The 71,547-nt window shown below is 49.1% G+C and overlaps 2 protein-coding genes across 3 annotated transcripts; one reads left to right on the top strand and one right to left on the bottom strand.

Annotated features, from left to right (window-relative positions):
* The first annotated feature begins 12,625 nt into the window (after positions 1–12,625).
* Positions 12,626–61,442, top strand: LOC123429686 (phosphoglycerate kinase-like). 2 transcript variants are annotated; one of them, XM_045113701.1, is made up of 14 exons: positions 12,626–12,873; positions 13,119–13,286; positions 13,430–13,509; positions 13,818–14,094; positions 14,512–14,855; positions 15,738–16,023; positions 56,477–56,559; positions 57,311–57,565; positions 58,790–58,865; positions 59,351–59,427; positions 59,496–59,545; positions 60,363–60,447; positions 60,566–60,664; positions 61,027–61,442. In XM_045113701.1, the coding sequence occupies exons 2-14, from the start codon at positions 13,178–13,180 to the stop codon at positions 61,228–61,230; spliced, it is 2,025 nt and encodes a 674-aa protein (XP_044969636.1). In that variant the 5' UTR covers positions 12,626–12,873; positions 13,119–13,177; the 3' UTR covers positions 61,231–61,442. The 2 variants fall into 2 exon arrangements, with proteins under 2 accessions (XP_044969636.1, XP_044969642.1); XM_045113707.1 differs by lacking the exon at positions 61,027–61,442 and adding an exon at positions 60,822–61,020.
* On the bottom strand, positions 61,316–64,021 carry LOC123429704 (L-type lectin-domain containing receptor kinase SIT2-like). Its single transcript, XM_045113717.1, has one exon. The coding sequence runs from the start codon at positions 63,509–63,511 to the stop codon at positions 61,514–61,516; it is 1,998 nt and encodes a 665-aa protein (XP_044969652.1). The 5' UTR covers positions 63,512–64,021; the 3' UTR covers positions 61,316–61,513.
* Between the last annotated feature and the right edge of the window lie 7,526 nt (positions 64,022–71,547).

Below are 71,547 nucleotides of genomic sequence, written 5' to 3'. Positions count from 1 at the left end.
GAGATTTCCTTTCAAGAATGACATAATTAAATCCACCAATTCTATGATCATGAGATGTTTTCAACCCATGATTTCTTCTTTGAGCCATCTTGGTTTGGATTTCACCTAAAACTTTTCCTATGGATTGTTGCTATCATGGTGCTTGTCATTAATCCAAGTTCTCAATGTATCCTCTTGGTGTAAGAAATTGTTCATATCTTGTTTCTCCCAATCTATCCTTGTTTCTTTTAGTGGTTGGTTGTCACCTCATATATGTTGAGATGATTTTCATAAGTCCACTACTATCTTGTTCTTCGTTGTTGGTTTTCCAACTACTACGTCAATTCTCTGTCTGGAGGCTCTTCAATTCTATTGTGATGTTAGTTGTCATTCTTTTCTTCATTCTCTTCTTCCGCTTGAGCTAGTTCATATTCTCTTGTTCCGGAGGCATTGTGATGTTGCTCTTTTGGGTCTATCATCTTGTTCTGTCAAGATTGTGGTGTTCTCTTGTTCTATTTAGTTGGTTGTTATGTATATTGTCTAATTATCTCTTCTTATCGAATTTTTTGTCCCATTTTCCTACCGAAGTGCTGCCAATTTTTTTTGTGAATTCTTGCTTGTTTCACATATCATTCTCATCTCTTTGCTACTTTCAAGGATTGTTGTCACTCGTTTGTCAAAGAAGCGACTAAGTTTTACCTCTTGTTCTTTCTCATCCTCGCCCCCCTTTCATTCTTGGATCTCGGGGCGAGATCCTCTTGTAGTGTAGGAGAGTTGTGACAGCCCGAGATCGACGTTCCAGAAGATTCCCCTTTATTTCCGTTTTCGTCGTCTGGTTATTTTATTTCGTTCATTGTATCGTCATTTAGTTTGCATCATCGCATCATGCATGGCATCATGTCAACTGTGTTTTGTCGGTGTTGCCTGTTGCTCCGTGTTGTTGGGTGTTAGTGCTTCGTGAGTGGCGTTGTTTTGTTGGAGTGATGAGAGTGGGTGCGTGAGGGCCACCTCAAAACCATGTTGCACCGCGGACCTAAAACCTTCTTTCATCTCTTATTTCATTTTGTGGTTTTGCTAAAGATTTTAGTTTTAACCCCTTCAAAATAAATGCGTCTTCTTTTTAAAAAAAAACTTTTACTAAATGTGGGGGAAACCCTTGCATTTTTCTTTTATTTCTTGTTTTGTTTTATTTCAAAATTAGAGTAGCATTTTATTTATAAAAGGGGTTTGATTTTATTCTTTTTGAAAGAAAAGGGTTTATTTATTTCTTGAAAGGTTGTAGTTTTATTCGTTTAAAAAATGCCCAAATTATTTTTAAAGTGGGGTGTATTTTTAAAGGACCGAAAGGCATTTTTTTTACTTTGTTAAAAAAACCTTTTTCTTTTGTGTTTGTTGACTGATTTTTTTTTTAAAAAAGGGGCAAAGGAGATAAGGGAAAGGGGGCCAGGCCCAGGCCCAAGCCACCCGGTAACCCTAGCGCAGGCTCCCCCCAGCCCCCGATTCATCGTCCTCCCGCAGCGCTGTCGCCCTGTTCCCCGATCCCCTCGGCCCTCTCCTCTCCCCCTGCCCGAACCCTCTCTCCTCCCGCAGTGCGCCCCGATCCATCTCCTCCCCTGCCTAGCCTCTCGCCCTAGCCCCGACCCCGCCGTTCCCCGAGCTGCACGATGCCCTAGCCTCCCGCAGCTTGCCTCGGCCTCGCCTTGCCTCGCCTCCCCGTGCCACCAGCGGCTCGCCGCGTGCCCCATCGTGCTCTCCATGGCTGCTGCAGCCCCGTTGCCCTCGCCGCGTCGCCTCCCCTGCCGCTGTTCCCGGTGACGTGCTCGCCATGGCCAAGCTTCCAGGACCCCCGTGGCCTCCTCCTTCCTTGCCATGTGCCATGGCAGGCCTCCTCCTCCCCATGGAGCCGAGCTGCTGCTGCTCGCGGTGCGCTGCCCCGACCTCCTCCGCGGGTGCGCGCCCCTGCTGCCGTCGCCGTGCCACTGGCCTTTGCCGTTGCCTGCTAGCCGAGGCTAGGTTGTTGCCGTTGTAGATGTTGCCTTGTTGTTGCCTAAGTTGTTGCGATGCTAGCTGCTGCTAGCTTGACTGATGCATCGCTGTAGTTGTTGCTTTGCTGATGTCCTGTGTTGCTTGCTGATGCCTTCCCTGTTGCTGGTTGCTCTTGAGCTATTGCCTGCTTGAGCTGCTCCTGGACGATGTTCGTTGCTGTTGCCGCGTTGCCGTGTGCCTGTAGCTGTGTCGTGCTGTTGCTGCTTAGTTGCTGGCCTCCTTGTTGTGCGTAGGTTGCTTGCTTTGCTTGCTTTTGCTACCGGCTGCTGCTTTGCTAGCTGCTGCTAATGTTTGCTCCTTGCTTGTTGCCTGCCTCGATGTGTTGTTGCAGCGTGCCTTTGCTGCTTGGCCGATGTTGTTGCTGCCGCTAGCATGTTGCTGCTGTAGCTGCTTGCCCTGCTGATGCATGATGCTGCTGTGTTGGTTGCGCTAGTCGATGTTTGCTAGGTAGTTGCTAGTTGCTAGATATTAGTTGCTGCCGCTTGTAGCCGTGGCCTCCGCTCGTTTTTGCTTGTACTGCCGCTTGCCATTGCCGCTTGCTATTGCCTTGCCCTTTTGCGTGTTGGAACGACGCCGAAGACCCCGTGCACCATCTCCGCCGCCGTGGAATCGACAAGCTCGCCGAGTACCACGACGACCACGACGACAACTACTTCCACGACGTCCACGACGACCGTTGTTCCCCTTCACCGAACCGATCCCCTCCGATTCGCACGCTTCGAAGGTATACCGATGAGATGTTGTCGTGATCGAATGCTAATGTTGTATGAGATGTAACCGCATGTTTGCGCCTATAGTTGTTGTCTGTTGCACTTGTTCTTCGTTTGTTGTGCCCCGACACGTGGGAACCCGTTAACCGGGATCACCCCATCTTTATTTAGTGTTCCCGCACACGCTTCCAGATCGTTGGCACGATGGATCGTCGAGTTATCGGGATAGGAACGTTGTCGTGGCATCGTTTCTGTTTTGCCGCCATGGTTCCCTTTCGTTCGCCATGACGACACATGTTTCCTTCTCTTCTTGCCATGATGTTGTAACTTGCATGCATAACGCATTCATGGCATATATATCGTGTGTTGCATGTTTCTTGCGTCGTAGCTCCGATCGATGTTTCGCGTGTTACCCAACTAGGATGTCATGTAGGATCATCGCTTCACCCTTGCCATGTTAACAACAATTTAATATTGTCGTGTAAATTAATCGTGGAGTTTCGTCGATATGCAACTCGTTGCATATTGGACTTCACTTAATGTGTAGAGTTTGATTGTGTGAATTGTCGTGCCGTGAGTTGCATATACTCAGTTGCTCATGCATCATATGTGTTTTGCATCGTGTGGTGAATTTCGTGTGTTGATTTGTGTTTCCGGTTTCCTCCGTCTCGATAGAGTTCCGCAAGCGTGTCGGATGTGAGGACCCTTTCGACTACGCCGGTTCGTCTACTTCACGGAGGCATTCTTCTTCCAAGCGGGATCTCAGGCAAGATGACCATTTCCCCAGATACCATTACTATCATTGCCATGCTAGTTTTATCGCTTCTATCGTTTATGTCTCGATGCCTACCACCTGTTAAATATCAGCCTCTCAACAATGCCATGAAACCTTCAACCTGTTCAACCTAGCAAACCACTGATTGGCTATGTTACTGCTTGCTTAACCCTGTGTTAGCGTTGCTAGTTGCAGGTGCTTTGCTTCCATGTGAAAGCATGGGTTCCTTGTTATATCACCATATTTAAATGCTATTTAATTTAATGCACCTATATACTTGGTAAAAGGTGGAAGGCTCGGCCCTTTTCTAGCCTGGTGTTTTGTTCCACCTTTGCCCCCTTAGTTTCGGCTACCGGTGTTATGTTCCATAATTGAGCGCTCCTAACACGATCGGGGTTGTTATGGGGACCCCCTTGATAATTCGTTTTAGATTAAAGCTGGTCTGGCAAGGCCCAAAATTGGTACTACATTTGCCTAATCACCTAATAAATTGCATAGGGACTTTCCGGACCCCGAGGATAATTTAATCAACCCCCGGGCCAGTGCTCCTCATGAGTGTTGGTCCAAAACAGAGCAGCTTATTAACGCTACCCGGGGCAACTCGGCGTTTGGCGTGGTAACCATCGCTCATCCGTCGTGTCCTGAGAACGAGGACGCGACTCCGATCGGGATCGTCGACACGTCGGGCGGCCTTGGTGGATTAGTTTTACCTTTGACGGGATATCTTGTGCATCGGGATTTCGGTGATGCTTTGGGTAATCTCAGAGTTGAGGTTTTCCACTAGGGAATCCGACGAGATCGCGAGCTTCGTGATTGAGGATTTCTATGCGGCTTGTGGTAATTTGTGATGGACTAGTTGGAGCACCCCTGCAGGGTTAAATCTTTTCGGAAAGCCGTGCCCACGGTTATGTGGCAACGTGGAAGCTTTGTTTAACACTGGTTCTAGATAACTTGAAGCTAATTTAATTAAAACTTGCCAACTGTATGCGTAACCGTGACTGTCTCTTTCGTGAGTTCCTTCTCCGATCGGGGACACGGTGGGGTTATGTCTGACGTAGGTAGGTGTTCAGGATCATTCATTTGATCATCAGTAGTTTACGTCCGTTATGCATAGATCTTCCCCCTCTTATTTCTGGTACTCGTAAGTTAGCCACCAAATATATGCTTAGCCGCTGCTGCAACCTCACCACTTAACCTTACCTTACCCATTAAGCTTTGCTAGTCTTGATACCTTTGGAAATGAGCTTGTTGAGTCCCCTGTGGCTCACAGATTACTACAACACCAGTTGCAGGTACAGGTAAAGGTTACTTGACGCGAGCGCGTTGATTGTTCATTTGGAGTTGCTTCTTCTTCTTCTTCATCGATCTAGGATGGGTTCCAGGCCGGCAGCCTGGGATAGCAAGGATGGACGTCGTTCTTATTTTTCTCGTTTGTTTTCGTCCGTTGTCGGACCCTGCTCTTACTCTTTATGATTATGTAATGTACTGATGTGACTCTGATGTAGCTTGTGGCGAGTGTAAGCCAACTCTGTATATATATATCTCTTCTTTTCAGTACATGTACTTGTAACGATATCCATTCTTGCGACACGACGAGATGCGCTTCTATCCCCGACGAGGCCTTCGTGCCAAATTGAGGATAGGGTCGCATCTTGGGCGTGACAAGACATCTGTTTCTTTCTCTTCTTGCCCGCGATGTTTGAACTTGCATGCATGATGCATTCATGGCATATGATATACTGTGTTGCATGCCTCTTGTGTCGTAGCTCCGCTCTTTGTTCTGTGAGTTAAACCGACTAGGATGACAGGTAGAATCATCGCTTCACCCCTTGCCATGTTAACCACACTTAATATGGCCGTGTAAAAAATCGGGAGTGAATTAAATAATTAAGCGTGGAGTTTCGTCGATATGCAACCCGTTGCATATAAAGCTTCACTTAATGTGTAGTGTTTGCGTGAGGTGAATTGCCATGCCATCCCTTGCATCTTTGAACTGATCATGCATCATAGTAGGTTATGCATCATGTTGTGCATCGTGTGGTGAATATCTGTGTTGATGTTTGTTTCCGATTTGCTTCGTTCCGATAGAGTTCCGCAAGCGTGTCGGAATGTGAGGCCCCGTTCGACTACGTTGGTTCGCCGACTTCACATAGTTGTTCTTCTTCCAAGCGGGATCTCAGGCAAGATGACCATTTCCCCAGATATCATTACTATCATTACATTGCTAGTTTTATCGTTTCTATCGTTTATGTCTCGTTGCCTACAACATGTTAAATACCAGCCTCTCAACAAAGCCATGATTACCTTCAACCTGTTCGACCTAGCAAACCACTGTTTGGCTATGTTACCGCTTGCTTAACCATGTGTTAGCGTTGCTAGTTGCAGGTGTAGTTGCTTCCATGTGAAAACGTGGGTTCCTTGTCATATCACCATACTTATACGCTATTTAATTTAATGCACCTATATACTTGGTAAAAGGTGGAAGGCTCGGCCTTTCTAGCCTGGTGTTTTATTCCACTTTTGCCCCCTTAGTTTCGGCTACCGGTGTTATGTTCCATAAATGAGCGCTCCTAACACGATCGGGGTTGTTATGGGGACCCCCTTGATTATTCGTTTTAGATTAAAGCTGGCCTGGCAAGGCCCAACTTTGGTACTACAGTTGCCTAATAACTAATGATCCGTATAGGGAGTATTTAACCCAAGGAAATTTAATCAACCCCCGGGCCAGTGCTCCTCATGAGTGTTGGTCCAAATTGGCAGACCACGGGGCCACCGCGGGGCAACCCGAGGTTTGGTTCTCCTAGTGTGACCCATCCGCCGTGTCCTGGGAACGAGATACGCGGCTCCTATCGGGATCGTTGACACGGCAGGCGGCCTTGCTGGATTAGTTTTACCTTTGACGAGATATCTTGTGCATCGGGATTCCGGTGATGCTTTGGGTAATCTCAGAGTTGAGGTTTTCCACTAGGGAATCCGAGGAGATCGCGAGCTTCGTGATTGATGATTTCTATGCGGCTTGTGGTAATTTGTGATGGACTAGTTGGAGCACCCCCTGCAGGGTTAAATCTTTTTGGAAAGTCGTGCCCGCGGTTATGTGGCAACATGGAAACTTTCTTTAACACTGGTTCTATATAACTTGAAGTTAACTTAATTAAAATTATGCCAAATGTGTGCGTAACCGTGACTGTCTCTTTCGTGAGTTCCTTCTCCGATCGAGGACACGGTCGGGTAATGTCCGACGTAGGTAGGTGTTCAGGATCATTCATTTGATCATCAGTAGTTCACATCCGCTATGCGTAGATCTTCCCCCTCTTATTTCTTGTACTCGTAAGTTAGCCACCAGATACATATGCTTAGCCGCTGCTGCAACCTCACCACTTAACCATGCCTCACCCATTAAGCTTTGCTAGTCTTGATACCTTTGGAAATGAGATTGCTAAGTCCCCTGTGGCTCACAGATTACTACAACAGTAGTTGCAGGTACAGGTAAAGGATACTCGACGCGAGCGCGTTGATTGTTCATTTGGAGTTGCTTCTTCTTCTTCTTCTTCATCGATCTAGGATGGGTTCCAGGCCGGCAACCTTGGATAGCAAGGATGGACGTCGTTCTTTCTTTTCTCGTTTGTTTTTGTCCGTAGTCGGACCCTGCTCTTACTCTTGATGATTATGTAATGTACTGAAGTGACTCTGATGTAGCTTGTGGCGAGTGTAAGCCAATTCTATTATATACCTCTTCTTTTCAGTACATGTACTTGTAACGATATCCAGTCTTGCGACACGACGAGATGCGCTTCTATCCCTGACGAGGCCTTCGTGCCAAATTGAGGATAGGGTCGCATCTTGGGCGTGACAGTGTTCAGGATCACTTAGTGATCAAGTATAATCGAACGCTAGTATAGACCACATTCATATATGTACTACGTAAGTTAGCCACCATATCAAGCTTAGGATGCTGCAACCTAAATACTCCACCTATCCAACCTAATAACTTGACTAGTTCTGGCACCGAGGTCATAGATTGCTGAGTCCCCGTGACTCACAGATTCCTTCACAACACCAACAGGTTCAGGTACCCCAGATATAGGTGATCCCGACGGCAGGCAACTGGCGTGGCAGTACGATGAGGAGAACGACCGCCTGTACGTGAACTATCCAGAAGATTGAGGCGTGGTCGTGATCGTGGGCCAGCAGGCAGGGTAGCATAATCATTTCCCTTGTTTTGTAGTCCGTAGCGGAACTACTTTGATTGTATGCGTGATGTACTCTGATATATTTATGAGATGGCAATTGAACCCATTATTGTCATTCTGTTGATATTATGTATGTGCTATGATACCTTGTTTGCGAGACGCTTAGATGCACTCCTTTCCAATTCGGAGCCTCGATCCCCAGATCGGAAAGGACCGCATCTTAGTCATTACAAAGTGTCACCAAACCCTCGGTTTCGGTGACATTCCAATGGGAAGTCCCAGTTGATTTTATCATAAGCTTTCTCAAAGTCCAGTTTTAAGACTATACCAACTTTTTTCCCGCGTTGCGTGTGGCGAAGAACTTCATGTAAAGTTAGAATACCATCCATTATGTTCCTATGTTTAATGAATGCATTTTGACGTCTGATGATCAGGATGTCTGAGTAGATAGCGACTCTATCATTTAATACCTTAGTAATCAGCTTATAAGGACACCGCAACAAACATATGGGTCTATATTGTTGGATTTTTTGCTCCGTTTAACTTTGGGATCAGAGTGATCACCCCATAGTTTAGCCAGGCCACATCCAAAGTGTTATTGTGAAAGGCTTCAAACAAACTCATCAAGTCTTTCTTGACAAAATCCCAACAATTTTTATAAAACTCCGCTGGTATATTATCAGGGCCAGGTGCTCTATTACTATCCATAGAAAACAAGGCTTTCTTCACTTCTTCCTCAGTGAAGTTACTAGCGAGTAGATTATTATTCTCAACTATAAGCTTTTCCTCCATGGACCAAGTATCAGACGATAAGTGAAACATGTTCCCCCTAGGTGGACCGAACAGTTCCTTGTAATAGTTAGTCGCATGGGCCAGAAGGTTTGGGGTGCCCTCAATCAAAACATCCCCGTTGGTGAATGAGTGAATTGTATTTTTCCTTTTTCTACCATTAGAAACCCGATGAAAAATGCAGTGTTCTGGTCTCCCTTTAGCAACCAACGTTCGTTAGAGTGTTGGAGCCAGAATAACTCTTCTTTGGCTAGAATCTCATTGAATTCATCATACAACAATGTTCTCTTTTCATATATCTCAGGGTCTAAATGGCGAGCTTCTTCCATACTCTCAATATCCTCTAACTCCTTAATGTTGGCTTTCCTCTTCCTATCATGACCAAAAGCATTAGACCCCCACCCTTTGAAGTACTTCTTGATACGCTTCAGCTTGATATTAAGAATATTAATAGGGTCATCCGCCCCAACAGGTTGTTCCCAAATACTCTTAGCTTTAAGATAAAATTCATCATTCTTTAACCAAGAAAGTTCAAACCTAAATTCATGAGTAATAGGAGACCCATGCTTAATAGCATTTGAGGACAATAGGAGAGGATTATGATCAGATACATCTCTAACAAGTTTATGTACTCATACCAAAGGGTATATGTCCTCCCAATTAAAGCTCATAAGCACCCTGTCCAACTTCTCCATAGTAGGATGACTCTGCTTATTAGTCCAAGTATACTTACCACCTCCCATGTGAATCTCCTGAAGGCTCAAGGATTTAATGACCATATTGAACTTGTCCGTGAACTTCGAGTTACCAGGATTCCTATTCTTTTCATCCACCCCCCAAATGATATTAAAATCACCTCCTATGATGTAAGGGACATTAAGACTACTATAGGTACCAAGCATCTCATCTAGAAACTCATCCTTACGATCGTCATGAGCTGCTCCGTATACCACTATCAGAGCCCACACACATTTCTTCTTAACATCAAAAATTGTGGCTTGAATGAAGAAGTTCCCTATCGCCCAGGAGACTATCTCAAGAGTATCTTTTATAATACCACAGAGAATACCACCAGATCTACCCACTGAAGGTAAATGATTCCAAACGAAGTTGTCAAAGGGGTCCACTTTGTTCAAGAATTTAGGAGGAAACTCTTTCTTTTTAGTTTCTTGTATGCCTATAAAATCAAGGGAATGGTCTTTGATGATATGAGAGAAATAGGTAGCCATTCCTCTCCTACCCGCTCCCCTGCAATTCCAAAAAAACCCATTCATTTGATAACGTAAGGTTTTTTCTTTTCCTTGGCAGCCCTACTAGGAAGCACACTAGGGGCATCCTCACCTTTTTTCAAGAAAACATCATTTTTTGACTTCGAGTCACCGGTCTAGCTATCACCACCGATTTTTTTCCTTTGTTTTTGTTTCTAGATTTAATCACCATGAATTCCTTATCTTCAAAATTATTTTTCTCACTCCAATTCAAATCCAAAGGAATCGGCTCTCCATTGGCATTTATAAGAACCATGTTACCCACACCCCTCTCGGTTTCAACAATTTCAACTTTTTCATCATTAGAGTTATTATTTCTAAATTTCTCTAGCTCCCTAATCAGATCAATATTAACAAAATCAGCATCATGTATGTGATCCCCCATTTTAACCGCAACTAATATCATCTCAGGATTTGGTAAATCATTAAAAGAATTGGGGATGTGGGTAGTACCTTCAATATCTCTCTTTTTTGCAGCAGCTACAACTTTCTCCTCAATTTTCTCCATCTTACTCTGCACATTTCGAAGGCTGAATTCCAGATTTTCTTCGGTAGCCAAGGGAGGAGTAGGAATCACCTCAGTGCCCAAAGATGAATCAGGGATTCAACTTTGTAAATCGTAGCTCCAGTTTCAGCCTCCCCCCGAGCAGCACCAGTTATCACACCCTGAGGAGATTCTCTCACCACATCAGCAAAGGATTTTTTATTACTACCAGGGGATAAGCTCTTATCAATCTTATTTTTCAACTTTTCTAGACTTACTTGTTTTTCCTGTTCCATGTAGTCCAGAGCCATGGAGTCAATCAGCAGGGAAGTATGTAAGGAAACATCTGACTCCATGCTCTCTTGGGATTCTGCATCTGATCTTGTTTTCCCCCAATCTGAGTGGTACAAGGAAATTCCCCCAAGCCCAGTAGATGATCCATCTAGCTTAGGTTTCTTGCTCATATCATTATCATTATCATCAAGTTTTTTCTTATCTTTGCTCATTACAACATTAGTATTGTTCCCCTCTCTATTAGGATTCCTCACCAGCACCCGATCCACCTCAAAATAGAAGTCATAAAAGTGGCCACCCAAAACCGATTCAGCAACTGAAGGAATACATCAATGTTTCTACATCCAATCTTCACCCTAGCAGAGGCTGGGCGATGCAGGGTGGCTGTATCAATTTCCAAAGGAATTCCAACCAAGGAAGCAACATAAGCCAGGTTTCTTTCACTTCTTTTGTCAAGGGGGGCATTACTAATTTTCACCCAAGCAACCTCCATAACCCCCTTGGAACCAACAGCCGAAGACCACTTAGACACGTTAATCACAACCCCATTAGTTTTAAGGATAATCCTCCCCACATAACAAATCTGTGCAACTGCACGAGGATTAGGAAAACTCACCACAAAACCCCCAGGACCAATAGCATGTGCTGAGCAATGCCAACCAGTGGCGAGGTAATCATTCAGATCAAGTTCCATTTGTCGTGTGGATGTCTCCCCCTCCACAATGGTAACCACAATTTTGTTAGATCTTTCTTTCATTTGATTAGCAGTACACGAGTCATGGATAAAGTAGAAACCCTGCCCCCTAGACTGAAATGCACACATAGATGCAACACACTCCCACAGAAGGAATTCACGGCAAACCGAAGCTAGATGACCAAGTTTACTACACCTTTTCACAATATGCTTGCGGGTAGCAGGTAGGAGCATGCTCATGAGTTTTGCAAATAGGGCAGGGCTCGAGTTTATTGGTAGGGTTCACTTGATTATTTTGCTTTCCCAGTGTGCATCGAGGAGGAGGGGAGATATGACGTCCGATCCCATCACTAGCAGACTCAGATGAGACCTGGCTTTTTGGAATCCAGACCCCGCCCTCCCCGGTCTGCTTCCCCATCGCAGTCGCATCCCATCGAGAGGTGTCGTCAGATCCAGAGGCGACGTTGGACGCGGACGAGTTGTTGCGTTTGTCGTTGTCCCTCTTCAAGGAGAACTTGCTCCAGTCTCCTCCGCGCCCGCCGCCTCGCCTGGCATGAGGCCAGGACCGCGAGCACCACGCCCCGGTTCTTCCCGCCGGTCCCCCCGGAAGGCGCGCCCTCCGTCCCCCATCGTGGAAGAGAGGCCGTCACCGCCGCAAAGGATCTCTGGTCACCACCAACCTTCCCTCTCCACCAGCCAAAGGACTTAGGGATCCGAGATCTAGGATTTTTTGTTTCCGCCGCCCAGAAGTGGGAGAAAGCCTCCTCTAGGTCAAGTCTTACGGGAGGGGAGGAGGGTCTTATACCAGCGTTGCACGGAGAATGAAGGAACATATGTACCCCCATGTGTCGTCCATCCGCCATTGCCGCACGCGTGATGGTGGGTCCCGCGTCGGTCCACCGCGGATCACCTTCTCGATCCCCATCGCGCACCTCGCTTGTCACCATCCCACTGACACCGTCAGCCGAGCACCTCGTCGGAGCAAGGCACGCCGCGTGCAACCGATCGCGGATCCTCACGAAATGACGGGGGAATGCCACCATATCTCCAATGTCTAGGATTTCTGTGGCTCGAAGACAGCGGGCGTCGATTGCCCCCTGCTCGTTCAGTAAAACACATCCGGAGAGCGTCACGACGGAGGAGGAGCATGCTGTCACGAACGTCAGCCGCCGTGCCCGGAGATCGGCGGCGAAGGAGATTCGCCATCTCGTGTCGCCTGAGTCGCACGCTGCTCCACTTGAGTCGCCAGGAGATCGTAATGATGCCATCTTGAGGAGGAGGATGCTCATGATGACAGCGACGAGGAGGCGGTCAAAACACTGATTTTTGATGGAGATGCTCTAATGACCTAAAAAAAGTCTAATGTAATGGGGAGCTCCGCTCGAGATGCCCCTACCCCGTCATCATTTCGCTTCCGCTGTTGCGGCTCGCAACGGCACGCAGCGCGCCTTCCCCTCCCTTGTTGCCCTCCAACTGCAGCGCCAGAAGCGGCTCGGGCTCCTCCTCCTCGTCGCCGGGAACCGGTCCACAAGCGAGAAGCTTCCCCCGCTCCCCTCTTTCATCTTCCTCGTCGCGGAGAGACGAAAGCGGCGGGTGGAGCGTCGGCGTCGGGGTCCCCGTCGGCGGCACCGGCACGCAAGCCTGGTAATCCTCGCTCTCTCTCCCACTCTAATCTGATGCTCTGATCGAGCATTCGCATCACTGCGAGCTGCGACGCAGAAATTCACGGCTAGCTGCTGCAGCATGTAGCAGCACATGCCTGCCCCTGTAATTTGCAGCTCTGCAACTGAACGATGCCCATGGCCCCTTCCGAGGGTCCGCGGCACTGCGTCTCAGCTTGTGCTCTCGCCTCCACCTTGGTACTTACATTTCGATCTCTGTTGATTCAGGGCTGAAATTTCAGCATCGGCGCACCAAGTACTAGTTGAGATTTCAGAAGGAAGGCTTCATGCAGGTTTGTGGCGTTCAGTTGAGCTCTGCAACATCTCGCTGGCGAGAATCATGGCCGCCATTTGGTGGATCCTACGAGTGTACTGGAAATAGCTGTTGCATCTCTGGTGAGCCCGATGTCCCACCATGCTTTGCGTTATCTCGTTTTTCATATCTTTGTGATTAGCCTCGACTCCTCAAGGATTTGTGGGTGCAATACCCTGCCCCAGTTCCAGGCTAATTGTGCTGAATCTTAAGTTTCTTATTGTAGGGAGTCAAAGACCGTTATGTAGAGTACAATGCTGTCAGGTGCCACGTTCTACTGGAAATGTAGCTCATCTTCAGAAGGAGGTACTCCAGAATGCACTGAATGCTAAATATAGTTGAATATCAATCACTGTCGTGTTTGATTTTTGGTTAATTATGGAAAAAAAATAGTGAAATGTTGCATTTGTATGTCCTATGTTTTATGTCATGTTGAACGCTATGGATGAATGAACCTTTCTGAATCGAAGGATAAAAACAAAGTGTTTATTTTCTATGATGTAGTCCTGTCAAGCAGTATTTACTTTCCGAATCTTCTCATAAGTGTTAGGCATAACATGTTAACCCACTGATAGTATGGACTACTAACATTTTCTTTTATATATCTGTTTCAGGACAAATATTCTTGTGTTGATAGGTCAACTTCTTATCTGCACGTGCAAACTCTTAGGAATTTCCCAGTTGAAAAACTTTATGGAGAGGTGGTCTTGGTGCGACTTGATTCTGTACTTCTATTGGATCCTCTTGGGTTATGTAGTTTGTCACTGAAAAGGACACTGTCAACTATCAAATACCTGTACAAAGCAGGAGGGAAAGTTCTTCTAGTTACCAGTTGGGATCCAGTCCTCCAATCTGTTAATCCTGTGCTCGAGTCAACTGAATCTTTTGCAGGTTATTTGAAATTCATATTCTAATATGCTTATGCCAAACTTTATACTGATAAGTTGTTAGATATTGTTGCACTCTAGAACCCAAAAACAATTGTTCAGTTTGCATCATAATGATTCTGACGTCAGTAAGCCAGGGCATCTGACAAAGATTACACGTTTGAACCCAAACCTGTAATTTATTTATTTATTTATAAACCAAAAGTATTTGTATTATTAGAGAAACCGAGTAATGATGCTATATTTAGCACCCATGTATTAAATGTCTGGACAACTGCATTTCTCCCTTGTATCTTTTCTCATGTTTAATTTTGTCATGTATTCAGAATCACATATTTCAGATACAGCTACTTATTCAGAATAGCTTCTTTTGTTCATTCTTGATAACTGAAAATAATCTGTAATAAATGCTGATCATCAGACTACATGTCATCGCTTCTTCAAGTAAAGGTCATTCCAGTGAATGGTGTCCCTGGTTTAACATCATGTAAGAAGGAAGAATGGGTGCAGAATGATATTATCTTGTTTGAAAATCTTTTGAACTTCAGGGGAGAAAATGCAAACTGCAATGATTTTTCTCAGAAGCTAGCTTCAGGTGCAGCAATCTTTGTCAATGATTCTTTCTCATTGTCTCATAAGATTCGCGCATCAGTGGTTGGCATCACTCGTTTCTGCTACGCGTCTCTTGCTGGTTTCCATTTTGAGGAGGAGCTTATGCAATTGCTAAAGATCAATGACACCACAAGGCGCCCATATATTGCAATAGTAATCGCTGCTCCTTGTTTTATTTTCAGTTCATAGTTTATACATACCTACTGAAACTATTTACAATGTTAAGACCTGAAAAATGGGCTTGTTCAATTCCTATTTACTAGCATTAGCTCTAGCAAATTAACGTGTTCAGTCTCGATTTGACCATTGTTTTTATTGTCAAGTAAATGTGTGGTTTAGTTTTGGTTCTGTCAGAAAAAGGGTACATCTATATAATGATTATATATTGATTCTACGAAGCGACATGTATTTTGAATTTTGATGTGTGTTCGAGGAAAAAATGTTGAATCTAGCTGCTCTTGTTATCCACGTTGAAAAACAAAGCTAATCATTCTTTTGATGCCATGACTTGTTAAACACACACACACCAACCACTTCTGTTTTTACTATTCTTTATAATGATCAGACTGCGAAGTTGGAATTATTTTGGCCCGCATCTGCTTGTATAAACATGTAGTTTAGCTTGTCTATCCAACAGTGGGTGATTAGATCTGTACTTCTGGTCTTGTTTTATACCATAATGGAGCAAAAAGTTTGGTGCTATGTCAAAATCTGGATGGTACAAGCTATTTCTCGAGTTTTATAGGACTATTTGCTCTATGTATTGTCCTGTTATGTTCATGGTAGATAACGGGTAAGTTTAAAGGGTTTTCTAACGTGATCACTTCAGTTGGTGGTCGAGAATATTGCACTCATGATGTTTAATAATTAATCACAATTGGTAATTGTGCAGAAATGATCCTTGTTCCTAGCAAGTGTATTCTGTTAACTATCTGCAAGCAGGATTAGTACTTCCTATTAGGAACTATTTAATGAGGATCTTAATTTCTGTTTAGCCATATCGATTTCTTGCTGATATTGTTCTGGTTATTGCAGATTGGAGGCAGTAACTTCTTGAGAAAGGCACCTGCACTGCATCTGTTAGCCTCTCAATGCGATGGGTTGTTTCTTGTTGGAAAATTATCATTTCAAATAATGAATGGTCTTGGAATTCCAGTGCCTTCCTGTTTGATAGAAAAAAATGCAACCAAGGAAGTGGTACAACTCATTGAAATAGCTCATAATAGGAACATCCCTATCTATTATCCAACAGACCTGTGGTGTTTGAATAGCAACAATAATGAACAACTGGAAATATTTGACTCAGCTGAACTATTGTCTGGTGAGTATTACTGGGCTTTATTTATTTATTTATCTATATATATTTTTGTTCACGTGGTCCTGTTACTCGTGTTATATTTATTGGCAATGGCAACACTAACATTCTTTAGAATTAACATCCTGTTTGGAATACGACTCTAATTCTTTTTTTTGAGCAACTTAGTGTCAGGTTATAAGTTCTAGCAAACATCCACACCAATGCATGAGACTATAAACAGTCAAAGTGAATGAACATGAGTGGCAAGGCTACTTACCCCTCCTTGTTGTCAAAGCTGCTACTGGCTTGCTACATGGCTGCTACCCACGGGACTATTCCCATAACATAGTTTGCGTACATGAGAAAATGCAAATGATTTATACTGATATCAGTTGCTCATCTTACTTGTCTTACTCCAATAAAATGGATCTGGTCTTCAAAATGCCTCTTACTTGCTTGGCTTATTTTCAACCACAGAGTTAACAACAACAACAACAACAACAACAATAACAACAACAACAAAGTCTTTAGTCCCAAACAAGTTGGGGTAGGCTAGAGGTGAAACCCATAAGATATTGCGACCAACTCATGGTTCTGGCACATGGATATCAAGCTTCCACGCACTCCTGTACATGGCTCGTTCTTTGGTGATACTCCAATCCTTCAAATATCTCTTTACGGACTCATCCCATGTCAAGTTCGGTCTACCCCGGCCACTTTTGACATTATCAGCACGCTTTAGCCGTCCACTATGCACTGGAGCTTCTGGAGGCCTGCACTGAATATGACCGAACCATCTCAGACGATGTTGGACAAGCTTCTCTTCAATCGACGGTACCCGACTCTATCTCGTATATCATCATTCCAGACTTGGTCCTTCCTTGTGTGGCCACACATCCATCTCAACATGTGCATTTCCGCTACACCCAACTATTTCACATGTCGTCTTTTAGTCGGCCAACACTTAGCGCCATACAACATTGCGGGTCGAACCGCCCTCCTATAGAGCTTGCTTTTTAGCTTTTGTGGCACTCTTTTGTCACAGAGAATGCTAGAAACTTGGCCACTTCATCCATTTGGCTTTAATTCGATGGTTGACATCTTCATCGATATCCTCATCCTTCTGCAACATTGATCCCAAATATTGAAATGTGTCCTTCTGAGGCACCACCTGCCCATCAAGGCTAACCTCCTCCTCCTCCTCGTGCCCAGTAGTACTGAAATCGCACCTCATGTACTCGGTTTTAGTTCTACTAAGTCTAAAACTTTTCGATTCCAAGGTTTGTCTTCATAGCTCTTGTTGAAGTGTATATGTGGATTGCCTAGACCTTTCCATCAGTTCGGACTTTTGATTGTGTTGGCTAGTGCATAAAGCTTAACATAGTATCAAGGCCTAAGGTCTTGAGTTCAAGTCGTGGCTTTCGCAGTTTATCTAAAAAATTGTTGATGCCCCCCTTTGTCCACGTATAGGCCTCTTGAGCCATACCGCTGAGTCTGTCCACGTGTTGACTCTCCGCGTCTCACGTGAGAGGGGGTGTTGAAGTGTATATGCGGATTGCCTAGCCCTTTCCATCAGTTCGGACTTTTGGTTGTGTTGGCTAGTGCATGAAGCTTAACAGCTCTAACTTCCTGTTGACCCTGTCCGACTATCATTGACTAGCACCACATTGTCCGCAAAGAGCATACACCATGGGATATCTCCTTGTATATCCCTTGTGACCTCATCCATCAGCAAGACAAAAAGACAAGGGCTCAAAGTTGACCCCTGATGCAGTCCTATTTTAATTGGGAAGTCATCAGTGTCGCCATCACTTGTTTGACCACTTGTCACAACATTATCGTACATGTCCTTGATGACGGTTGAAAGGATCGATATGGTTGACTAGAGGGTGTGTGTGTGAATAGGCAACTAACAAAATTTTAAGCTTTTCTTTAACAAATTAAGTTTAGCAACAAATAGGTTGTCTAGATATGCAACAAAGTGAGCAACCTATATGATGCTAGCCACAATAATAACAAGTAAGTAACAAATACAAGTAAAGGTAAGAAGTAACCACAAGTGGAATTGATGGAGACGAGGATGTGTTTCCGAAGTTCCTTCCCTCTGAGGGGAAGTACGTCTCCGTTGGAGCGGTGTGGAGGCACAATGCTCCCCAAGATGCCACTAAGGCTACCGTATTCTCCTCATGCCCTCACACAATGCAAGGTGCCATGATTCCACTAGTGGTGCCCTTGAAGGCGGCGACCGAACCTTTACAAACAAGGTTGGGCAATCTCCACAACTGAATTGGAGGCTCACAATGATACCACGAAGCTTCACCATAATGGAATGGCTTCGAGGTGACCTCAACCGTCTAGGGTGCTCAAACATCCAAGAGTAACAAGATCCGCGAGGGATTGGTGGGGGGAATCAAATTTCTCTTGGTGGAAGTGTAGATCAAGGCCCTCTCAAGCAAACCCTAGAGAATCAACAAGTTTTGTGGGCTACAGAGAGAGATTGGGCGAAAATGGAGCTTGGAGCAACAATGGAGCTTAGGGTTGGAAAAGGTGAAGTTCTCAGGGAAGAAGAACCCCTTTATATAGTGGAGGAATGAATCCAACCGTTACCCACTTGCACAGCCCGTATCAGAGCGGTACTACCGCTCCAGGGAGCGGTACTAGGAGCGGTACTACTGCTGGGGCCGAGGGCAGCAACCAGAGAGGAAGGCAGGGTCCGGTAGTGCGGCCGGAGCGGTACTACCACTGCGAGGAGCGGTACTACTGCTGGGGCAGAGGGCAACAACCAGAGAGGAAGGCAGGGGCCGGTAGTACGGCCTGAGCGGTACTACCACTGCCAGGAATGGTATTGCCGCTCATAAGAGGTAGTACCGCCTCCTATATCCGCTTAGGATATGCTGCGGACCTAGCCCAGAAGTGCCGAGGGTTTCTGGCGCAGTAGTAACAAGCGATACTATCGCCCGCTGGGCGGTACTACCGCCCTGCACTACTGCTCCTAAAACCGCTCAGTCCGACACGAAAAGTGTCGAGACCCACGGGCAGCAACACTAGCCAGCGGAACTAGCTAGGCCACTTCCGCCCTGGAGCGGTACTACCGTCGGCCTACCGCTTGGGTCTGTTAGAGTATATATAATATAGCCATGTAACCCTTTGTATTTATCCCGTTGTATAAGTGGTTTTCTGCATATAGTCCAAACCTGTACATGTATATATATCGGCCTATGGCCTCATGGGAATACTAAGTTGCATATTCCTAACATGATTAGAGCTAGGTCAATTTTTTGCACGCTGCAACTCGTGCGATTGATCCGTCTCTCCCAATCGAAGTCTCCGCCTCGATCTCCTGTTCCCGTCCTCAATCTCAGATCTAGCTGTCACGCTCGTTCTCGCTAGATCGAACCGGATCGAAGCAGGAGGCCTCTGCTCCCGCCGGCTCTGCTCCCGCTCGAGTTCTCTGCTCCCGCCGGCTCTTCTCCCGCTCGAGTTCTCTGCTCCCGCTCGAAGCAGGAGGTATCTGCTCCCACTCGAAGCAGGAGGCATCTGCTCCCGCCGGCCCTGCTCCCGCTCGAGGTCGCTGCTACAGCTCCTCCTGCTCCCGCCGCCAACCGCCGTCGCGCCGCCCCTGGTATTGCACCGCCGCCCCCGACTCCATCCGCACCGGATTGGCCCAAGGCTCTCTAGATCGAGGCAGGCTCGTCACGCCATGGTGTGCTTCTACTGATTGGATCGGCCCGAGGCTCTCTAGGTCGCGCCGCCGTCTACTTCTCCAGATTGGATCGTCTGTTCCCTGGCCCCCCCCCCCAAATGGTCTACACCAGCACGCAATGTTGCAGTCCCTTGCTTCCCGTGACTCCTGACGATTGTGCTGGTAGTTCTTCTGCTACTCCTGCGAGCTCTACATATAGTGATTGTCGCTCTACACCGACTCCTCTCTTGACTTTCATCGGTGCATGTCGCTCTTCCCCGACACCTCTCGCGACTTTCACCGGTTGTCCTGGTGCCCATGACTCCATGGACTGCTCTTCGTCCACGCGTCTTCCCTTGGCGCTTGGTGCTTGTCTGCACACGGCCTCGTCTTCTCCACCGGTCTTTGCCGACGATACTGGACATGCTACAGCGCCATATTTAGCGGCTTCCACAGGTAGTGGTGGTCGCTTCTCTCCTCGTGCCATTACGCCGCCTACTTCAGCTGTGTACTTCACCGAGGACGAGATTGCCGACTTCGCGCCCTGCTGCTTGCCTCCGACTCTCCATTGTCGGGTGTGTCTACATCGACATCTTCAGTTGCGCCCCTGACTGAGCAAGAGATTGGACGATTTCGATGTCTGCTAGCCCCATCTTTTGTTTCTTCATCGACAGGTTCTGTTGGTTCTGCTACGGACTCTTCTGGCATTGTGAGACGACCTTCTACACACGCAGGTACATCTCCGTGGGTTCTTGATACTGGAGCATCTTTTCATATGACTCATGATTCATCCACTGTGTCATCTAATCGACCTCTTGATTCTCCTGTTCATGTTCTTACTGTTGATGGTACTTCTCTCCCGGTTACTGGCCGAGGCACTCTTAGCACTTCATCTTTTCATGTTCCCGATGTTGCTCATGTTCCTCGGCTTACCATGCAGCTCCTTTCTGGTGGCCAGATTGTTGACTCTGGTTGTCGGGTCATTCTTGACTTTGACTCATGTTCAGTTCTGGACCGTCACACTGGTGCTCTTCTTGGTGCTGGCCCTCGGCGCCGTGACTCTCAGGGTCTCTGGGAGCTTGACTGGCTTCACCTTCCATCTGCTGCCACCGCAGCCAGTCTCTCCTCCTCTGTTGCCCTGTCTACCAACTCTTTTCTACAGTGGCATCATCGTCCGGGTCATTTATGTGGCTCCCATCTCTCATCCTTAGTTCGACGTGGTCTTCTTGGATCTGTCTCCGGTGGTGTGTCTTTAGACTGTCAACGCTGCCGGCTTGGTAAACAGGTTCAGTTACCTTATCCTCATAGCGAGACTGTGTGTCAACGTCCTTTTGACCTTGTTCACTCGGATGTTTGGGGTCCAGCTCCCTTTGCCTCGAAGGGAGGCCATCGCTACTATATTATCTTTATAGATGATTTCTCTCAATACACGTGGATCTATTTTATGTCTTCTCGCAGTGAGGTATTATCTATCTATAAGCGTTTTGCTGCCATGGTTCACACTCAGTTCTCTACGCCTATTCGTGTGTTCCGTGCTGACTCTGCTGGAGAGTATATCTCCAAGATGTTGCGTGGATTTCTCGCTGAGCAGGGTACACTTGCTCAGTTCTCTTGTCCTGGTGCTCATGCTCAGAATGGTGTGGCTGAGCGCAAGCATTGTCACCTTCTTGAGACGGCTCGTGCGATGATGATTGCTGCCTCTCTCCCGCCTCATTTCTGGGCTGAGGCCGTCTCCACCTCCATCTATCTCATCAATCTACAACCTTCCGCTGCTCTACAGGGCGGTGTTCCTTTTGAGCGTCTTTTTGATCGTTCTCCCGATTATTCGATGCTTCGCATGTTTTGTTGTGTTTGCTATGTTCTTCTTGCCCCTCGCGAACGCACCAAACTGACCGCTCAGTCTGTTGAATGTGTCTTCTTAGGCTACAGTGATGAGCATAAGGGCTATCGTTGTTGGGATCCTATCGGTAGTCGGATGCGTATCTCTCGGGATGTGACTTTTGGTGAGTCTCGTCCCTTCTACCCACGCCCATCTTCCTTGACCTTTTCAGTGGAGGATATCTCTTTCCTCACTTTTCCTGATACACCTCTCACCCCATCGAGCCTTTGCCTATTCGTTCCGCTCCCTCTGCTTCTCCACCTCTTGTCGATTTGCCACCACCATCTCCCACGGTCTCCTCCCCTCGCATGTCACCAGATTCTGCACCTTCATCTCCGGTGACTTCTTTGTCTTCATCCCCCGATTCTCCCTTGGCGACCCCTCCTTGCATTGTTCCATATTTTCCTCAGTGTTACACTCGTCGTTCACGTCATGTGGATGACTCTGCGGATGTGTCGTCATCCTCGTCTCAGCCTCCCTATGGCTTGCATTCTCGCCCTCGTCCGCCTGCTGATCGCCTTGGATTTCCCACCGCTGGTGCTGCTGTTCTTGAGCCGACTTCCTATCGTCAGGCTGTTGTTCATCCTGAATGGCAGTTTGCGATGGCAGAGGAGATTACTGCTCTTGAACGCACTGGTACATGGGATCTTGTTTCCCTTCCTCCCGGTGTCCGTCCCATCACATGTAAGTGGGTCTACAAGGTTAAGACTCGCTCCGATGGTTCTCTTGAGCGTTATAAAGCTCGTCTTGTGGCTCGTGGTTTTCAGCAGGAGCATGGTCGTGATTACGATGAGACTTTTGCTCCTGTGGCCCATATGACCACTATTCGTACACTTCTTGCCGTGGCCTCTGTACGCCACTGGTCTGTATCTCAGCTTGATGTTAAGAATGCCTTTCTTAATGGTGAGCTGCGTGAGGAGGTGTACTTGCAGCCACCACCTGGGTATTTTGTTCCTGATGGCATGGCATGTCGTCTTCGTCCCTCTCTCTATGGCCTTAAGCAAGCCCCCCGCGCCTGGTTTGAGCGTTTTGCCTCTGTGGTGACTGTCGCCGGTTTTTCATCAAGTGCTCATGATCCAACATTGTTTGTCCATCTTTCTCCTCGTGGTTGGACTCTTCTTCTCTATGTTGATGACATGATCATCACTGGTGATGACCCCGAGTATATTGCCTTTCTAAACGCCCGTCTTAGTGAGCAGTTTCTTATGTCTGATCTTGGACTTCTTCGTTACTTTTTTTGGATTGAAGTCTCTTCTACCTCTGATGACTTTTTTATATCGCAGGAAAAGTATATCCAGGATCTTCTTGCTCGTGCTGCTCTTACCGACGAGCGCATTATTAAGACTCCCATGGAGCTTAGTGTTCACCTTCGTGATACTGATGGTGATCCCCTGCCTGATCCGACGCGTTATCGTCATCTTGTTGGCAGTCTTGTCTATCTAGCTGTCACTCGTCCGGATATCTCTTATCCGGTTCATATTCTCAGTCAGTTCGTCTCTGCTCGTACCTCGGTTCACTATGGTCACCTCCTTCGTGTTCTCTGATATCTTCGGGGCACGATCTCTCACCGTCTATTCTTTCCTCGCTCCAGTTCTTTACAGCTTCAGGCCTATTCGGATGCTACGTGGGCTAGTGATCCTTCATATCGCCGTTCACTTTCTGCTTACTGTGTTTTTCTTGGTGGTTCTCTCATTGCCTGGAAGACGAAGAAACAGACCGCAGTTTCCCGTTCGAGTGCAGAGGCTGAGTTGCGAGCGATGGCTCTTTTGACGGCAGAGGTGACTTGGTTACGGTGGTTACTTCAGGATTTTGGTGTTTCTATCACTACACCGACTCTGCTCTTATCTGACAGTACATGTGCTATTAGCATTGCGCGCGATCCTGTGAAGCATGAGCTCATCAAGCATATTGATGTTGATGCTTTTTATGTGCGTGCCGGTGTGCAGGATCAGGTTATGGCTCTTCAGTATGTGCCTTCCGAGTTACAGTTGGCGGATTTCCTGACGAAGGCCCAGACTAGAGCGCAACATGGATTTCCTGACGAAGGCTGAGACGGAAACCAAGAGGGTTCTCGAGTCTCTTGTCCTCAATGTTAAGCAGATTCATAAAGGCCTTCAGGGAGCAGAAAGTAACCTGACGTTTGTCATCCAAGTCAAAGTCCTGTCCTCATCAGTTCCCAGATGCACCGTGCCAAAGAAGACAACAATAATCTCGGCATTAAAGTCTTTGTTGAACTGCATAATGTTGAGAATGCCCAGCTTTTCACACAGAGAAAGAGCAGTCCCGAAGTACCTGACATTCAACTGCAAATATTCAACGTCAATGGATTTGACATGTGGAACATAGAGGTTCTCCCTTTTCTTCAGAATGCCATTATAGACTGACAGTTGCTTCCTGTTCCACAAGGGACGGTTGAGCATTGATGGTTCCTGGGGTTCTCTATAGGGATAGGCCTTGCGGGACATCCAGAAGTCCTTAGCATTCAGAGTGGCCATGGATTGAGACTTCAAGGGCCTGACAGCAGGGTGCTTCCCCTTAGACTTGGAAGCAGCCTGGCTAGCACTTTCCTTAGGAACAGACCCCTGCGGTTGACTTGAGTTGTGTGCCTCACATGTACGGTAACGCTTCGTGCTTCCACGGCTGGGGTTCGTCCTACGCTCCTAATGAGCAGAGCTGCCACCTCCTGAGATCCAAAACATAACCAGAGGAAAACATGAGAGTAAACGATGTGCAAGAGTCAACAAGAAACCAATAAATGGGAGAAATAGGTGATGAAAAATAGGAATGAAGTGCATATGCCATCCCAGAGCGGTAGTACCGCTGCCAGGAGCGGTACTACCTCTTATGGGCGGTAGTACCACCCGGAAGAGTGGTAGTACCGCTCAGGGCAGAGACCGTGGGGTGAAAACCACTACTGGTCAGATCCGGTACTACCGGGGATGCCACGAGCACCAAATTCCTACAAGAACATCAAGTCTACTCCCGAGCCACCTTCCACACCCTACTCATGCCGCAAATCGGGACTAAAAAACGAGGAATACAACCCATATTGCCCATAACCTAGATCTGAAAAATAGACCAAACTGTTAGGAAAGCAACTTATCTATATTGAAGGCCCAAGGGGCATATATATATTACACATGACTTGAGGTGCAAGGAAAGTAAACATAGACTAATAAGGACTCCTAGACTAATATTAGTAGACTAATAAGGACTCCTAGACTAATACTAATACTTCCTAACACCCCCCCTCAAATGCAAAGCGTATGCAATAGCATTGCATTTGAAGAAGTGTAATACAAAAAAAAATGATAATCCAAATCTGTGTCTTGAGAGTGTCGTCGTAGCATGAAGAGTCTTCAAAACTTGTCGAGTCGCCGAAGGGGATAACGAAGAGATGGCACATCAAAGGTAGACACCGCATCACTTGAAGATACAAGATAAGTATCAAGAGAAGATGGGTTGCCAAAAGAAGATGGCACATCAAGAGAATAAAGCATTGGGCGGAAAATCATAGTCCACGACAACCGTCGGCAAAAAAAAGCTCGGTGGATAAGGCACGATGGACGTAGATCGACAGTGCAAAAGAAGTCCAGAAAATCCTATAGAAAACAACAAGGGCAAGTAGGCCACAAAAGTTGCATAGAAAGGATCAGGACCAAAGAAAGGCTGACGGACTAAGGTATGGTGGACTCGCATGGCATGAGAAAACACAAAATATCAACGGATTTGGTGGACGCAGCGGAAAACAAAGAAAACTAGAAAACACACACTAGATTAGAGATGATAGCAGCGGAAGAGAAAAAATAAGATCATGGCGGCGAAGGCCAATTCCAACCAGAGTGTGCGTGAGACGGTCCTGACTGTGTAGGAGGTGGTTGCTCAGTGCGGGAAGCCTGAGTCAGAATACCAGCAGTACCCGTCGAGAAAGAACCTGAAGCAGCGAGCAGACGCTTAAGTCGCAGAATATCCTGCTCAGTCAAAGCGATGGCTGAAGTTGTCGAGGTAGATGACGAAGTCTCTATAGATGATGATTGCGCCTGGCGCAAGTGGTTCTTCGTGTAGCAGTGGGACTCAATATGACCATCATTGTTGCAGTAGCCACAATGTGGATGGGGGCGACCTGAGCCTCCAGAAGGAGTGGGTAAGAGCGACGGAGCACTCGAGTGAGAAGGGGTCGGTGCAACAGGGGGCGTAGAAGTAGCCCGAGCAGTGAGCACCGAGGGAACCTCCAGCAAACCAGCACCACGTAAGCGAGTCTCCTCAGCACGAATCTCAGAAAGCGCCTCCATGAGAGAAATACGGCCACGAGCAAACAACTGAGCACGCCGAGGCTCAAACTCCTTACGGAGCCGAGACAGGAATTCGTAGACGCGATGAAACTCCAAGTTGGTCTGGACAGCCTGGCAACAGGGGCAAGTACGACAACCAGCAGTGCGGAGAGAATCGAGCTGGCGCCAGATAGCAGAACTCTGTGCATAGAAGTCATCAACAGTAGAGTCACCTTGCTGAAGAGCATGCTCCTGACGAACCACGAAGAGGTATAAGGCATCACCAGAGGGCGCATAGCGCTGACGAAGGCGAGTCCACATCTCAAAGGCAGTAGGAAGGCCCAAAAACTCAAAGGCAAACTGAGGCAGAACACTAGCAGTGAGAACAGCTGCAGCACGGGCATCATCATCAAGCCACTGGGTGTAAACGGTCAGAGCACCACGATACACCTGAAGAGCCTCCTCATAAGCCAAGACCTTCTCATCATAAGCACTCACAGCGGCCTCATCAGCAAGTTTAGCCAAATCCTTTGCGGTCTGAGAAGCATCCGTAGGAAGAGCCGGTGGGGTCGGCGGAGTGGGAGCCACGGGAGGAACCGGACATGGCGGACAGCAGACCTCGCCAGAAAGAACACCCCATAGACGGTTGCTACGCATGTGAATGCGCATAAAGCCAATGAACTCAGTGTAGTTACTACCATCGAAGATCACCGAACAACGAGGGACAGCAACATAGCCCGATGCAGTAGACATCTTCTTCTTTTTTTCTTTTCTTTGTTTTTAATTTTTGTTTTTTTTAGAACTCAGTCAGCAAACCGCGTCCGCGTATGACAGCAGCGGACTCGATCTGGCGAGATGTAGCGTCAGATCTGGCTGCAGCGGACTCGATCTGGCTCTATTGGACTCGATCCCTCTGCCAGACTGGTTGTAGCAGACTCAATCCCTCTGCCAGATGCGAGCTATAGCGGCTACTAGTTGTAGACAGCCTCGAGCTGGAGCGACCAAAGCTGCTGGCTACCTTGAAGCAGAACCGGGCGAAGCGGGATGGGAGACCAAAGCTGCTGGCGGCGTACAGCAGCGGGAAGGGGCGGCGGCGTCCAGATCGATCCCCTGCTGGGCTCTCCGCCTTCGTTCCTTCAGGGTCGAGACAGGTGGAGTCGGCCTCCAGATCGAGGCAGCGGCGAGGACGAGATATCCTGCAGCCAGGGAGAAAACGGATCGGGAGCGAGATCCAGCGGCGTTGGACAGACGGCGGCGGGGTGGGGCAGGCTGGAGACGCGGCTGCAGCACGAGCACGACGCGAGAGGAAGCGTCGGCGAGAGAGGCTGTAGCGAGAGCGTCGGGTTAGAGGAAAAAGCACGAGTTGCGCGTGCGAAAAAAGAACCTAGGGCTCTAATACCATGTTAGGAAAGCAACTTATCTATATTGAAGGCCCAAGGGGCATATATATATTACACATGACTTGAGGTGCAAGGAAAGTAAACATAGACTAATAAGGACTCCTAGACTAATACTAGTAGACTAATAAGGACTGCTAGACTAATACTAATACTTCCTAACACAAACAAAGAAAAGAACGGGGGCAATACCGGCATCCATGGCAAGAGGAAGGGGTCGGAATCTATTCTGTTAGAGTTATAATATAAGTCATGTACCCTTTTGTATTTATCCTAATATATAAGGGGTTTCCTGCATATAGTCCACCACCTGTACATGTATATATACCGGCCTATGGCCTAATGGGAATACAAGTTGCTTTCCTAACATGGTATTAGAGCCCTAGGTTCTTTTTTCGCATGCGCAACTCGTGCTTTCTCCTCCTTCCCGAGCTCTCGCTGCAGCCTCTCTCGCCGACGTCTCCTCCTGCGTCGTGCAAGCTGCAGCCGTTCTCCTCCTGCTGCTGTTCCATCGCTGGAACGAGCCAGCTCCCGATCCCGAGACTGCTCCACCCTCCCGATCTGGTGCGGTTCCTGGTTGCTGCCGGGCTGCTCCCGCTCCCGATCTGGTGCGGCTCCTGGTCGCTGCCGGGTTCCTTCCGCAGCCGCCGCCACCGCTGCCAGCCGCCGCCACCCCATCTCGCTTCCGCGGATCCAGATCGAGGGCGGCTCCAGATCAACCGCCGCCTTGCCTCGGATCCAGCTCGAAGTGGATCCAGATCGACGCGGCTCCTGACGAAGCAGATACGTTTTCAGACGCAACTGCGTTTCGTTGACTGCGATTCCTAAAAAAAAATGTCCGCTGCATCCGGCTACGTTGCTGTTCCTCGTTGTCCGGTGATCTTTGATGGCACTAACTACACCGAGTTCATTGGCTTCATGTGCATTCACATGCGTGGCATCCGCCTATGGGGTTTTCTTTCTGGCGAGGTCTGCTGTCCGCCATGTCCGGTTCCTCCCGTGGCTCCCACTCCGCCGACCCCATCGGCTCTTCCTGCGGATGCTCCTCAGGCCGCAAAGGATGTGGCTAAGCTTGCTGATGAGGCCGCTATCCGTCCTTATGATGAGAAGGTTTTGGCTTATGAGGAGGCTCTTCAGACGTATCATGCTGCCCTGTCTGCTTACACCCAGTGGCTTGGTGATGATGCTCGTGCTGCAGCTGTTCTCACTGCTAGCGTTCTGCCTCAGTTTGCCTCTGAGTTTCTGGGCCTTCCTACTGTGTTTGAGATGTGGACTCGCCTTCGTCAGCGCTATGAGCCCTCTGTGATGCCTTATACCTCTCTATGGTTCGTCAGGAGCATGCTCTTCAGCAGGGTGACTCTACTGTTGATGACTTCTATGCACAGAGTTCTGCTATCTGGCGCCAGCTTGATTCTCTCCGCAGTGCTGGTAGTCGTACTTGCCCCTGTTACCAGGCTGTCTAGGCCGACTTGGAGTTTCATCGCGTCTACGAGTTCCTGTCTCGGCTCCGTAAGGAGTTTGAGCCCCGGCGTGCTCAGTTGTTTGCTAGTGGCCGTATTTCTCTCATGGAGGCGCTTTCTGAGATTCGTGCTGAGGAGACTCGCTTACGTGGTGCTGGTTTGCTGGAGGTTCCCTCGATGCTCGCTGCTCGGACTTTTTCTACGCCACCTGCTGCACCGACCCCTTCTCGCTCGAGTGCTTCGCCGCTCTTGCCCACTCCTTCTGGAGGCTCAGGTCGCCCCCGTCCACATTGTGACTACTGCAACAATGATGGTCATATTGAGTCCCACTACTACACGAAGAAGAAACACTTGTGCAAGGCGCGATCATCATCTCCAGCGACTTTGTCATCTACCTCGACAGCTTCAGCCATCGCTTTGACTGAGCAGGATATTCTGAGACTTAAGCGTCTGCTCGCTGCTTCAGGTTCTTCCTCGACGGGTACTGCTGGTTCTGTGACTGAGGCTTCCCGCACTGAGCAACCACCTTCTACACAGTCAGGTACATCCCCATGGGTTCTGGACTCTGGAACTTCCTTTCATATGACTTCTAATTCTTCCACTCTGTCCTCTCTTTGATCGCTTGATTCTCCCGTTCATGTCGTCACCGCTGATGGTACTCCCCTTTCTGTCGTTAGTAGAGGCAATCTTACCACTCTTTATTTTGTTCCTGATGTTGCTCATGTTCCTCGACTTACCATGAATCTGTTTTCCGCTGGTCAACTTGCTGATTCTGGTTGTCGTGTCATCCTTGTCCTTGACTCTTGTTCTGTCCAGGACCGTCGCACGCACACTCTTGTTGGGGCTGGTCCTTGCCGCCTTGATTCTGAGGGTCTTTGGGAGTTGGACTGGCTTCATGTTCCTTTCGCTGCCCACTCTATCGCCAGTTCTTCCGCTTTGGTCACCTCGGCTACTGGTTCCTTCCAGCAGTGGCATCATTGACTTGGTCATCTGTGTGGTTCTCCTTTGTCGTTGTTAGTTCGTCAAGGTCTTCTGGGGTTTGTCTCAGGAGATGCCTTTTTAGAGTGTCAGGGTTGTCGTCTTGGCAAGCAGATTCAGTTACCATATCCACATAGTGAGTCAGTGTCTAAGCGTCCTTTTGATTTAGTTCATTCCGATGTATGGGGTCCGGCTCCCTTCGCTTCGAAAGGGGGTCATAAATACTATATTATTTTCATAGATGACTTCTCTCGTTACACATGGCTTTATTTCATGACTTCTCGTAGTGAGGTGTTGTCCATTTATAAGCGTTTTGCTGCCATGGTTCATACTCAGTTCTCTTCTCCCATTCGTGTGTTCCGTGCTGACTCCGCTAGCGAGTATATCTCTAAGATGTTGCGTGGTGTTCTTGCTGAGCAAGGGACTCTCTCTCAATTCTCGTCCTGGTGCTCACGCTCAGAATGGCATGGCTGAGCGCAAGCATCGTCATCTTCTTGAGACGGCTCGTGCATTGATGATTGTTGCCTCTCTCCCGCCTCATTTTTGGGCTGAGGCCGTCTCCACCTCCACCTATCTCATCAATTTCCAGCCTTCCGCTGCTCTACGGGGTGGTGTTCCTTTCAAGCGTCTTTTTGATCGTTCTCCCGATTATTCGATGCTTCGCTTGTTTGATTGTGTTTGCTATGTTCTTCTTGCCCCCCGTGAACGCACCAAACTGACCGCTCAGTCTGTTGAGTGTCTTCTTAGGCTATAGTGATGAGCATAAGGGCTATCGTTGTTGGGATCCTATCGGTCGTCGGATGCGTATCTCTCGGGATGTGACTTTTGATGAGTCTCGTCCCTTCTACCCACGCCCATCTTCCTCGACCTTTTCAGTGGAGGATATCTCTTTCCTCACTTTTCCTGACACACCTATCACACCAGTCGAGCCTTCGCCTATTCGTTCCGCTCCCTCTGCTTCTCCACCTCCAGTCGATTTGTCGCCACCATCTTCCACGGTCTCCTCGTCTAGCATGTCACCTGATTCTACACCTTCATCTCTGGTGACTTCTTCATTGCCACTCCCCGATTCTACCTTGGTGATTCCTCCTTCCATTGTTCCATCGTTTCCTCAGTGTTACACTCGTCGTTCACGTTCTGTGGATGCCTCTGTGGATGTGTCGTCATCCTCGTCTCAGCCTACTTATGGCTTGCGTTCTCGTCCTCGTCCGCCTGTTGATCGCTTTGGATTTTCCACCGCTGGTGCTGCTGTTCTTGAGCCGACTACTTATCATCAGGCTGTTGTTCATCCTGAATGGCAGTTTGCGATGGCAAAGGAGATTGCTGCTCTTGAACGCACTGGTACGTGGGATCTTGTTTCCCTTCCTCCCGGAGTCCATCCCATCACTTGTAAGTGGGTCTACAAGGTTAAGACTCGCTCCGATGGTTCTCTTGAGCGTCACAAAGCTCGTCTTGTGGCTCGTGGTTTTCAGCAGGAGCATGTCGTGATTATGACGAGACTTTTGCTCCTGTGGCTCATATGACCACTGTTCGTACACTTCTTGCCGTGGCCTCTACACGCCACTGGTCTATCTCTCAGCTTGATGTTAAGAATGCTTTTCTTAATGGTGAGCTGCGTGAGGAGGTGTACATGCAGCCAACACCTGGGTATTCTGTTCCTGATGGCATGGTATGTCGTCTTCGTCGCTCTCTCTATGGCCTTAAAACAAGCCCCCCGCGGCTGGTTTGACCGTTTTGCCTCTGTGGTGACTCCCGCTGGTTTTCCACCCAGTGTTCATGATCCAGCATTGTTCATTCACCTTTCTCCTCTTGGTCGGACTCTTCTTCTTCTCTATGTTGATGACATGGTCATCACTGGGGATGACCCCGAGTATATTGCCTTTGTTAAGGCCGATCTTAGTGAGCAGTTCCTTATGTCTGATCTTGGACCTCTTCGCTACTTTCTTGGGATTGAAGTTTCTTCTACCTCTGATGGCTTCTTTATATCCCAGGAAAAGTATATCCAGGATCTTCTTGCTCGTGCTGCTCTTACTGATGAGCGCATTGTTGAGACTCCTATGGAGCTCAATGTTCACCTCTGTGCTACTGATGGTGATCCCCTGCCTGACCCGACGCGTTATCGTCATCTTGTTGGCAGTCTTGTTTACCTAGCTATCACTCGTCCGGATATCTCTTATCCAGTTCATATTCTGAGTCAGTTCGTCTCTGCTCCCACCTCGGTTCACTATAGTCATCTCCTCCGTGTTCTCCGATATCTTCGGGGCACGATCTCTCACCGTCTATACTTTCCTCGCTCCAGTTCTTTACAGCTTCAGGCCTATTCGGATGCTACGTGGGCTAGTGATCCTTCAGATCGCCGTTCACTTTCTGCTTACTGTGTTTTTCTTGGTGGTTCTCTCATTGCCTGGAAGACGAAGAAACAGATTGCAGTTTCCCGTTCGAGTGCAGAGGCTGAGTTGCGAGCGATGGCTCTTTTGACGGCAGAGGTGACTTGGTTACGGTGGTTACTTCAGGATTTTGGTGTTTCTGTCACTACACCGACTCTGCTCTTATCTGACAGTACAGGTGCTATTAGCATTGCGCGCGACCCTGTGAAGCATGAGCTCACCAAGCATATTGGCGTTGATGCTTTCTATGTGAGCGGTGCTGTGCATGATCAGGTTATTGCTCTTCAGTATGTGCCTTCTGAGTTACAGTTGGCGGATTTCCTGACGAAGGCCCAGACTAGAGCACAACATGGCTTTTATCTCTCCGTTGTCAGTGCGCAACACGCGCAGTTTGCGGCCGCTCTCCGCCTCCACAGCAACCTGCGCACGCCTGATGGCGTCCGGCGCCTCTCCCTTACTGCCGAGGACCATCACCCACATGTAGTGAGAGAGGTCGTCGACGAGCAGCAGGAAGTAGCGTCGACCTCCTGGTGTGGCTGGCGTCACCGGGCCGCATAGATCTCCGTGCACGAGCTCCAGCCTCTCCTTGGCCCGAAAACTCGCCTGCTGGGGAAAGGGGAGTCGTTTCTGCTTCGTCAGCACACAAATGTCGCAGAACTGCTCCACATGGTCGAGGCATGGTAGGCCTCGCACCATCTCCTTGGCACTTAGACGCTTCAGGGCCTCAAAATGAAGGTGCCCAAAGCGCTCATGCCATTGCCACGCCTCGTCGTCCCGACGGACAGCGAGACAGACCGGTTGTGCCACCTGCACATCACGGACATAGAGTCGATTTCCGCCTCTGGGTACCTTGGCGAGAAGGCGACGCTGGCGATCCCAGATGCGTAGGACCCCATGCTCAATCAGCACGCGTGAGCCATTCTCATCCAGCTGTCCCAAGCTGATGATGGAGTTCCTTAGCGCGGGGATGTAGTAGACACCGGTGAGCAGCCGGTGCTCTCCCGTCTTGGTGGTGAAGATGACGGAGCCGACGCCCTTAATTTCCACAGCTGAGGCATCCCCAAACTTGACGGAGCCTCGCGCGTCGGAGTCGAGCTCGGCGAAGAATTCCCTTCGACCGGTCATGTGGTGGATGGCGCCGGTATCGAGGCACCACCCCGCAGTCTTGTCCTTCCCGGAGCCATCGCCGAGAAGAGCGTGTGCTTTTGGCTCGTCGAGGTGGAGGGGAGCCTTTGCGACTGGTGTCGCTGAAGGTAGCTCGATGCTTGCATGCGCCATGAACAGAGCCGTCTCCTCCTCCACCGCCTGTGCGACGTGAGCCTGGCCTTGTCGTGGTTGGCGACACTCATTGGCCCAATGGCCAAGCCGGCCACAGTTGTGGCAGCTGTTGTCCTGTGCCGGCTTGGGCTTGCCAGCGACGCCGTCCTTGGCGCCTCCGCGGGCGTCACCTTCGGCACGTCCTTGTGCCTTGCCGCCCCTTCGCGCCTTGCGCTGCTTGCCGCGCTTGCGGCCGCCCGTCGTGGAAGAAGGCTCCCCCTTCTTCTTGTCACCAAGGCTGGCATCCCACTGCTCCCGAGTTAGGAGCAGCTTCCCGCCGGTGGTGATGGGCCCCGAGGGAGGCTGTGGCTCGTCGGTGTCGACGACCTTGAGGCGACCTATCGCCTCCTCGATCGTCATCGTGGAGAGGTCCAGCAAAGACTCGATCGAGCGAGCCATCTGCTTGTACTTCTCGGGAATGCACCGGAAAAGCGGAAAAGCTTCTCGACAGCTCTCTCCTCGGTGTAGGTGGCATCGCCGAACTTCACCATCTTCTGCAGTAGAGTGTTGAGACGGAGAGCAAAGTGATCAACGTCCTCACCTGGCTTGAAAGCCAGGCTCTCCCACTCCTTACGAAGTGCCTGCAGTGTGGACTTGCGAGCACGGTCGCTGCCGATGCGTGCCGCGGCGATGGCGTCCCAAGCCTCCTTGGCAGTCCGCTTGTTGGAAAGCGAGAACTGCATCTCGGGCGGGACTGCGGCAATGAGGGCGTCCAGCGCCCGTCGATCTTCTTGGTGGTCGACGTTGCTGTCCTAGACTGCCTCCCACAGCCGCCGCACCTGGAGCCTGATCTTCATGATCGCGGCCCACTCGACGTAGTTGGTTTTAGTGAGGGTAGGCCACCCAACACTGGGACCAACATCCCTGACCACAGTCCGGACCTCGTAGAGGCCGTGGTCCTGGTCGTTGCAGCCGCCGTCGCCGTGCGCACCTCCACCTGGAGCGCGGGCGTGCTCGGCTGCCCACTGCGCTGTCCGCTCTTGCACCACTTTGGCACGGTCTGCGTCGGCACCGTCGTCCGCAGGCGCGGAGCCGTTGGAGCTGCCGGAGCCGACGCGGAGTGCCTTGGCACCCGCTGTAGCCTCACGTGCTGCCTCCGCTGCTGCTGCTGCTTCTACCTCCGCCCTGGCTGCTTCTACCTCCGCTCTGGCTGCTGCCAGCTCCGCTGCAGCCAGCCTTGACACCCTTGCTGCCGCAGCAGCTGCTGCTACAGCTGCTCGCTCACGCTCCTCTGCCACGGCGCGCTCGGCCTCCTGCCGGCGCCGTATGCTCGAGGTAGCCATGTGCTGAGAGCGACCTGTAGACATGGCTCGCTGCAGGGGGGCTGTTGCGTGAAGAGGATGCTGTTGCTGACGAGCTGCTGCTCAACAGTCCGGAGGGAGGGAGGTAACCAGGGGCAGTCGGAGCAGCTGCTGCTACCGGCTTAGGCTGCTCAGCTCCCGGTGAGAGAGGTGAGCAGGAAATGCTCAGGGTACAAGATAACCTGGCTCTGATACCACTTGTTAGACCTTTCAGCCTGAGCATTGATAGTTGTGGATGACACTAGGAGAGTTGGGACAATTTTCGTTGGTTTATTTCTCACACAATGCCATGCCAACCTGAGGGGTTGGGGATACATATTTATAGGCTGCTAGCCAGCCAAGCATATGCTAAGATGCTAGTCTAAGATGCTAGTCTAAGATGCTGCTAAGATGCTAGTCCAAGATGCTATCCTAACTGCCAGTCCTTGATGGTCAAGGATTCTATCCTACCAGCCACAAGGACCATGTGCTGCAGCCCCACAAAGGACTATGTGCTGCAGCCCCACAAAGACCATAGTACATAGACTTATCCATCAGGTGCTACCGATACGATGACCTAGACAACTTTCCAAATCTCGGTGAGACCGATTCCAATCTCGGAAATTCAGATTCTTGGAATTTTCTCAACAGAAAGTTGGTCACTGAATCTCGGTGGTAGCGATATGAAAGTTGGTGGTACCGAGAGATTAGGGTTTGCAAAGGATCTCTCTGGTGGAAAATCAGTAGGACCGAGTGGAAAATATTGGTGGCACCGATTTGCTGGTTTAGCTTTGGACAAAGATATCATGTGGGAGAATGGCTGAATATTTTTGGTGGCTATCTGTAAGCACTTGAGCAACCAATTCATTATAATACCTCACCCCCTTTTAATAGTATTGGCTTTCCTATGGACTCAAAGTGATTTTTCACAAATGTAAAATGTAGAGTCTTCTTGCTTGAAGCTTGAGCCAATCCTATTCCTTCCTTCCTCAAAGCGGTTTCTCCTCACAATCGTTTAGCCAAAGGCATCTTTGAACTTTTCTCAAATATACTTAGATAAACTCATTAGTCCAATGATGCGTATGTTGTGATCAATTATCAAAACCACCTTAGGGAGCAATTGTGTTTTCAGCATTGCGTCGGGGTTGCTAAGCACGGGGACACGTCGTGGACGAAGGCACGCATCAGTGTTGCCAGCACCACGCATGCGTAGACGGACGAAGTCGGTGTTGATGATGCGTCTCTCCAGGCTTCCCAGGCCTGGGAACACACCGGGGCTAAGGCACGCGTTGGTGTTGCCAGCACCGGGCATGCGTAGACGGGTACTTGCACACAACTTGTACGCCATGTCGAGGAGGCTAGCAGAGGACTCTACGACAATTGCGGCGCAAATCGGGGGGGGGGGGTGGTGGGCGATGTTGCCCGCGGTGGTCAGAGTAGACGAAGTGGTCGCGGTAGACAACGGCGACGCTGGCGATGAGCTGATGTTGGACGAAAGATGAAGGGGGTGGACGGACGGCGCTGCTCGGGTGAGCGAGCTACAGCAGCGTCGAAGAAGAGGAGCAGCGGCGGCTGGTTAGGAGCTTGACGGGGATGCTCGAAGTAGGCGAGGAAGAACCTGACAGCGTGACGAAGATCGGCGCGAACGATGGCGTTCCCGCACCGAAGGAGACGGCGCGGCGCATACCACATGAAGTCGACGCGCGGGGATGGCGGAGTGGACCGCGTGCCGCGGCGCTACGGTCCGAAGGGGCGACAAAGCGGCAGCGCGCGGGTCAGGGCGACGGTGGGAAGACCTCGGGGCGGCGGCGAAGATCGCGTGCCGCGATGTGACGGCCCGACGGGGCGGCGTAGCGGCGATGCGCGGGTCGGTGCAGCCACGGGGACGGCCTCGGGCGGCGGTGCGGACCGCGTGCCGCCGCGCTACAGCCCGAAGGGGCGGGGTAGTGGCAGGTCGTGGGTTGGTGCAGCCACGAGGAGAACCACGGGGCGGCGGCGCTGCGGCCCGACAGGGCGAGGCAGCGGCAGCCGGATGCTCGATCGGTGGAGGGGCGCGCTTTACACGGGACAGTCTTCACGGGACCTGCGAAGGCGTGCGCGACCGACGGGACAGGTCGGTCGCACGACATAGATGAGGTGGATCGCGGACGGGCGGGTGATCAGTCTGATCGGGCGCGATGTCGAGGACGTCGCTTGGTGGAGGCGGGGTGACGGCGTCCGAGTTGAGGCCGCCGCCGACGGTCACGTGTCGGAGCCGGCAGCTGGCCCGTGGCAGCCGCCCCGATGCGTCCGATGACGGTCGCAACCGGAGAAGGCAACCTGCTTGAGGAGGCCGGCGAGGTAGCCGGCGAGGCCGACACGGCCGCCAGCCAGCAGCCGGCCCAAGGCAGGTGGCGAGGCCGACGGGGCCGGAACCGGCAGCCGGCCCAAGGCAGCCGACGCCGGCCGGAACCTGCAGCCGGCCCGAGGCAGCCGACGTCGGCCGGAGCCGGCCCGTCACAGCCGGCCCGAGGCGTCGGTGGAGGCGGGTGATGATGAAGCAGTCCCGGTCCGAGAAGGGCGCAACGGTTGATGCAGGGCTACAGGCAAGCAGACACGCAATCGACAACCGTGTGGGCCGCCGCTTCGCGCGAGGCCGCCTGGTCGGTGAAGTGGCCGTGGCGCGCCGATATCGGAGTAGAGGCGCGACAGTCGACGGCGGCGGTGGGCGACGCAAACCGATCTTTAGATCGGAAAATCAAAAAGAAAACGCCGATCAAAGTGACCGGCGAAAGAGAGAAAACCCGGATCAAGAGATCGGGAAAAGACTCTCTAGGGCAGCCGGTCAACACGACCGGCGGACGAACCCTAGGTATGGGCGGCGCGGCCCCCGGCGGCCGTCATGGAGTCAGACCGCCCCAGGGGCGACGCGCGGGGCGGAAGCGGTGGGCGACGGCTAGGTCTAGGAACTTGCGGCAGATACCATGTTAGAAGGGAGAGAGAGCTTGGTGGAATAGTTGTTGTATTTCTTGAGCCTTGTGGGCATATATATATATAGGAGTACATGATCATCTTGGAGTAGAAATCAATGGAGTACAAATCAAGGCAGGAAACAAATCCTAGTCTATCTATGTTTCCTAAACAACCACGATACTCAACAGTATGGCACAACGAAGATGTTAACCTTGGGCCCATGACCAAAACTCGACTTTGAAGCACAAGTGTCATCTAAAATGACTAATGTGAAAGACTTGATCGATTTATGCATAATAGGGGGAGGGAGAGATCATTGAGAGAATAACACTCCCCCTAAATCCATGCCTACATCTAAACAAGATAGTATGACGAGAGTGGTGGGGTGTGCCTAATTTCAATTCACATTGCTCAAATCTATGATATTTACCTTATGCCTTAACTCGCGAAATCTTGCTTCATTTAATGGCTACGTGAAAATGTATGCCACCTTCGAGGTGGGCAGCATGGACCGAGGCGAATTCTTTGTCAGTATGGAGATCTTCGAACGGTCCATCAACTTCAAATGGGAGATCATTGTTGTTTATGGCCCGGCCGTCTACAGCCGATCCGCAACCTTCCTCGCAGAGCTCAGCAGGAAGGTCTCCGCCGCTACCCTTCCGGTGGTGGTGGGCGGCGACTTCAACCTCCTCCGCTTTGCGATAAGAGCAACGACTTAGTTAACTTCCCGAGGATGCAGATGTTCAATGACTGCATTGCTGAACTCGGCCTCCGGGAACTAGATAGGGTTGGTCCTAGGTTCATCTGGACCAACCATCAGGCGACCCCGACCCGCTCCGTCCTGGATTGGGTCCTGGTATCTCCGGACTGGAAACTCCGTTGTCCCCTGGCTTCCCTTCGGGCTATCACCCGGATTGGCTCGGACCATGTCCCGTTGCTCCTTTCTTCGGATGACGACCGCCCCCCTCCTTTCCTTGTTTCCGCTTCGAAACCTTTTGGCTTAACCAGAACGGTTTCGTTGCGGCTGTTAGTGCTCGCTGGACTGAGGCCCGGTTGGCCCCCCCATCGGTCCTCTTCCGCGGTCGACCATTGGCACTTCTGTGCCAAGCGCGCACGGCAGTTCATGAAGGGATGGGGTGCAAATCTCGGTCGGGACTTGCGGGAGCGCAAGCGGTCCATCCTTGTCGCCATTCAGGCGCTGGACCTTCGGGCTGACTCAGTAGGCATTTCCCCCGACGAGTCGTTGCTACGCTACGACCTCGAGAATAAGCTAGCAACCATATATACTGATGAGAAGGCGTACTGGAGACTTCGAGGTACCCAGAAATGGGCTCTCCAGGGTGACGCCAACATGACATATTTCCAGGCCATCGCCAACGGTCGTAGGCGCCGGAATTCCATCACCTTGCTCTGGGATGGCGAGACCCTCCTCCAGAACCCGGCTGCTATTCGCGAGCATGTCGATGGCTTCTATAAGGCCCTCTTCTCCTCCTCTCCTAGAAGTGGACTCGCTTTGGCAGCTGATTTCTGGACCGGCCACCGATCTGTCTCGGTGGAGGAGAACGCGGCGCTGACGGCCCCGTTCTCTGAGGAGGAGGTTTGGGCGGCCATCCAAGGGATGAACCCATCGTCCGCCCCAGACCCCGATGGCCTGCCGGTCAAGTTCTTCCAAACCTTCTGGGATGTCGCTAAGCATGAGGTGATGGCCCTGTTTGAGGAGTTCTACGTAGGCTCCATAGACCTCCACCGCCTCAACTATGGGATCATTACCTTGATACCGAAGGTAACTGGCGCCTCGAATATTCGCCAGTTCCGCCCTATAACGGTGATCAATGTGATCTTCCGCATCCTGGCAAAGGGGTACACCAATAGGGTGACCCTTTTGGCCGACCGTATTACCCACCTCGACCAGTCGGCATTCATCCGTGGCCGGTATATCCTGGACGGGATTCTGGTGTTCCATGAGGTCTTACATGAGGTCCGTACTAAACACCTCAAAGTGGTATTCCCGAAGATCGACTTCCACAAAGCTTATGACACGACTAGCTGGCCCTTCCTTTGGGAAGTGCTACTTCGGAAGGGGTTCGACGACCATTGGGTTACCCGTGTCATGCAACTTGTCTCTTCCGGGCGGACCGTGGTTAATATTAATGGAGAGATCGGCCCCTACGTCCTCACACTTTGTGGGGTTAGGTAGGCCGACCCGTTCTCTCCATTCCTGTTTAACATGGTGGCTGACGCGTTGGCCTCCATCCTGGATAAGGCGAAGGCCGCGGGACATATCCAGGGCGTGGTCCCCCACCTTGTCGATGACTGCGGGGTCTCACTGCTGCAGTACGCTGGCGGCACCATCATCATGGTGGAAGGCTCCACGGCCGATATCTCGAACTTGAAGTTCCTCCTACTCTGCTTCCAGGAGATGTCTGGCCTTAAGATTAACTTCGACAAGAGCGAAGTGATGGTTATGGGTTACTCCCCCTCTGAAAGTCAGGGCATTGCTGACAGGCTTAACTGCCAGCTGGGGACTTTCCCCACTTCTTACCTGGGGATCCCCATTAGTGACTCGCGCCTCTCCGTGGGGGACCTTCGACCGGCCGTGCTCAAGCTCCAACACCGTATCGAGCCGTGGCAGGGCCGTTGGCTGTCTAAGGCGGCACGGACGATCCCTGTTAACTCCTCCTTGTCCAGCCTGCTCCTATTCATTATGAGCTTCTAAAGCCTGCCAGAGACGCTTCATCACGAGATCGGCACCATCCAGGCAAGGTTCTTTTGGGCCGGTGATGGTGGTAAGCAGAAATACCATATGGTGCGCTGGCCCGATATATGCTTACCTCGCGACCAGGGCGGCCTTGGGATCATGTCCTCCAGGCGCATGAACATTGCCCTCTTGACCCGTTGGCGAGGTCTTTGGCTCCGTATCATCCGGAGAAAATACCTACGTGGCTAGCCGTTGGCTTTCTGTCAGAGATCCGGTGGCTCGCAGTTTTGACAGTTGGTCATTCAGCTGCTCCCCGTGCTGCGCATTGGGACCTCCATCGAGGTGGGCTCAGGGAAATCCACCTTGTTCTGGTTCGACCGCTGGGTGGGAACGTCCCCCCTAGCTGCTCGCTTCCCGGACCTTTTTGCCATCACAGTGGATCCGAGGATCTCTGTCGAGGCGACCCTTATTGACTTTGGGCGCCTGGCTTTCCGGCGGCCATTTGGGCCCTCGGAAACTCTTGCTTGGCTCGAGCTCCTGGCGACTGTTGCCCTCAACGAACCGGATGTTCACCAGAGCGTCGATCGCACCTCGTGGCACCTAGAGACTTCGGGCATGTTCTCCACAAGTCTCTTTATCGGGCCATCGCTGCCACTCCCGCCCCGGAGCCCTTTCAGCTGATCTGGAAGATCAGGCTACCCCTAAAGATTAGGATCTTCATGTGGCAGTGGATCCGCGGCCGGGTCCCATCTGGCATGGAGGCGCTTAAGCGTAATGGCTCGGTAGACGGGTTGTGCCCCCTATGTGGAACGGCGGAAGACTCGAATCACATTTTCTTCTCGTTGCGTGTCCGCTCAGTTCCTTTGGACTTGCCTTCGCGAGACCATTGGGGGGTGTTGGTGTAACACTAACCTTCCCGATCTTTACGCCGAGATCCTGGCTTCCCCCTTTCGGGCCGTCACATTCGTTGTCTGACCATTGCCCCTTTTCGGGCCGTCACATTCGTTGTCTGACCATTGCGGTCCTTGCTTGGACGCTATAGACGGTACGAAATAAGCTTGTAATTCAATGAGTTCCTCTCACACGTGGGACTGACGCAATGTTCAGAATGTGTGGTTATATCAGCTTTGGCGGCCGCTTAGCCGCCTCCAGGATCAGGACGCCATCAACTCAATCATCGCAGATCTTCGGATGATGGCCTTCCGCTTGGCGCCGCTGCCACCTCCAGAGCCAGATTAGTCGCTTCTATTGCGGTCCCTCCGCCTTATTTTGTTTTTTAGGGCTTGTTGAGATGTGCCCTCAGCAGAACCCCCGTACTTGGCGTCGTGCTACCTTGGGTGTGTGTATGTGTGTGTCTGGATTTGATCTTATGCTTGTACTCTTGGTATGGTGGTTTGCTTTATGTGTAAAGCGGGGCGAAAGCCTTTTTCGGTAAAATGTCTGCAAGTTGATCATTAGTGTTAAGGTAAATGAGATCAATTTCCCCACGCATGATATGATCCCGGATGAAATGGTGACGAATACTAATGTGCTTCGTCTTGCAGTGTTGAACCGGATTGTTGGAGATCGAGATTGCACTTACATTATCACAATAAAGAGGCACTTTGTCACAAGTGACACCGTAATCCTCTAAAGTTTGCCTCATCCAAAGCAACCGAGCACAGCAACTTGCAGCAGCGACATACTCGGTCTCGGTGGACGAGAGAGAAACACAATTTTGTTTCTTGGAAGACCAACTTACGAGAGAGCGACCAAGAAGTTGGCAACCTCCGGAAGTTGACTTCCCCTCCACACGGTATCCCGCCCAATCCAGATCCGAGTATCCTATGAGATCAAATGAAGCACCTTTGGGATACCATAAGCCAAAGTTTGGGGTATGAGCCAAATATCGAAAGATTTGCTTGACCGCCACATAGTGACTTTCCTTAGGTGCGGATTAAAATCGTGCACAAATTCCCAAACTCAACATAATGTCTGGTCTAGATGCACAAAGGTAAAGCAAAAGCCAATCATAGAGCGATATACCTTTTGATCCACAGCTTTACCATTGGGATGGAGGTCAAGATGGCAGTTGAGAGGCATGGGAGTGTTTGCCTTGGCTGGTTTGAGATCGTCCATCTTGAACCTCTTGAGCATGTCTTGGGTATATTTACCTTGATTGATGAAGGTCCCTTGACTTCTTTGCTTGACTTTGAATCCAAGGAAAAACTTCAACTCCTCCATCATAGACATCTCAAATTCTTTGGTCATTATGTGGCAAACTCTTCATTAAAAGCTTTGTTAGGAGAACCAAAGATAATATCATCAACATATAGTTGGCATATGAACAAACTCCCTTTGACCTTAGTAAAAAGAGTGCGGTCAATTTTCCCAATTTCAAACCCACGATCATGTAACATCTCAGTAAGGTGGTCATACCACACTCATAGAGTGTCTTATCAAGAACGTAAACATGATTGGGGAACTTGGGATCCTCGAACCCCAGGGGTTGCTTGACATAAACCAACTCCTTAAGGGGACCCTTAAGAAATGCACTCTTCACATCCATTTTATATAATTTGAAGTTATGATGCGAAGCAAATGCAAACAACATGCGAATAGATTCAAGGCGAGCAACGGGAGCAAAGGTTTCACCGTAGTCGATGCCCTCGACTTGGGAGTAGCATTGTGCTACCAATCTTGCCTTGTTACGAATGACGACACCGTTTGCATCTTGCTTGTTCTTAAAGATCCACTTGGTTCCAATGACATTGTGGTTCTCCTTCGGTCTTGGCACCAATCGCCACACTTTGTTGTGCTCGAAGTTGTTGAGTTCATCATGCATGGCTTCAACCCGGTCCACGTCTTCGAGCGTTTCTTGTACCTTTAGAGGTTAAATGCAAGAAACAAACGCATGATGGGCACTAGAGTTTGTTAATTGACGGCGAGTGGTTACCCCTCTCATCAAGCTGCCGTAGACATTCTCTAACACATGTGAATTCTTTATGAGCTTGGCAGCATCCCTGGCGGCACATCTTTCTCGAATCTCCTCAGGGGTAAGTTGATGAGGAAACTTTTTGTGACCTTTACCGCCTTTGCGAGCTTGCTCTTGATCTTGAATTTGGTCTTGATCATGAGCTTGGTTTTGATCTTGAGCATGCTCTTGATCTTGAGCTTGCTCGGAGGTGTGAGCTTGATCAAGGACATCACTTGATGAAGCACCATCATGTGGTTGATCTTCTCCTTGATCTTGATCACAAGGTTGAGGGCCTTCACATTGTTCTTCGGAAGCGTGTGCTTCTTGTGTCGGTGATGGTTCCACTTGAGTGGAACATTGTCCTTCTCCTTCTGCCACAAGGGGTTCCTCAACGGGTAGGAAGTGTCCCACACCCATTCTTCTTACGGCTTGGGGAGGAATTTCATCACCTACATCACAAAAGACCACTTTGCTCCACTTGGGAGCCGTTATTCTCATCAAACTCCACGTTACACGTCTCCTCAATGAGTCCATTGGACTTGTTGAGGACACAGTAAGCACGAGAGTTTCTAGCATAACCAACAAATATGCCCTCTTGAGCTCTAGGTTCAAATTTAGACAAACGAGCACCTTTCTTAAGAATGAAACACTTACAACTGAACTCCCGGAAGTACTCGAGGTTGGGCTTGTTACCGGTAAGAATTTCATAAGGAGTCTTGTTCAACCCTTTGCGGAGGTAGAACCGACTAGATGCATGACATGCGGTGTTGATGGCTTCGGCCCAAAAGTTATATGGAGATTTAAACTCCGCCATCATGGTTCTTGCCACGTCCATCAATGTCCGGTTCTTCATTTCCTCTACAACATTTTGTTGAGGGGTATATGGTGCGGAGTATTGATGCTTGATTCCCTTGTCACTCAGAAATTCATTTAAGGTGTAATTCTTGAACTCGGTGCCATTGTCACTTCTAATCATCAATATCTTTGCCTCATGTTGACGTTGAACTTCATTGGCAAAGTCGATGACAGTTTGTTGGGTCTCACTCTTCCTCTTGAAGAAGTACACCCAAGTATATCTTGAGTAATCATCCACTATCACCAAGCAATACTTTCTTCCCCCAAGACTATTGAAAGATGGAGGACCAAAGAGATCCATGTGGAGGAGCTCTAAGGGCGTGGGGTGGTGAGCTGTCTCATGTAGCTTTCCTTCAATGCACGCACTTCAAGCACGATCTTTGGCAAAACTCACATTTGTTAGTCCAAGAACATGATCCCCTTTGAGGAGACTTTGCAAAGATCTCATATTGACATGGGCTAGCCGGCGATGCCAAAGCCATCCCACATCAACATTAGCCATTAGGCAAGTCGTTGTAGTGGTCGCTCCAAAAAGTTATCACATAGAGACCGTTCTTGACATGCCCAACAAAAGCTACTTTAAGAGTCTTGCTCCACAAAAGGGCCACAGAGTCAATACCAAAGAACGTACTAAAACCCATGAGTGCAAGTTGATGAACGGAAAGTAAATTGTATGCGAGGGTCTCAAAGCATGATCTTTTCAATGGTAAGTTCCGGAGAAATTACCACCTTGCCGAGACCCAATACCTTTGAAATCACATCATCACCAAAGGAGACTTGGGTGGCCATGGATGGGTCGGGATGAAAGCCCAGCACCAGTCCTTGCTTCCGGTCATATGATTTGTCGCTCCACTATCAAGCAACCATGACACTCCACCGAAAGCAAACTCCTGCATAAGATCAATGTTTGGATTTAAGTACCCATTTTTTAATGGGTCCTCTCACGTTAGTAAGAAGGATCTTAGGAACCCCAATAGACCATTCAATGTACTCATAAGGGGAACCAACAAATTTAGCAAATACATTTCCATCACTAGCACGACATAAAACATAAGATGGGTTAAAGTCACCGGCATTGTTGGGAAGGTGGGTTTTGCCCTTCTTGGCATTACCACCTTTAGCTTTGCCCTTCTTCTTTTTGTGAGTACACTCCCCAGCCTTGACAACGGTTTCCTTAAGCAGGGGAGGTTGCTTGGTCTTGATCTTCTTGTTCTTCTTGGCCTTGGGTGCAAACCCAACTCCTTCCTTTGCAACCACTTCCTTTTGATTGCTCAGAAGGTTATTGAGATTATTTTCGCCTTGAATGCATGTCACAAGGCCTTTCTCAAGCTGCTCCTTTAATTTGGCATTCTCTTCCATAAGATGGACATGCTCACAACATGGATTAGTAGCATGGGCATTATCAATGAAAACAAACAGAGAACATGTGGCTATTTCCTTAGTGAGTTTTACTTGGAGTTGAGCATGGGACTCTTTCAAAGAAGCATGAGCACTCTTCAAAGCCTTGTGAGCCTTGTCAAGTATGGCAAGCTCTTCCTCGAGTCTAGCATGGTCAACCCCAAGTGCAACCTTTTCGGATTTTTAAGCACACGAGTAAGAACAAGAGCATGATCATGATCTTTCTGTAATTTAGCAAGGTCATCGTTGTGTGACTCCTCAAGAGCCAAACAAAGCCCTTGCTCTTCCTCAAAGAGCAATGAAAAGATCCACTATCTCATCGGCATAGTCACGACTATGTCCTTGTAACGTAGAGATAGTTTCTTCATGAGTTTCAGTGAGGTCATTAGCCTCCCCTAATTGTTCCAGGAGAGCAACAAAATGCTTCTTGGTTTTACCCTTGACTTTTCTCATGAATCTATCAAAGGAATTTTCTTCATCATTTACCTCCTCTCGTTCATCTCCACTAACCATAGGAGAAGGGGTAGTGGAAATGATAGTTTTGATATTGGAGGTTACCTTGTTGGATGCCTTGGCCATGAGGCACTTGGCAATACGGTTCTCGTTGGGGGCGTTGAAGAGGGACACCTTGCTTGGGGAAGAGGATGCAGTGGCCACCGTGGCCATTCCCATTACTTCACCACTTGCATCATCGTCATCAGCCTCATCGGAGAGATATTCTTCTTGAGCCACCAACGCCTTTTGGGGCATCTTCTTGGAGAAGTTGTTCTTGTTGGCAAAGGGTTTGACCTTGTCTTTGCGAATAAGCTTGCCACCATTTTCTTCCCTCTTCTCATAAGGGCAGTCTGTCACAAAGTGACTCACATTGCCACAGTTGTAGCAAGTTCTCACGCATTGCTTGCCTTTGGACCCACTTGAGTTGTTCTTGGAGAAATTGGGCTTTGAGTTTCTCTTGTTGCCCCAAAACCGCCTTGACGCAAGAGCCATGTGCTCGTGATAAGCATACTTGGTGTCTTTGGGGCACATTTCCTCTTCTTCTTCATCTTCCTCCACAGCAGCCTTGGCCTTCAAAGCAAGGTTTGGTGAGTCTTTTCTTGACCGTTGGACAGAAGCTAGAGCATTGTCAGCGGTCTTGTTCAATATGTTCATGGCAATGAACTCATCCAACACATCGCTTGAGGACATGGAGTGAAAGTCTGCCCTTTGACGGATGATGGAGGACATGGACTTGTTGAAAGGCATGATAGCCTTGAGAAACTTACGCTTGATCCAATTGTCATCCACATCCTTGCTTCCATGATCTTGAAGAGCAACGACAAGCGTTGTCACTCTTCGATGGTCACTTTTCGGTAGAGCTCACGAGGGTCCTCATCCTCAATCATAACAAATTCATCGGCCTCATCAAGTATCACTTCATAGTTAGACCGTTGAATACTTGAGCTTCCCTTGTACATGGAAATGATGTGTTCCCAATAATCTTTGGCATGAGTGAAGGGATGCAAATGAGCAAGATCTTCAATGGGAACTGCTGCTTGAAGGATGAACAAGGCGGAGTGATTGAGCTGATTGCCGACCTCTTCTCTTGGAGTGAGGTTTCTTGGATCATATGGGTAGTAGCCTTGCTCAATGATTCTCCAAAGTTGTGTTGAGCTGTGATTCAAATGAGCCTTGATACGAAAAATCTAGTTTGCAAAATCATTCTTAACAAGCTTAGGAGGAGGACCGAGGTTAATAATATGCAGTGGCTGAACCGTGATCGATAAGTCTCTGTACTAAGGTCTTTGTGGGGCTGCAGCACATGGTCCTTGTGTCGTTGTGGCTGTTAGGATAGCATCCTTGACCACCAAGGACTGACAGTTAGGATAGCATCTTAGACTAGCATCTTAGCAACATCTTAGACTAGCATCTTAGCATATGCTTGGCTGGCTAGCAGCCTATAAATATGTATCCCCAACCCCTCAGGTTGGCATGGCATTCTGTGAGAAATAAACCAACGAAAATCGCCCCAACTCTCCTAGTGTCATCCACAACTATCAATGCTTAGGCTGAAACGGCTAACAAGTGGTATTAGAGCCAGTGTTTCTTGTAGCCTGAGCATTTTCTGCTCACCTCTCTCCCCAGTATCTGAGCAGCCCCAGCCGGTAGCAGCAGTTGCTCCGACTACCCCTGGTTACCTCCCTCCCTTCTGTCGAGCAGCAGCTCGTCAGAAGCAACTTCTTCTCCACGTAACAGCCTCCCAGCGGCGAGCCATGTCTGCAGGCCGCTCTCAGCACACGGCGTCGGCAGGAGGCGTTGAGACTGGCTGCGGCGGAGCTGGCAGCAGCCAGAGCGGAGGTAGAAGCAGCCAATACGGAGGTAGAAGCAACAACAGCAACGGAGGCAACACGTGAGGCTACGGCGGATGCCGGCAGCTCCAACGGCTCCGCGCCTGCGGACGACGGCGCCGACAGCTCTGTTCGTGGCGCATGCAAGCATCGAGCTACCTTCAGCGACACTAGCCGCAAAGGCTCTCCTCCACCTCGACGAGCCAAAAGCGCACGCTCTTCTTGGCGATGGCTCCGAGAAGGACAAGACTACGGGGTGGTGCCTCGATACCGGCGCCACCCACCACATGACCGGTCGAAGGGAATTCTTCGCCGAGCTCGACTCCGACGGCGAGGCTCCGTCAAGTTTGGGGATGCCTCTGTCGTGGAAATCAAGGGCGTCGACTCCGCCATCTTCACCACCATGACGGGAGAGCACCGGCTGCTCACCGGTGTCTACTACATCCCCGCGCTAAGGAATTCCATCATCGGCTTGGGACAGCTGGATGAGAACGGTTCACGCGTGCTGATTGAGCATGGTTTTCTATGCATCTGGGTCGCCAGTGTCGCCTTCTCGCCAAGGTACCCAGAGGTGAAAATCGATTCTACGTCCTTGACGTGCAGGTGGCACAACCCGTCTGTCTCACTCCCCGTCGGGACGACGAGGCGTGGCAATGGCATGAGCGCTTTGGGCACCTTCATTTCGAGGCCCTGAAGCGTCTAAGTGCCAAGGAGATGGTGCGAGGCCTGCCATGCTTCGACCATGTGGAGCAGTTCTGCGACATCTGCGTGTTGACGAAGCAGAGGCCACTCCCCTTTTCCCAGCAGGCGAGTTTCCGGGCCAAGGAGAGGCTTGAGCTCGTGCACGGGGACCTGTGCGGCCTGGTGACGCCAGCCACACTAGGAGTTTGACGCTACTTCTTGCTGCTCGTCGACGACTTCACTCGCTACATGTGGGTGATGGTCCTTGCAGCAAGGGAGAGGCGGCGGACGCCATCAGGCGCGCGTAGGTTGCTGCAGAGGCGGAGAGCGTCCACAAACTACGTGTGCTGCACACCGACAACGGCGGCTGAATTCGCGTCGTACTGCACTGATGAGGGCATCCAACACTACTACTTCGCGCCGTACAGCCCGCAGCAGAACGGCGTCGTCGAGCGGAGAAACCAGACAGTTGTGGGGATGGCTCGGGCTCTCCTCAAGTGGAGAGGGATGCCGGCTGTTTTCTGGGGAGAGGGGTGCTGACGACCGTCTACATCCTCAACCGCTCGCCTACTAAGGCACTCGACGGCAGGACGCCATACGAGGCCTGGCATGGGCCGAAGCCGGCGGTCTCCCACTTGCGGATCTTTGGCTGCCTTGCGTTCGCCAAGGAGCTCGGCCACATCGGCAAGCTCGATGACAGGAGCACTCCGGGAGTTTTCATCGGCAACGCGGAGGGCTCGAAGGCCTACCGCATCCTCGACCCAAAGACACGGTGTGTGCGCACGACGCGAGACGTCGTGTTCAACGAAGGGCGAGGGTGGGCATGGGACAAGGCGGTGGACGACGGCTCGACGCCGACGTATGACGACTTCATTGTCGAGTACGTCCACTTCAAGGAAGCGGGGGGAGCAAGCAACTCCTCTTCACCGAGCACGTCTACCTCAGTTCCCAAAACTTCATCGACCCTGGTCCGTGCTACGCCGATGGCACCACAAGCGGTGACGCCACGTATTCCAGCACCGACAGTCACCCCTCCGGGCTCGTCTTCATCAACACCAGCTCACGTCGAGCACAGCCTGGTGGAGTTCGCCTTCCCGCTACCTCACGACGAGGAGCGCATCGACGCATATCATGGCGGCGAACCGCTGCGGTATCGTACGATGGAAAACCTACTCGGCTACCAGCAGGTGCCGGGACTGGTGCCACGCGACCTGGAGGCACAACTACAACTTGCGTGTGACGACGGCGAACCTCGGTCCTTTGCAGAGGTCGAGAGAAACACGGCATGGCGTGCCGTAATGCAGTTGGAGACGGATGCGGTCGAGCAGAATCGCACCTGGGAGCTCGCTGACCTCCCTCATGGTCACCGCGCGATCACCCTTAAGTGGGTGTTCAAGTTGAAGAGGGATGAAGCCGGCGCCATCGTCAAGCATAAGGCTCGCTTGGTGGCCCGAGGCTTCTTGCAGCAGGAAGGAGTCGACTTCGACGACGCTTTCGCTCCGGTGGCACGGATGGAGTCCGTGCGGCTTGTCCTTGCGCTAGCTGCCCAGGAGGGCTGGCGTGTCCATCACATGGATGTCAAGTCTGCGTTCCTCAACGGCGACTTGAAGGAGGAAGTCTACGTGCATCAGCCGCCGGGATGTGCGATCCCCGGCCAGGAGAGCAAGGTACTCCGCCTGCGTAAGGCTCTCTATGGCCTACGGCAGGCACGTAGGGCGTGGAACGCCAAGCTGGAGTCCACGCTAAAGAAGATGGGCTTCGAGCAAAGCCCGCATGAGGTGTCCGTCTACCGACGGGGCAGTGGAGGAAATGCCCTGCTGGTGGGTGTCTATGTTGACGACTTGGTGATCAGCGGCATCAAGGATGCAAAGGTGGCGGCGTTCAAGGAAGAAATCAAGGCCACCTTCCAGATGAGTGATCTGGGGCTCCTCTCCTTCTATCTAGGGATCGAGGTGCACCGGGATCACTCCGGGATCGCGCTTTGACAGTCCGCCTACGCCAAGCGCATCGTTGAGCTAGCTGGGCTCACCGACTGCCACCCAGCTCTCACTCCGATGGAGGAGAGGCTGAAACTGAGCCGCGACATCACGACGGAGGAAGGGGACGCTACACAGTACCGGCGCCTTGTGGGGAGCCTTCGCTACCTCGCCCACACACGGCCGGACTTGGCATTCTCCGTCGGCTACATTAGTCGGTTCATGGAGCAACCGACGACGGAGCACCAGCAAACAGTGAAGAGGATCATCTGCTACGTGGTAGGGACCCTCGACCACGGCCTCCACTACCCTAGTTGTTCGGAGGTGGCACACTTCGTCGGGTACAGCGCCAGCGACCACGCCGGCGACATCGACACCAGTAAGAGCACAAGCGGGATCCTCTTCTTCCTCAGCAAGTGTCTCGTGAGCTGGCAGTCGGTCAAGCAACAGGTGGTGGCCCTGTCCAGTTGCGAGGCCGAGTACATGGAGGCCTCCACCGCCTGCACTCAGGCGCTCTGGCTCGCTCGACTGCTTGGTGATCTCCTCGTCCGAGACACCAGAACGGTGCAGCTCCTGGTGGACAGCAAGTCCGCGCTGGCCCTGCCAAAGAACCCTGTTTTCCACGAACGGAGCAAGCACATCCCATTGAGGCATCACTTCATCCGAAGTTGTTTGGATGAAGAGAGCATCGAGGCGAGCTACATCAACACCACGGACCAGCTCGCAGACCTGCTCACCAATCCTCTTGGGAGGATCAAGTTCCTCGAACTCTGCTCCAGGATATGGATGATTCGACTCTCCCACAAGACGACGCACAAGATTTAGGGGGAGAATGATGGATGTCTCTGTACTAAGGTCTTTGTGGGGCTGCAGCACATGGTCCTTTGTGGGGCTGCAGCACATGGTCCTTGTGTCCTTGTGGTTGTTAGGATAGCATCCTTGACCACCGAGGACTGACAGTTAGGATAGCATCTTAGACTAGCATCTTAGCAGCATCTTAGACTAGCATCTTAGCATATGCTTGGCTGGCTAGTAGCCTATAAATATGTATCCCCAACCCCTCAGGTTGGCATGGCATTGTGTGAGAAATAAACTAACGGAAATCGCCCCAACTTTCCCAGTGTCATCCACAACTATCAATGCTCAGGCTGAAACGGCTAACAAACCGGTCCTCCGTAGACCACGGGAGGAGGAACCGAGGCAAAGGTATTTGCCCTACTCGTTCTCCAGGCAATTTATTTCTATCACTACTAGCATTTTCCTTTTCGGAGTTGGTCCCCGTATCCTGAGCTGTGGGATTAACCACATGCAACGGATCTGTAGACTGTTTGAAGCAATCAAGGAAATTTTTGAGCATGTTTTTGACCTCGATATCCACTGAGGTTCTAAAGGTGGACATGGCCTCATTTAGATTCTTTCAGGTGACCGAGTTCGCAACCGCTGCCTCGGGCAACTCCACAACCCGATCCTCATTGCCAGCCATACTCTTTGGGTGGTGAAACCCTTAATAAAGAGAGATGCTCTGATACCAATTGAAAGGATCGATATGGTTGACTAGAGGGGGGGGGGGGTGAATAGGCAACTAACAATTTTTAAGCTTTTCTTTAACAAATTAAGTTTAGCAACAAATAGGTTGTCTAGATATGCAACTAAGTGAGCAACCTATATGATGCTAGCCACAATAATAACAAGTAAGTAGCAAATACAAGTAAAGGTAAGAAGTAACCACAAGTGGAACCGATGAAGGCGAGGATGTGTTTCCGAAGTTCCTTCCCTTGGAGGGGAAGTACGTTCCGTTGGAGAGGTCTGGAGGCACAATGCTCCCCGAGATGCCACTAAGGCCACCGTATTCTCCTCACGCCCTCACATAATGCAAGGTGTCGTGATTCCACTAGTGGTGCCCTTGAAGGCGGCGACCGAATCTTACAAACAAGGTTGGGGCAATCTCCACAACTGAATTGGAGGCTCCCAACGAGAGCACGAAGCTTCACCACAATGGAATATGGCTTCGAGGTGACCTTAACCGTCTAGGGTGCTCAAACATCCAAGAGTAACAAGATCTGTGAGGGATTGGTGGGGGGAATCAAATTTCTCTTGGTGGAAATGTAGATCAAGGCCCTCTCAAGCAAACCCTAGAGAATCAACAAGTTTTGTGGGCTAGGGAGAGAGATTGGGCGAAAATGGAGCTTGGAGCAACAATGGAGCTTAGGGTTGGAAAAAGTGAAGTTCTCAGGGAAGAAGAACCCCTTTATATAGTGGGGGAACGAATCCAACCGTTACCCACTTGCTCAGCCCGTATCAGAGCGGTACTACCGCTCCAGGGAGCGATACTACCGATGATAAGAGGTAGTACCGCTCCAGAGAGGAGCGGTACTACCGCTGGGGCAGAGGGCAGCAACCAAAGAGGAAGGCAGGGGCCAGTAGTACGGCCGGAGCGGTACTACCGCTGCCAGGAGCGGTACTAGCGCTCATAAGAGGTAGTACCGTCTCCTATACAACGATAATGTACTTTTTTGGGACTTTGTGGTTCTCCAAGACCCACCACATGACATACCGCGGTATCTTATCATAGGCCTTCTCCAAGTCAATGAACACAATATGCATGTCCTTTTGCTCCCTGTAGAAAATGGCTTTCATGCTTGACCTCCCAGGCATGAAACCAAACTGATTTTTGGTTACGCTTGTCATTATTCTTAAGCGGTGCTTAATGACTCTCTCCCATAACTTCATTGTATGGCTCATCAGCTTAATTCCACGGTAATTAGTACAACTCTGAACATCCCCTTGTTCTTGAAGATTGATACTAATATACTCCGTCTCAATTCTTCTCGCATCTTGTTTGCTCGAAAAATGAGGTTGAAAAGCTTGGTTAGCCATACTATCGCTATATCCTGTAGGCCTCTCCACACCTCAATGGGGATACAATCAGGGCCCATTGCCTTGCCTCCTTTCATCCTTTTTAAAGCCTCCTTGACCTCCGTCTCCTGGGATATCTCCTTGTATATCCCTTGTGACCTTATCCATCACCAAGACAAAAGGATAAAGGCTTAAAGCTGACCCCTGATGCAGTCCTATTTTAATCAGGAAGTCATCAGTGTCGCCATCACTTATTCGACCACTTGCCACAACATTATCATATATGTCCTTGATGACGGTAATGTACTTTGTTGGGACTTTGTGTTTCTCCAAGACCCACCACATAACATACCGTGGTATCTTATCATAGGCCTTCTCCAAGTCAATGAACACCATATGCAGGTCCTTCTTTTGCTCCCTGTATCTCTCCATGAGTTGTCATACCAAGAAAATGGCTTCCATGGTCGACCTCCCAGGCATGAAAGCAAACTGATTTTTGGTCACGCTTGTCATTATTCTTAAGCGGTGCTCAATGACTCTCTCCCATAACTTCATTGTATGGCTCATCAGCTTAATTCCACGGTAATTAGTACAACTCTGAACATCCCCCTTGTTCTTGAAGATTGGTACTAATACACTCCATCTCAACTCTTCTCGCATCTTGTTTGCTCGGAAAATGGGGTTGAAAAGCTTGGTTAGCCATACTATCGCTATATCCCCGAGGCCTCTCCACACCTCAATGGGGATACAATCAGGGCCCATTGCCTTGCCTCCTTTCATCCTTTTTAAAGCCTCCTTGACCTCCGACTCCTGGATTCGCCGCACAAAACGCCTGCTAGTGTCATCAAAGGAGTCGTTCAGTTCAGTGGTAGAGCTCTCACTCTCCCTAGTGAACAACTTGTCAAAGCGCTCCCGTCATCTATGCTTAATCTCCTCGTTCTTCACCAGGAGCTGATCTGCCCCGTCCTTGATGCATTTAATTTGGTCAACATCCCTCGTCTTCCTCTCTTGGATCTTGGCCAACTTATAAATGTCCCTTTCACCTTCCTTCGTGTCTAACCGTTGGTAGAGGTCCTCATACGCCCGACCCCTTGCTTCACTCACAGCTTGCTTTGCGGCCTTGTTTGCCATCTTGTACTTCTCCATGTTGACCACGCTCCTATCTAGGGATAGGCGTCTGATACAATCTTTCTTCTCCTTAATTGCCTTATGGACATCATCGTTCCACCACCAGGTATCTTTACTTCCGCTGGACGCTCCAAACTCCTCTAAGCCACCTTACGAATGCAAGTCGCCATCTTCATCCACATGTTGTTTGCATCCCCTCCTTTCTCCCAAGGCCCCTCCTTAATAACCCTCTCCTTGAACACCTGAGTTACCTCCCTCTTGAGCTTCCACCACTTTGTTCTAGCGACTTTGGCATGGTTGTCCCGCCGGACACGAATGCGAAAGTTGAAGTCAACAACCACAAGCTTATGCTGAGGGACAACACTCTCTCCAGACATCACCTTATAATCTAAGCACGCACGCCTGTCTTGTCTTCTCGAGAGGATGAAACCAATCTGGCTAGAGTGTTGAACACTACTAAAAGTCACTAGATGTGATTCTATCTTCTTAAAGAGGGTGTTAGCTACGATCATGCCGTAGGCTAGCGCAAAGCTTAAGGCATCTTCTCCTTGGTTCTTGATGCCATATCCAAAGCCCCCATGCACCCCTTCAAAACCTGTGTTAGATGTGCTCACGTGGCCATTGAGATCTCCTCCTATGAAGAGCCTCTCACCAGTGGGTACTCTCCTAACTATATCCTCCAGGCCTTCCTAGAATTCCCTCTTGGTGTCCTCACTATGGCCTACTTGCGGGGCATACGTGTTGATAATGTTGAGAACTAAATCTCCAACTACTAGCTTGACCAGGATAATCTGGTCCCCACGTCTCTTGACGTCTACCACTCCATACTTGAGGCTCTTGTTGATCAAGATGCCTACTCCATTTCTGTTTGCAGCCGTCCCCGTGTACCATAGATTGAAGCCGGTACCCTCCAGCTCCTTCGCATTCTGTCCCCTCCATTTGGTCTCTTGGACGCAAAGGATATCAACACCTCTCCTCACCGTTGTATCAGCTACCTCCCGAAGCTTATCTGTCAGAGACCCTACGTTCCAGCTACCTAAGAGGATCCTCCTAGGCTCGGCTAGCTTTCTTGCCCTTCGCACTCGTCGAGTCCAAATGCACGGGGAGGACTGCAAACACAGAGTTAACACAATGGATATTTTTCTTAGAGAATTATTTACATGGATGAGGCTACTGATGTATCCTCTGCAAATGGGCCTCTTGAAACTCGAGGTTACCTCTTCTTAACCTGCCCTTTCACTACAAACTGTTAGCCAGAATTTGTATTCGCCCTAGCATCAGCTGTGGTATGACTGCAGTCCTCACTTCTGCAAGAACTGCTTTTGCCAAGCCTTTCTTCAGGGATGTCTTCATCATGGCTGCCTGATGCATTTTGGAAGCAAAGAAATGGGAACCCTTGCATTAGTTTCTGGCTTTTTTTTATGAAAGGATGTACCTCCCTCACCTTAAGATTCTCCACTGAACGAGCTGGTCCTTTTCTCTCTTGGCTAAATTCCATCCCTTACCCCCCCCCTCCCCCTCCCCGCACCCTCTTCTTTTCTCCTGTAAATACTTGTACAGTTGTGTCCTTATTATTAAAATTTACCGTCAAGGCCTCACTAACAATTTCCTGGTCAAAAAACAAATCAGCCGCTGAAATTACCCTGCATTTACAAACCTGTAAAGCTACACAGTTGACACTTCACCTGATTTGATAGATGATGATGCATGCTCATGGTTCCGTCGTCTATTATTGCTTGTTATATCTTACTCCCTCCGTCCCAAAATTCTTGTCTTAGATTTGTGTAGATATGAATGTATCTAGTCACGTTTTAATATTTTGATACATCCATTTCTAGACAAACCTAAGACAAGAATTTTGGGACGGAGGAAGTATTTGTTAATTTCTAGCATTTTTTGCCGCGCTGTAGTTATTTCTCAAAATTGCTTGAAAGGGTGACTTCGGTATCCAGTAGATGGTTGAAACAATAATATAGCTTTCTGATGTCCATGTATCTTCCAGGCTTAATATCTTTGGGCTGGACACCAGTTGATATAGGGCCATCAACATTGGAGAGAATTTCTTCTTTACTATTATCATGCAAGGTTAGAAACGACGTTGGTATGAATGTGATGAGGCTCTGTGTAGTGCATAGAAATATTTTTAACTGAAATGTTTAAAACGTCTTACATTATTTTTAGCATGTATTGCAGTTTTTCCCATCCTGGGATGTCCATTGAACTACTTGTAACCCGCTGTAATCGTCTCCTCAGAGACTGACTTCCCCTCTTTTCAATACAAAGAAACGCACATCTCTGCGTTTTCTCGAAAAATGTATTGCAGTTTTTCATTTTTCTGTTATAGGAATGCACTATTTTAGTTTGGAAAATTGCAACAACAAAAACACTACCTGACATCCCCCCTAGCGGCAAAGCTTTAGCAAGATTGTTGGGCGGGCCAGGGTGGGTTAGCCCAAAGAATAGCACATAAATTTTGTTCTTAAGGCCTAGCTTTAGTCTCATTTTTCACTGTTTTCTGCTGGGTTGGGCGGGCCATGGCCTGTTGGACTCCCCCCCCCTTCTTTGTTGGGCGCTTTTGTGCATGACGAGCACAAAAATAGCAGGTGATTGGCTATGCCATGAGCACCATCTTGACAAGAATCAAGCCGCAAAACATATCCCAGAGCTCCACAAAGTTGGCTTGAAAATCTGACAGGTCACAAGAATAACGCATTACAGATAGTAATATGACATATGATCAGAGTTCTGTTTTTTCGGTTATCAACTTATGCCTTAATTCTTAGGGAAATCCTTTTATCCCGGCAAGTTCTCACATTCTTTTATTTATATCTTACAGAAGATCCTATGGATCGGTACTACTACAAGCTATGACTTGACAGAAGAATTTTCTGTCGGGGCAACGCAGTTGGGTCAGATACTGAACAAAGCAAGTCATAATAGCTGTGACGTTATTATAGTAGGGAGTGCAGCATGCAAGGCAGTAAAAGGAATATCAGATTCTTCATCACAATATACAGCATTTGAAAATGAATCTGTTGTATGGGAATTTCTCAAAGGAAGAATATTGCCTGGTATTGCAGCATTGGATAAAGTAAGTCATGCTCTAGAATTACTATTTCTGTTACTCTGTCCATGAGTGCACTCAAAATTTTATCAAGATAAAAAGTTGTAGCATGATTCTCATCGCGAGCACACATGATTGTGCCTATACAATCAATGCATCATGCATGAAACAACTCTTGCCTCAAGTCCTCAATATTTTAAAACAAAAAGTGTAGCCTGATATCCTGACGCCCCAGCATACCAACATATATGTGCATACCTATACAATTAAGCCTCATTTTGAAGTGGTTCTTCTTTGGATTTAACGTTGTAAATGTAACAGTATCTTCAAGTTACATCTATGAAAAAATTGAGAGAGTTCCCTGTTTCGAAATTAGTCAAGAGCACATTCCAATGATTGACAATTTACATGGTCATTTTTCTGGATTTAACGTTGTAAATATAACAGTATCTTCAAGTTACATCTATGAAAAAATTGAGAGCGTTCCCTGTTTCGAAATTAGTTAAGAGCACATTCCAATGTTTGACAATTTACATGGTCATTTTTCTGTTATGTAAAGCTAAGTCTTGATCTTGTAAACTTCTAGACCACTTTACTCTTTAATACTCCCTCTGTTCCTAAATACTTGTTTTGGGGAAAACTAGACTAGTTCTCTCCAACAAGTATTGTGGTACAGATGGAGTAGTACATTATAGAAAGGGATTAAAAATCAAAATCTTATTTATTCCTTTTAAAAAAATTGAACAACATATAGTTGTATAAGAAATGATGAATATTCACCTAAGAAATAGGGATCTGTGGGGAAAATAAGTAACTGGGGATTTTCGCTTGAGAATTTTTAGCAGCTCAAGGACTTGTAACATGGACCTTACTATGTAGTAGCACATGCTTATCGCTTCTTAGCATCATTTAACTAGCTCATTGTTGCAACAATTTTAACAAATGTGTTGATAAATATATTTGGTAGCAGAAATAATCATCGCCCATTGATGTATTCTGTTCGTATATGGATGAGATCTGTCAGTGTCAGAGGCATTCTCTTCTATTCGATTTTTGTTGCATTTGATGGCATATTGACATGCACCTAAGTTTGCATGGTAATTCTGTTGTCCTTATTGAATGCTTCAGTCAAATGAAGGTCAACATTTCTTAACTACTACCGACGCTATAGTTTTTTAAACTGGAACACTGTAAAGTTACCTTTCTCTAGTGGTCTACAATTTTTTTTTTTCATTTTTTTCTCCTTTGCAGAGCTATCCCTATCAGATTCCATGGGATGACGTCTTCTCTGACACCGAACAACCATTGTTTGTTGATATAGGAAGTGGTAGGCCTCCCTCCTAGAATATTTAATCTCAAATCATTTTTTGTTGCATGATGGACACAGATGGAGACGACCGATCCTTTTTCTATAGCTGTGGTTCGTCACACTAGTTTATGGCTGCCAACATCAAAGCAGCTTTGTGATAAGAAACCTTAACGTGGCTGCTCTTACTGGTTCCATCTGTGAAACTGTCTAGTACATTGAAGTATTGCAATCTTTACAGGTCACATACCGCCATTGCTGTTTCTTGTGCATATATGGCTTTCTTCAGAAGATTTGATTGTCAGTTTCTCTTCTGTAGTCATCACAAAAAACTAGTTCATTCAATTTAATTATTATTAGTTTGCTTTGTGCTTCGTCAAAGTGCATGTTCGCAAATGTATGCTCACGTAAACTACCAAGATATAGAACATTTCTTAATTTCTTCATAGTTTGTGTATTTTCTCGAATTCTGAGGCCTTCTCAAGTATGTATATTTCTTAGTGCAGGAAATGGTTTGTTTCTATTCCAAATGGCTAGAAACTGGGAAGGCTCCAATTTTCTTGGGCTTGAGATGAATGAAAAGGTAAAAACTGCCTGTATCATTTATTGAATTTAGTGCTTCAACCTTTTTGTAACTTGTTTTAGCTGTAGCTTGTTGTTAGGTGCCTTAAGGATGTAGCATCAGCTGGGAAAAGAAACTTGTAAGCAGCCTGTACATCTACTTTATATTACTACTTATTCTTTTCCTTTGCCTCACCCTTTCTTGTTCATGCCAGTGATGTCACTTCCAATAACTAGTTTGCTCATAAAATTACTCCAACAAAGAACAAAGTAACCTTGTTTGTGCGACTCTGTCCACCTTGACTTGAATCATTCTTTTTTCTAATGTGGGTATTCTGGATAACTAGTTTGACTAAACTTGTCAATGCATGCAGATTGGACTTAAACTTGTCAATTCATGTAAGATGGTGAATTTTTCCAAGTGTGATAATCTGACTGGGAACCAGAGCAGTTATCTATTCTTAGGGAACTAATGACCCATTGGACATTTTATTTGATGAGATGACAGTGAAATCGGCTTAACCTTAAACAATGTTTCAGAAATCTCATTTTATTCTAGGATCTAAACATACATTCATTGGAGCTAGATTTTTTCATACAACATGTCTTGCTTTGTTGTATGCCAGAACAAAGATCCAGATTTCACAACAGATGGTGGATTACATAATCCACGTTAAAAATGTCGTGAGAACTACTGTTAAATTTTAGGGAAAATTGTTGCTGTATTGAGTATTCAAGTTCAGTTGTCACGCCTAGTAATCAACAAGGATATGCTTTTGCTTGTCATTTAGTAGTCCTCAGTCCTCACATGGAAGTTCTTCTAATAACTGTTTTAACTATTCCAACCATTTTATGAATTTTTTTTATTCGTGTAGCTCTTTTTCCTCTTTATTTTTGGCTCCTATTTCATCATTAGTGATGGCATTTTTTTTTTTTTGGGGGGGGGGGGGGGGGCAGATATTTTCTATCAACAAATGCAACTTCCACATTTCGCTCGATAGTTTCAAGTTATCCTGGACAGTTGACACTTGTCGCAATACAGGTATTGTTAACTCTCTAGTGCTTCATCATACTGTTTTTTGTGTGTGTGTGTATCTCAATGGATGCTACACTACCTAGTGGATGACCTGCCTTGTTTAAGTCGTGGTCTCTTTTTGCAGTGCCCAAATCCTGACTTCAACAAAGAGCAAAATAGGTGGAGAATGGTAAGAAGAATGCTTGTTGAAGCTGTTGCCGACCTTCTTCAGGTCAATGGAAAGGTATACTCTGTGGCCCCCACTTCCCCATTTCAGATGTTGAGCATGGTTACACATCTGCCGTAGCATGTAAGCAGATGGTAGCCAATCTAGTTATTCAGAACTAGTAGAACACAGTATGGATATGATAACCAACACAGGACAGCAACCAATCTAGCAGGACACCTCAATAGCATCTCGCATGCACGTGTGTTTGTGTAATTATGGCATCAAGCTCAGTCAGATGGAGAACACTTCGTTGTAGCTTGGGGAAGAAAAAGAAATTATAGCATCAAGCTCAGTCAGATGGAGAACACTTGGTTGTAGTTTGGGGAAGAAAAAGGAAAAGAAGAAGCTGTTACTGAACCATAAACTTGCTGTTGCAGATCTATTTACAGTCTGACGTGGAGTCTGTCCTGCTTGGAATGAAAGAGCAGTTCATCTCGCACGGCAAGGGCCAGCTCGTGGTGGACAGCGACGACAGCGGCAATTGCCGGATGGAGAACCCATTTGGCGTGGTGTCCGACTGGGAGCGCCATGTCCTGGCTCGCGGAGCTCCCATGTACAGAACGATGCTACGAAAAGTGTGAAAGCTGAAAGGTCCAAGTTGAGATTTCAGACTGCTCTCGTGTAAAGAAATCCAAACTCCAATCTTGACAAAGTTGACATCCTGAGTGAGAGTGAACTCATGATTCTTCTTTTAAGTTTTAACCCCTCTACTATTCCAGGAAAATCCTATACTTCATATGTTAACTAAAACTGTAGAAATCTCATATATGTCCAGTTGTCAATTCAGATCTAAGCATCACAGCGATCCAAACATACATTCATCAGACCAGTCTTCCTAGTAACGTGTTGATCAGCTTGCCTCTGTCATCGGCCGGAGAGGCCAATGTCAGACATGGTGGCGACGCTCGACGCCGACCGCCAGACCGCCCACGTGCCAAGGACGCCCTGGTGCGCCTCCATGGCGGCAAGCATGTTGACCGTCACGTACGTCGGGGGAAGCTCTGGCAACGGCGCGCTGCCGTCGAGGTACTGCGTCACCTGTTTCATGCTCGGGCGCGCCGCGGGCGACGGGTGCAGGCACGTCAGCCCCAGCCGCAGCACGGTGTCCGCCTCTCCGGCGTCATACCCTGTGCCTAGCTTCGCGTCCACCGCGCGGGTAATGGCGCCATTCCGCCAGTGCCCCAGTACCCAGTCCGCCAGCACGAAGCCGTCGACGTCCTCCTTCCCCTCCTCGATCTCGATGGGCCTCCTACCGCAGGCGACCTCCAGGAGGAACGCCCCGAAGGCGAACACGTCGGAGAGGGTCGTCGCCTTGCCGGTGCGCACCAGCTCCGGCGCTAGGTACCCCATGGTGCCCACCACATGCGTGGTCTGCGGGTCCGCGCCATGATCGTACAATCTCGCGAGGCCGAAGTCGCCGAGCCGCCCGTTCATCTCGCCGTCCAGGAGCACGTTGCTGGCCTTGATGTCCCGGTGGATGACGACCTGCTCCCAGTCCTCGTGCATGTACACCAGCCCTGATGCGACGCCTCTGATGATCCGGAGCCTCTGCGCCCAGCCCAGAGCGTGGCCGTGCCCTTGCCCTTGCCCGTGCAGGTGTTTGTCGAGGCTGCTATTTGGCATGTAATCGTATACCAGTAACAGCTCCCCTCTGCGCCGGCAGTAGCCGAGCAGCTGTACGAGGTTGCGGTGCCGGAGCCGGCCGATGCTTACCACCTCCGCGATGAACTCCCTCATCCCCTGCCTCGACTCGTGTGACACCCTCTTCACGGCCACCTCGGCCCGTGACCCCGGGAGCACGCCCCTGTACACGCTCCCGAACCCTCCGGCGCCGAGCAGCCGCTTGTCCTTGAACCCGGCGGTGGCGTCGTACAGGTCCTTTAACGCGAACCGCTGCGGCCCGAACTCCACCTCCCAATCTTCGCGCAGCTCCGCGTACCTGAGCCGCCGGCGGAGCAACAAGAGGCCGACGCCGACCGCCGCGAGGACGGCCGCCGTGGTGACGATCGGCAGCGCGATGGCGAGCGTCTTCGACTGGGGCTTGGGGCCAATGCGGGGTAGGGTCGGCAGCTTGGCGTGGTCGAGCGCTGGAGCTGCGCCGTCCAGGCTGAAGCTCCAGCCGAGCACGTAGTGCTTGCACAGCACGATGCTGGACCCCGACGAGAAGCCGACGTACGCCGTGTCGGCGACGACCGTTGAGAGGTCTATCCTTGTGGTCAGGAGCGGCCTCCTGGGCCGGGGAGACCGCGCCGGAGCCAAGGCCACGGTGATCTCCGTCGCGGCAGCGTCGTAGTCCACCCACACCTGCATGGGCTCCCGGCTTGCCAGGCTAAGGTTCCGGAATGCGCCGGTGGCGTCGTCGTAGTAGCCTGCCATGGCAGCCGCCGAGGAGTTGAGGCTGTTGACGTCGACGCCGACGTGGTTGTCGTTCATGTCCGCGAACTCCGGGTTGCGCACGGTGTCCAGCTCGACGGCCAAGACGCGGTTCCTCGGGTCGCCGTTGTCGCTGGCGTTGAACAGTCCCAGGTACTGCGCCGCCATCGTCGAAGACAGGTCCCTGCTGCTCGGCGCGACCAGGAACGCGAACCCGCTGGTGCTCAGGTCGACGAGCTCCGACACGATGGCAAACACGAAAGTGGTCGAGAAGGAGGACGTCCGGTGGAACCTGACCGGGGCCGGGTGGAAGGCGTGGGCTACGTTCAAGTCGGTGTCGTTGGTGAGCAGCAGCAGCCCGTCCGGCGTGACGCTTGCTATGCCATCGAGCGCCAGCCCAGCGCCGGGGAAGCCCTCGTAGGCGAACTCGACGCCGGCCTCGACACCCACTGCCACAAGCAGCAACAACAACAACTTCCTGGGAAGCATGGTGCCCTCGCGCTGCACGCTTGCCGCCTGGTCAGTGGTCACCTCAACCTTCACCGCACACTTGTACACAAGTCACAACTCAGAAGCAACACAAGGATTAGGAATCTTCAAACACACACACACACACACACACACACACAAGGATTAGGTGTACTTATTAATACTCGATGTTGCATAAAGTTTAGTTTAACCTTGGTTACTGTAGGCTACAAGGAACTTACCATTTGTACTGTACCTAGCTAGCAGGGAAGGATGGACACCATGAGAGCGACCTGCGAGCCATGGCGACTTGGCTGGCAAGTGGGTGTGAGTACGTGACTGCAATGTGATGCTGATGCACATCTATTTCGCACTAAATTTCGTCAAATTTTTCCTTCTGAAATTTTCGGACTGGAAATAATCAACTGAGGTCTAAGCGACGCGGTCCTTCCTACCTGACGAGTCCATCGTGACGGAAAACAGTGCAATATGCCACTCTGTTACATTTGTTGTTTGACGATCGCCTGAATATGATACAAGTCCTCCCGCAAAATAAATTTGTCGACACAGGTCGCAGTCGATTTATTCAACGTTTGATCTCACACGATTTGTGCCCTGGTCCCTGGGCGCTTTCTTTTTCTCCGGCGGCGGGACCGAGTCTACTTCGTGTTCATTCCAAACCACATGTGTGGATTTATGCCATGCGTTAGCGTTAGGGTCGGGTGTGTTAGGGCATCTCATGACCTCAAACCGTCTACATCCGTCTAAACCGTATTATTGAAACCCAGTCATTCAATATGGGCTTATATCGATCCGGATGTGTTTTTTCACAAAACAAAGACAAATAAAGCTTTGTGGATGTCCGGATCGTCACCCAAACACCCCCTCCCTTGTCCGCATGCGTTTCCCGCTCGGCGTCAGCTGCGGGCATTCATGTTGTTATAGAGCGTGTCACTCCACATTGAAAACGGCTTAGCACGGATGCGACCTCTCGCTGCCTACTCCGTTCAAGCGGTGCGTCGGCTGAGGACGCCGCCTGCTACACGCTCGGTTGAACACGCCTACGTTAAACTAGCATTGAAGCCAAGACACCTACTCCAGCCACACATCCATTCACGAACGGACGGCATTAAACACAACATGAGGCAATCTCCTCCCCGTCCGCCAGCTATTTTAATGAGCCCAGACGCGAGGCAAGAATCGCACCCTTCCGTCGCTCCCCATCTCATCCTTCCACCATTTTCTCCTCCCTTCTGATGGCATCCGACGAGCAAGAAGAGCAGTTCTTCGGCACAAAAGCCGGATGGGATGCCCTTCGAGCTCGTCATATACGAGCGAGGCAGCTCGCTGCTCCACCTCCCTCGCCTAGCCCGGCGGAACAAGTTGCCGCTCCAAGCCAGCACACGGTTCAGTACCTCGCCGCTCCAAGCCAGCTCGCAGAGGAGTGGTGAGTTGCTCCACGGAGGCACACGCGCGCTGGGGGGGGCATGTTGGGCGGCCATCATGGGCGACGCCACGTCGCACCGCGCCTCCCGTGCGTGTGATCGTGCCATCCGCCGCCAACGTGCACGTAACTTTGCCCCGCTTATTCTTGTTCTCTTCGAGGTTGAGCTTTCTTGGTCGCTACCATCAAGGTGTTAAACTCTTTGCTTTTTTTCCCTTCTTCATGTTGGTGCTTCACACATGCCTCATGTTTCTTTTCCAAGATGCCCTTGAATATCTCTATCATCTTGGCCGCCATCCTTTCTCACTTCTTCTTCTTCTTCCCCTCCCACTTCTTTAGAGGAACCCCCTTCTAACCTTCTTGAGCAACTCCTTTGTTGGGTTGGTTGAATCACCACCTTCTTCCTCGGTGCGATGCTAGTGGTTTTGATGGCATTGACAATGGATAGTAGTAGTAATAATAATTTAATAGTAACATCAACCTATTTAGTTCATAACAATGCTAGAGCGCAGCTTAAGCTAATACAACTTATGGGCAGAAAATAACCTAATCCCAATCAGACTCGTAAATCCGCAATTCTACTCCCATCAATATTTAGGTAACACACAAAGACTAGTGCAGGTAAGAGTCGAGACCAGAGTTGGCTATGAAGACAAACAAACATCTGGTAAACCTTTGTTAATACTTGTTGTAAAATGATATGTATTTTTTAAATTTGACTAACTAACCATGTTGTTTAATTTGTTTCACAAAAACAAACAGGAAGATCATAGCAGCAAACATCAAGATCACAACAGCGGACAACAAGATCACAACAACAGACATGACCATCACAGCACCGGTCAAGAAGATCACGTTATCAAACAGGAACATCACAACAGCAACCTACAAGTTCACATCAGCAACCTGCAAGATCACAACAGCAAACTAAAAGAGCATAGTCTGCTATTGCAAGGGTTCCAAGGCCTTTCACTGCCCCAGATTTGCTGCCGGAGCTTCATCTTCTGGTCCTACCCCAAGATCCGATGTTGGATCTCCTCCTCCTTCTGTTGGCACAAGAATTCATTCTCGGCGGATGGCATTTTTTACTGCGAGGGGTAACACTTGAGTGCATGATGGTGCAACTTATTTGTGCTCTGGGTAGTGCTTCTGAAGTAGTATGGTTTGCTATGAAGAATGTTACCTATGAACAATGTATGTTGTGATGAGTACTAAGTGGTTAATGATGTGTACTAAGTCTCATATGAGGAATGTTCATTGTGTAGTAACTTTGCATATGATATTTTCTGTAGCTTCACATGATACTTGTTTGTAGTTTCATTTGATATTTGTTTGTAGCTTTATATCATATTTTCTTGTACTTTGGGGTGGCTCGGCGTTGAGGGAATCCTAATCACAAAACTCCTTGGGTATAGGGTTGCTCGGCGTTGAAGGAACCCTAATCACAAAACTCCTTGGGTTTCGGGTGGCTCGGCGTCGAGGGGACCCCAATCACAAAACTCCTTGACTTAGGTGGCTCGGTGTCGAGGGAACCTTAACCACAAAACTCCTTGGGTTTAGGGTGGCTCGGCGTCGGGGGAACCCTAATCACAAAGCTATTTCGGTTTAGGGTGGCTCGGCGTCGAGGGAACCCTAATCAACAAACTCCTTGACTTTGGGGTGGCTCGACGTCGAGGGAATCCTAATCAACAAACTCCTTGACTTCGGGGTGGCTCGTTGTCGAGGGAACCCTAATCAACAAACTCCTTGACTTTGGTGTGGCTCAACGTCGAGGGAATCCTAATCACCAAACTCATTGACTTTGGGGTGGCTCGGCGTCAGGGGAACCCTAATCATCCATCTATCAAATCAATATAGAACACGATATATATAACTTGAACCACATCTAGCAGCCATCTATCAAAGCAACATAGATCGAGATATATAAATTGAATCATCTACCATAGCATACTAGAAAATAATTAATATTTTCTTACAGCTGCATAATGAATAGATTTTTACATTACAACATAGCTCCACACCATAGCATAGTGGAGTTCAACGTAGTTCACAACTAGTACATCCATACATTACACTTCATTACGCAACCATACTTCACAAAAGGTTAGCAAAGCATACCCTTCTTCATCTACTTAGTTCATCTTCATCTACCTCATCCTCTAAAATGTCCTGGATCAACTTCAACTTATGTTGATTCTTCTCCACTACCTTCAACTAAGCTTTAGCTCATCCTTGTGTTTAATGAGATTCTCAAGTCCCTTCTTGAGACCGCCCTTGTGAAGGTTCAGCCGCAGATTCTCTTGAGTGAGTTATTTCTCTGACTTGGTGAGTTCATCAACTTGAACCTTCAAATTGTTGTTGTCTTCAGTTAGCTTTTCCTTCTCTTTCAGATGATTCACCTTCACGTTCCTAATGACCCCGCCTTGAGTTTCTACTAGGTTCATAAGCATTGCATACTTCTCTTGCAGCTTCATTTTCTCTACCTCTTTCTTCTCCATCTTAGTCTTCATGCCAGCCACAACTACACTAGTAACCTCAACTTTCTTCTCCTTAGCACGATGCATCTTAGCCCGCAAATAGCTGAAATCCATGACCCTATCCTCCTCGGCATTGAGAAGTTGATTCACATCTTCTACTAGTATGTCATAGTTTGCATCTAGATTCTTTTTCTCTTCTATCAAATGGTGAATAGTAAGTAAACTCTCCAAGTTACCCTTCCTCCTACCACTCCTGTTGTCTTCAAACATTTGCCAAAGTTTCAACAATGCATTCCGCATTGTGGGAGGCCACTTTGGGTCAACCCACCCAAGAAACCACAATTGTGACCTTGCTGCAATATAAAAAACACTTATATTATTACTCTCTACAGAATTCCAATTTACAAAGTTTAAATAAACAGAAATATAACATTTTCCAGGGAGCATCAATACTACTAATTGAATAAACAATGAGCATCTCCACTGCTAACTAAACAATGACCATCATGAGTACTACTAATTGATTAAACAATGAGCGTCTGCACTGCTAACTAAACAGTGAGCATTTTCACTGCTAACTAAGCTCCTGACCAAATATAATAGTATCAACTAGTGGCCTATTTAACTACAGAAAAAAACATTAAGCATCTCCACTCTTAACTAATCTCCTGGAAAAATAGAGAATGAGTATCTCCACTGCTAACCAAACAATGACCATCATTGAGGGAGTCCAGGATTAAGGAATCCTTGGGCTGCTTGCTAATTTTCGTGGGTCGGACTCCCGGGCTTGTTCGACCATAAGAAGAAGCATAGGACTCAAGATGGACTCTTCCAAAGACTTGGCGTACAATCCAAGGCAATATAGTAATCGACATATTCCTTCTCTGTTGTAACCGACCTTGTGTAAACCCTAGCACCTTTGGCATCTATATAAGCCATGTGGTCATAGCTCGTAGGACACATTAAGATCACTACGATTAGGGTTTAGACCACAACATCCAAACTCACAGTAGATCAACTCTGTACTCTGTACTATTCCATCAATAACAATAGGAGAAGGACATAGGGTTTTACATCCATCAAGAGAGCCCGAACCTGGGTAAAACACCATCTTCATCGTCTCTTGTTACCCATCAACCCTAGATACACGGTTTGGACCCCCTACTCGAGATCAACCAGTTTTGACATCGACATTGGTGCTTTCATTGGGAGCTCCGTTGTGAGATCGCAGAAAGGCTCTATGGCTCGCTTGGTCACGAGCAACAACATCAAGTCCGAGGATATCTTTATCTTCGGCCAATCCTTTGCTTTTGGTAGTACCACACCGCACGTCAAGGCGGCTCATCATTAGATTGACGAGGACACCCCAGGTCATGAATTTAAGTTTGGTAAGTTGGAATTCATTGCCAACACCCGGGGTGACATGATCCTCTCCGAGGTTCCGGCCGTGGCCGAAAATCTTGAAAATTCCAAAGCTTTAACTTTGGGTCCTCTTCTCGACCTTGAGTCTGGAATAGATCTTAACCTTGATTCGGCCTCGAGCCAGGATCTAGTTGTGGAATTCAAAGGCATGGGAGTCATCCCGCTCGAACACATGTCCTACACCGAAACCGTAGAATACAGTTTTGTTAGGGCTCCGAGGGCCACTCCGGCAAATCTCTCATGGTTGAATGAGACAAAGACCTAAGCCCAAACCGATGACTATTCTGACGAGCTGGCCCCGATCCAGAACCTTTCCGGCCCTGGAACCAGGTGCAGGGAACTTTATTCCTCACCACCACCCACTTCATCGTCACCATCGAAGATCTAACATATATATTAGACTTCTCTTCTCAAGAGGCCAAAGATATGGACACGGTTATTCAATAACTAGGTCCTAGCACAATAGGATGATGGGCCGCCACCTCCACGTACGACGTATACATGGTGGACACCCCCAGGGACGAAGGTGATACGAGGAAAAGCGATGATGACACCCCAGCCAAGAATAGCGGCGACGAACCCGTCAAGCGCCGCCGCGAGCGTAAAAATCCTAAAGCTCATAAGGGCAAGGAAAGCAATGCAGGCACAAGGGAAAATCCAGATCTTGAGGATACAGAAAATCTCGCCGAATCCCCAAAACCTTCGGTACCTGCATACGACCCCGTCCTGCCGGGTTACATGGATACAGACTAGCTTGATGTTCTCGGCGATTCCGAAGACAGTAACTATGTCCCTTCGATCGAGGAGGAGGAGAGCCCGAGAGCCGAATATTTTATCGTCCCCGAAGACCGACTGGATCAGGAAGTATTCATGCAATAGCTCATTGCCACTGCTCGGAGCCTTAAGCTAAAGCATAGGAAGCTCAAAGCTAAACAAGACTCCAACAATGAAAGATGAACCAAAGTCTTGGTCGCCGAAGAAGGGTACAAACATGAGTGATTGGGGCAAACCAAGAGTTGCCCATGGCGATGCTTGTTGCTAGAGTTCGAAGATGATGCCTTGGAGCCCGCACCACCCAGATTTGCACAAAACGATCAACCAGACCATACTCCTTGAGGACGGGACAAGCAAAAGGAACCGGTTCCACCCATAGACCGATATGATGTGCGACACAAAATTAAGTCTAAAGCAGAACAAACAAGTTCCATTTAAGGATCCGGAAGTCGCACTCCCGAAAGACAAGACAGATACCAAGCTCCACCCAATCAGAACGATGGAGTTCGGGATATGCAGCATGGTAGAACCTCGTCCGATCTCTAGCATGACACGGCTCGGATAATGGAAGCCGCTCACGCAATGTGCTTCACAGATGAAGTAATGAGGCATCAGTTCCTCAAAGGGTTTAAACCTGTAGATACCGAACAGTACGACATGACGATAGATCCGACCGTATGGATCGAAGATTTCCTCCTTCATATTGACATGGCCCGCGGAGATGATATCCATGCCATCAAATACCTACCACTTAAGCTCAAAGGCTCGGCTAGGCACTAGCTGAACAACCTCCCAGAAAAGTCCATCGGGAGTTGGGAGGATCTTGAAGATGCCTTTCGAGATAACTTTCAAGGCACTTATGTTCGACCACCTGGGTCCGATGACTTAAGCCACATAATCCAGCAACCCGATGAGTCACCTCAACAATTCTAGAACAAATTCCTTACCAAGAAAAATCATATCATTGATTGTTCGGATGCCGAGGCATTAGCTTCCTTCCGCAACAATGTACGGGATGAATGGCTCGCCCGGACACTTGAATAGGAAAGCCCGAGGACAATGGCCGCCCTCACCTCCCTCATGACCTGCCATTGTGCGGGTGAGGATACTTGGCTGGCTCGACGGAATAACCCTCCCTCAAACCACAACACTTCTATAGTCTGGGAGAGTAATGGAAAGCCACGACGCAACAAGAATAAGTGTCGGCACAACAGCTGTGAGGCTGATGACACGACGGTTAATGCCAGATTCAACAACTCCACGCATGGACCCAAGAAGAAACCTTTCAAAGAAAATCAAGATGGGCCGACCGCGCTCGAAAAAATACTCGAGAGGCCGTGTCAGATACATGGCACTCAGAATAAGCCCGCTACTCACACCAACCGTAACTGTTGGGTGATCAAGGCGGCGAGCAAGAGCATGGCCGAAGATCAGGACAAGAGTCCGTGCAGCAAGGACGATGAAGAACCTCGTCGCCTGAACAACGGGGGCCAAAAGTAGTTTCCCCCGGAAGTAAAAATGGTGAACATGATCTATGTCACCCACTTGCCCAAAAAGGAGAGGAAGTGTGCGCTTTGGGACGTATATGCCATAGAGCTAGTATCCCCGAAGTACAATCCATGGTTGGCATGCCCGATGACATATGATCCCATGAACCACCCTACCAGTATTCGACATGGGGGGGCGGGGGGGGGGGGGGGGGCGGTCAACAGCCTTGGTACTCGATCCCATCATTGACGGTACCACCTCACACGAGTCCTCATGGATGGGGGAGCATCCTTAATCTAATTTATGTGAATACAATGCAGAAAATGGGTATTGATCCATCAAGAATCAAACCCAGCAAGACTACATTCAAAGGACTAATTCCTAGCATCGAAGCTCGCCGCTCGGGCATGATAACCCTAGAGGTAGTGTTTGGCTCACCCGACAACTTTCAG

Source organism: Hordeum vulgare, chromosome 1H (assembly GCF_904849725.1).
Source record: "Hordeum vulgare subsp. vulgare chromosome 1H, MorexV3_pseudomolecules_assembly, whole genome shotgun sequence".
Taxonomy (NCBI): Eukaryota; Viridiplantae; Streptophyta; class Magnoliopsida; order Poales; family Poaceae; genus Hordeum; species Hordeum vulgare.
The sequence above is the reverse complement of the archived record's forward strand: the minus strand, read 5'-3'. Positions and strand labels throughout refer to the sequence as shown.

Excerpts from the sequence above, each read along its gene's own strand:
- LOC123429686 (XM_045113701.1), top strand. The coding sequence starts at position 13,178 with ATGCAGGTTTGTGGCGTTCAGTTGAGCTCTGCAACATCTCGCTGGCGA. Across the intron at positions 56,560-57,310 it reads CTTTACTATTATCATGCAAG|AAGATCCTATGGATCGGTAC; the intron begins GTTAGAAACGAC and ends TATATCTTACAG. Across the intron at positions 59,546-60,362 it reads TCAGCTGGGAAAAGAAACTT|ATATTTTCTATCAACAAATG; the intron begins GTAAGCAGCCTG and ends GGGGGGGGGCAG.
- LOC123429704 (XM_045113717.1), bottom strand. The coding sequence starts at position 63,511 with ATGCTTCCCAGGAAGTTGTTGTTGTTGCTGCTTGTGGCAGTGGGTGTC.